The 72,089-nt window shown below is 37.6% G+C and overlaps 3 protein-coding genes and 1 pseudogene across 3 annotated transcripts; 1 reads left to right on the top strand and 3 right to left on the bottom strand.

Moving 5' to 3' along the window:
- Positions 1–13,654: 13,654 nt before the first annotated feature.
- OR52AE11 (olfactory receptor family 52 subfamily AE member 11) lies at positions 13,655–14,608 on the bottom strand. The gene has a single exon (NM_001390017.1). The coding sequence runs from the start codon at positions 14,606–14,608 to the stop codon at positions 13,655–13,657; it is 954 nt and encodes a 317-aa protein (NP_001376946.1).
- An 18,217-nt stretch (positions 14,609–32,825) lies between these two features.
- On the bottom strand, positions 32,826–33,788 carry OR52AE12 (olfactory receptor family 52 subfamily AE member 12). Its single transcript, NM_001390079.1, has one exon. The coding sequence runs from the start codon at positions 33,786–33,788 to the stop codon at positions 32,826–32,828; it is 963 nt and encodes a 320-aa protein (NP_001377008.1).
- Positions 62,361–63,096, bottom strand: OR51V31P (olfactory receptor family 51 subfamily V member 31, pseudogene; annotated as a pseudogene).
- Positions 65,703–66,644, top strand: OR51V21 (olfactory receptor family 51 subfamily V member 21). Its single transcript, NM_001390610.1, has one exon. It carries the CDS (start codon positions 65,703–65,705, stop codon positions 66,642–66,644), a length of 942 nt encoding a protein of 313 aa, NP_001377539.1.
- Positions 66,645–72,089: the final 5,445 nt, after the last annotated feature.

The raw sequence follows: 72,089 nt of genomic DNA, 5'->3' as shown, positions 1-72,089 counted from the left end.
GAGAAATCTGTATGCAGGTCAAGAAGCAATAGTGAAACTTGACATGGAGCAACAGACTGGTTCCAAATCGGGAAAGGAGTATGTCAAGGCTGTATAAGCTTACCCTGTTTATTTAACTTATATGCAGAGTACATCATGAGAGATGCTGGGCTAGATGAAGCACAAGCTGGAATCAAGATTGCTGGGAGAAATATCAATAACCTCAGAAACAGAGATGACACCATCCTTATGGCAGAAAGTGAAGAAGAACTAAAGAGCCTCTTGATGAAAGTGAAAAAGGAAAGTGAAAAAGTTGGCTTAAAGCTCAACATTCAGAAAACTAAGATCATTGCATCCAGTCCCATCATTTCATGGCAAATTGATGGAAACAATAGAAACAGTGACAGATGTTATTTTTGGGTGCTCCTAAATCACTGCAGATGGTGACTGCAGCCATGAAATTAAAAGACACCTGCTTCTTGTAAGCAAAGCTATGACCAACCTAGATAGCATATTAAAAATCAGGGACATTACTTTGCCAGCAAAGCTCCATCTAGTCAAAGCTATGGTTTTGCCAGTAGCCATATATGTATGTGGGAATTGGAGTGTAAGGAAAGCTGAGCACTGAAGAATTGATGCTTTTGAACTGTGATGTTGGAGAAGACTCTTGAGAGTCCCTTAGACTGCAAGGAGATCCAACGACTCCATCCTAGAGGAAATCAGTCCTAAATATTCATTGGAAGACTCATGCTGAAGCTGAAACTCCAATATTTTGGCCACCTGATGGAAAGAACTGACTCATTAGCAAAGACCCTGATGCTGGGAGAGATTGAAGGCAGAAGGAGAAGGGGACGACAGACGATGAGATGGTGGATGGCATCACTGACCTGACGGACATGAGTCTGAGTAGGCTCTGGGATTTGATGATGGACAGGGATGCCTGGCATGCTGCAGTCCTTGGGGTCTCAAAGAGTCAGACATGACTGAGCAACTGAACTGACTTGATCACAACTTCTTTATCCATTCATCTGTTGATGGACATCTAGGTTAGTTCCATGGTCTAGCTATTGTAGATAGTGCTGAAATGAACAAAGGGATACGTGTGTTTTTTTTCAATTTTGGTTTCCTCAAGGTATATGCCTAGGAGTGGTATTGTTGGGTCATACGGTGGTTTAATTCCCAGTTTTTTAAGGAATCTCCATACTTTCATAGTGGCTGTATCAATTTACATTCCCACCAACAGTGCAAGAGCCTTACCTTTTCTCCACACCATCTCCAGCATTTATTGTTTGTAGACATTTTGATGACAGCCATTCTGACCGGTGTGAGTTGATATCTCATTGCAGTTTTGATTTGCATTTCTCTAATAATGAGCGATGTTGAGCACTTTTTCATGTGTTTGTTAGGCATCTATATGTGTTCTTAGGAGAAATGTCTGTTTAGGTCTTTTTCCCACTCTTTGATTGGATTATTTGTTTTTCTGGTTTTGACTTGTATGAGCTGCTTGTATATTTTGGAAATGAATCCTTTGTCAGCTGTTTCAGTTGCTATTATTTCCTCCCATTCCAAGGGCTGTCTTTTCACCTTGATTATAGTTTCCTTTGCTGTGCAAAAGCTTTTAAGTTTAAATAAGTCCCAGTTTTTTACTTTTGTTTCTATTTCCATTACTCTAGGAGGTGGGCCATAGAGGATCTTTCTTTGATTTATGTCATCAAGTGTTCTGCCTATGTTTTCCAGTAAGAGATTTTTAGTTTCTGGTCTTCAATTAGGTCTTTAATTCATTTGAGTTTATCTTTGTGTATGGTGTTAGGAAGTATTCTGATTCATTCTGTTGCATGTAGCTGTCCAGTTTTCCCAGCACCATTTATCAAAGAGGCTTTCTTTGCCCCATTGCATATTCTTGCCTCCTTTGTAAAAAATAAGGTACCCATAGGTTCATGGGTTTATTTCTGGGCTTTCTATCTTGTTCTATTGGTCTATGTTTCTGTTTTTGTGCCAATACCATATTGTGTCGATGATGTAGCTTTGTAGTATAATGTGAAATCAGGAAGGTTGAATGCTCCAGCTCCATTCTTCTTTCTCAAGACTGCTTTGGCTATTTGGGGTCTTTCGTGTTTCCATATGAGTTGTGAAACTTTTCTTCTAATTCTGTGAAAAATTTCATTGGTAATTTTGAAAGGAATCACATTGAATCTTTGGATTGTATTTGGTAGTTTAGTCATTTTCACAATACTGATTCTTCCTACTCAGGAACATGGAATATCTCTCCATCTGTTTCTGTTATCTTTGATTTCTTTGATTAGTGTCTTATACTCTACTGTGTACTGTTCTTTTGTCTCCTTAGATAAGATTATTCCTAGGTATTTAACCCTTTTTTTTGCAATGGTGAATGGGATTGATTCCCAAATTTTTCTTTCTGATTTTTCATTGTTAGTATATAGAAATGCAAGTGATTTCTGTGTATTGATTTTGTATCCTTCACCTTTGCTAAATTCACTGATTAGCTCTAGTAATATTCTGATACTATTTTTAGGGTTTTCCATGTACAGTATCATGTCATCTGCAAACAGTGAGAGCTTTACTTCTTTTCCAATCTGGATTCCTTTTATTACTTTTTCTTTTCTGATTTCTGTAGCTAAGACTTCCAGAACTATGTTGAATAGTAGTGGGGAAAGTGTGCATCCTTGTCTTATTCCTGATCTTAGGGTGAATGCTTTCAGTTTTTCACCATTGAGAATAAGGTTTGTTGTAAGTTTATCATATATGCCCTTTAGTATGTTGAGGTATGTTCCTTCCATGCCCATTTTTTGAAGAGTTTTAATCATAAATGGGTGCTGAATTTTGTCAGAGGCTTTTTCCACATCTATTGAGATGATCATATTGTTTTTATCTTTCCATTTGTTAATATGGTGTATCACATTGATTGATTTGTGTATATTGAAGAATCCTTGCATCCTTAAAATAAACTCAATTTGATCATGTTGTATGAGCTTTTTGATGTGCTGCTGAATTCCATTTGCTAAAATTTTGTTGAGGATTTTTTCATCTATGTTCATCAGTGATATTGGCCTGTAGTTGTCTTTTTTTGCGTGTTGTCTTTGTCTGGTTTTGTTTTCAGGGTGATGGTGGCCTCATAGAATGAGTTTGGAAGTGTTCCGTCCTCTGAAATTTTTTGAAAGAGTTTTAGAAGGATAGGCATTAGCTCTTCTCTAAATGTTTGATAGAATTCTCCTGTGAAGCCATCTGGTCTTGGGCTTTTGTTTTTTGGGAGATTTTGATGACAGTTTCCATTTCAGTGCTTGTAATTAGGTTGTTGAAATATTGAACTTTTCTAAGAATCTGTCCATTTTTTCCAGGTTATCCATTTTTTTGCTATATAGTTGTTCATAATAGTCTCTTATACTCCTTTGTATTTATGCATTGCCTGTTGTAACCTCTCCTTTTTCAATTCTAGTCTTGTTGATTTGATTCTTCTCTCTTTTTTCCTTGATAAGTCTGGTTAAAGGTTTGTCAATTTTGTTCATCTTCTCAAAGAACCAGCTTTTAGTTTTATTAGTCTTTACTCTTGTTTCTTTGATTTCTTTTTCATTTATTTCTGATAGGATCTTTATGATTTCTTTCCTCCCACTAACTTTGGGGTTTTTTTGTTCCTCTTTTTCTAGTTGTTTTAGGTGTAAAGTTAGGTTATCTATTCAATGTTTTTCTTGCTTCTTGAGGTAGGACTGTATTGCTATAAACTTCCCTCTTAGAACTGCTTTTGCTGCATACCTTAGGGTTTGAGTTGTGTTTTCACTGTCATTTGTTTCTAGAATTTTTTTGATTTCCCTTTGATTTCTTCAGTAACCTGTTATTTAGAAACATGTTTTCTAATCTCCATGTGTTTGTGTTTCTTACAGTTTTTATTTTCTTTCTTTTAATTGATATCTAGTCTCATAGTGTTGTGGCTGGAGAAGATGCTTGATATGATTTCCATGTTCTTAAATTCACTGAGGCTTGATTTGTGACCCAAGATGTGGTCTATCCTGGAGAATGTTCATGTGCACTTGAGAAGAAGGTGTATTCTTCTGCATTTGGATGGAATGTCCTGAAGACATCAAAGAGATCCAAATCATCTAATGGGTCATTTGAGACTTGTGTTTCCTTATTAATTTTCTGTTTTGATGATCTGTCCATTGGTGTGAGTGGGGTGTTAAAGTCTCCTACTATTACTGTGTTACTGTCCATTTCTCCTTTTATGTCTGTTAGTGTTTGTCTTATGTATTGAGGTGCTTCTCTGTTGGGTGCATAGATACTTAAAATTGTTATGTCTTCCTCTTGGATTGATCCCTTGATCATTATGTACTGTCCTTCCTTATCTCCTGTAATCTTTCTTTTAATGTATATTTTGTCTGATATGAGGATTACTACTTGAGCTTTCTTTTGCTTCCCATTTTCATGAAATATATTTTCCCATGCTCTCACTTGCATTCTCAGAGAAGGTAATGGCACCCCACTCCAGTACTCTTGCCTGGAAAATCCCGTGGATGGAGGAGCCTGGTAGACTGCAGTCCATGGGGTCGCTAAGAGTCAGACACAACTGAATGACTTCACTTTCACTTTTCACTTTCATGCATTGGAGAAGGAAATGGCAACCCACTCCAGTGTTCTTGCCTGGAGAATCCCAGGGATGGGGTAGCCTGGTGGGCTGCCATCTATGGGGTCGCACAGAGTCAGACTCAACTATAGCGACTTAGCAGCAGCTGCAACAGCAGCACTTGCAGCCTATATGTGTCTTTAGGTGCGAATTGGGTTTCTTGTAGACAACATATTTATGGGTCTTGTTTTTGTATCCATTCAGCCAGTCTGTGTCTTTTGGTTGGAGAATTTAGTCCATTTACATTTAAAGTAATTATTGATATATATGTACTGAGCTGATGTTCCTATTGCCATTTTCTTAATTATTTGGGGTTGATTTTGTTGATCTTTTTTTTTTTTTTTTTCTTCTCCTGTATTTCTTGACTATATAAGTCCTTTGAACATTTGTTGTAAAGCTGGTTTGGTGGCACTGAATTCTTTTAACTTTTTCTTGTCTGAAAACCTTTTTATTTCTCCCTTAATTCTGAAGGAGATCTTTCCAGGTACAGTAATCTTTGTTGTAGATTTTTCCCTTTCAGTACCTAAAATATATCCTGCCATTCCCTTCTGGCCTACAGAGTTTCTGCTGAATGGTTTGCTAGTAAGAGTATGAGGTGTCCCTTGTATGTTACTTGTTGCTTCTCCCTTGCTGCTTTTAATATTCTTTCTTTGAATTTAGTCTGTGTTAGTTTGATTAGTATGTGTCTTGGCATGTTTCTCCTTGGTTTTATTCTGTATGGGGCTCTTTGTGCCTCTTGGACTTGACTGGCTATTTCTTTTTCCATGTTAGGGAAATTTTCAATTATAATCTCTTCAAAAATTTTCCCATACCCTTTCTCTTTTCTTCTTCTGGGACCCCTATAATTTGAATGTTGATGCATTTGGTATTGTCCCAGCAGTCTCTGAGGCCGTTCACAGTTCTTTTCATTCTTTTTACTTTATTCTGCTCTTCAGAATCTATTTCCACCATTTTATCTTCCAAGTCACTGATTCATTATTCTGCTTCAGGTATTCTTCTATTAATTCCTTCTAGAGTATTTTAATTTCAGTAATTGTGTTTGTCTCTCTATGCTTATTCTTTAATTCTTCTATGTCTTTGTTAATTGATTCTTGTATTTTCTCCTTTTTGTTTTCAAGGTTTTTGATTATCTTTACTGTCGTTATTCTGAATTCTTTTTGAGGTAGTTTGCCTATTTCCTCTGTCCTCTCAAGTTTGGTCCAGTTGGTTGTGTAAGCTTCTAATGGGGTGAGATTTGTGCTGAGTTATATGTTTGCTTGTTTGTTTGTTTGTTTGTTTTTCCTCTGATGGACAAGGCTAAGGGAAGTGGTAATCCTGTCTGCTGATGATTGGGTTGGTATTTTTGTTTTGTTTGTTTAGATGATATGTCCTACACAGTGTACTATTGGTGGTTGGGTGATGCCCAAACCATTTGTATTAAAGTGGTTTCCTTTGTGTGAGTTCTTAATACCTGATACTCCCTGACATTAGTTCTCTGGTTGTTTAGGATTTTGGAGTCTGGGCTCCCTCTCCAAAGGCTCAGGGCTTGATCCTTGGTCAGGAACGAGGATTCCACAAGTAGTTTGTCATGTCAATAAGTGAGACTAAAACAAATACCCCAAAATGAGAAACCAAAGACAAACCCCAGGCAAATGGCAGTTACAAAATCAGGCAAATAATAGTTAAAATAATGGAATATACACATATACATATACACCCATGAGCAAATTCAAAACAGTCCAACAGAAATAAAGTACAATATATTGACCTGGCACACAATGGAAAGAAAAAAATTTATTTACCACTTCCCTGGTGGTTCAGACGGTAAAGCATCTGTCTACAATGTGGGAGACCTGGGTTCAATCCCTGGGTCGGGAAGATCCCCTGGAGAATGAAATGGCAATCCACTCCAGTATTATTGCCTGGAAAATCCCATGGACAGAGAAGCCTGGTAGGCTACAGTCCATGGGGTCGCAAAGAGTCGGACACGACTGAGCGACTTCACTTTCACTTTCAAGAACAAAACTAATTAATGGACAAACTGGAAAACCAAACTAAAGCAAGGTGCCAAGTGGGGAATAAAGCAATGAAAACAAAACTAACACATATGTTGAAAGGAAAGGAAAGAAAGAAAGGAAAGATATGTAAAGTTAAATAGTAGTAGATGAAGAAGTTTATGTACATTAAAGATTACCTGCAAAGGGAAAAGAAGAGTAGGAAAGGCAAACAAAGGAATAAATGTAGAAGAAAATGTAATTGGTTTAAAAAATTAAAATTATAAAAAGATCAAAGAAAAAAATAAGAAAAAAGGAAAACTCTACAGAACTGCAAAAGCCCAATGTAGAGCAGAGGGTTTTAGCAACAATAAAATGTGTGGCTGAATATTTGCATATACATATACACCCATAAGCAAAATCAAAACAGTCCAACAAAATAAACTACAATAGATTGACCTAGTGAAGAAAAGAAACCAAAAATTATATCTACCAGGTAAGAACAAAACTAACTGAAGCACAAACTGGAAAACAAAAGTAAAGCAAGGTGCCAATTGGGGAATAAAGCTATGAAAATAAAACTAACAAATATGTTGAGAAGAAAGCAAAGAAAGAAAGAATAGATATGCAAAGTTAAATAGAGGTATATAAGATTTATATACATTAAAGATTAACTGCAAGGGGAAAAGAATAACAGGAAAAGCAAACAAAGGAATAAATGTATAAAAATAATAAATTGAAAAATTGAAAACTAAAATTAAAAATAGAGAGAGAGAGAAAAAAAAAAAAAAGGAAAACTCCATAGAGCTGCAAAAGACCAATGTAGAGGCAGAGGTTTATATCAACAATAAAAAATGTGACTGAGGAAAAAAAAGGCATTGAAAGGTGGATTCTTTACCACTGAGCCCCCAAGAAAGTCCATCTCTGTTGTTCAGTGTGTCAGGCACATATAGGGCCCCCCCCCGGCTGGGGTGCTACTCTGTAGATCAGCGCATCAGGCACTTAAAGTGGGGTCCTACTCTGTCGTTCAGTGTGCCAGGTGTTTGATGGGTCAGCTCTCTATTGTTCAGCTGCAGGTGCTGGCATGTGGGGAGAGAGGCTATGGTGATGGCTCCACCCCCTACACATGACTCAGCAGTATCTTCTTGTTTCCATGGCTGCCCAGCTTTCCTCCACAGGCATTTCCCACCACAATCTCCTCCCTCACATCCCCTTGATCCATCTCTCCACAGATAGCAGCCCTCGCTCTGGGATTGTGGAGCAATCCTTAAGCTCCAGCTCCTAGCCGCTGCACCTTCCAGGGGACCAGCATCCCTGTCTGAAGTATGTATGGCTGTACAAGGACTGTCTGATTCTCATTCCATTTAGGCTGCCACAGATCAGCTGTTTCACTCCGACCTTAAAATGTTTCTCCTCTGACTCAGACTTTTGCCCCAGTGTGGGGATTGGACCCCTGCTTCAGTTCCCCCACCCGCTGAGGACACTTCCAGTCCTACTAATATGCCTAATTTTTTCCCCTAGTTACTTGGTCCTACCGAGTTTTGGGTGTTTCTCTATATTCTTTTCTGCCGGTTAGGTACTCCTGTCCACTCTCAGCTGGTGTTCTGCATGCATTTCTGTGTCTGAAGGTGTATTCATGATGCATCCATAGAGAGAGATGTACTCCATGTCTACTTTCTCCTCTGCCATCTTGTAGTCCTCCTGACTGTTGGATTTTTATCCCTCCCTCACACACAAATAGTTTTTACTGCATCAATTCATATCATCATATGATTTAGCTTGATGATGTGATGGGTAACATTCATTGATTTTGAAATATTGAACGATTCTTGCACACAATCTTACTCACTTGGATGTAATGTAATATTTTTAATATATTATTAGATTTTATTTGTTAACAGTTGGTTGAAGATTTATGTATCTATATTCATGAGAGATATTAATCTAATTGATCTTTTCTGTTAAAGTTTTATCTGTTTCTGTTACTAGGGTTATACAGACTTAAATATCTAGACAGATTACTACATATATTTATTCTTATATAGAACTACGGACAGAGGTTCATGACATTGGACAGGAGGCAGGGATCAAGACCATCCCCAAGGGAAAAAAAAATGCAAAAAGGCAAAATGGTTGTCTGAGGAGACCTTACAAACAGCTGTGAAAAGAAGAGAAGTGAAAAGAAAAAGAGAAAAGGAAAGATATACCCATTTAAATGCAGAATTCCAAAGAATAGAAAGGGGAGATAAGAAAGCCTTCCACAGCGATCAGTGCAAAGAAAGAGAGGAAAGCAATAGAATGGAAAAGACTAGAGATCTCTTCAAGAAAATAAGAGATACCAAGGGAACAGTTCATGCAAAGATGGGCTCAATAAAGGACAGTAATGGTATGGACCTAACAGAAGCAGAAGATACTAAGAAGAGGTGGCAAGAATACACAGAAGAACTATACAAAAAAGATTTTCATGACCCAGATAACCACAATGGTGTGATCTGGAGCCAGACATCCTGGAATGTCAAGTCAAGTGGGCCTTAGGAAGCATCAGTAGGAACAAAGCTAGTGGCAGTGATGGAATTTCAGTTGAGCTATTTCAAATCCTAAAAGAGGATACTGTGAAAATGCTGCAGTCAATATGCCAGCAAATTTGGAAAACTCAGCAGTGGCCACAGGATTGGAAAAGGTCAGTTTTCATTCCAATCCCGAAGAATGCTCAAGTCATTCACTTCCATTCAATTCCATTCAATTCATTCAATGCCAAAGAATGCTCAAACTATGACACAATTGCACTCATCTCACACACTAGTAAAATAATGCTCAATATTATCCAAGCCAGGCTTCAATAGTACATGAAGCATGCATTTCCAGATGTTCAAGCTGGTTTTAGAAAAGGCAAAGGAATCAGAGATCAAATTGCCAATATCCATTGGATCATCAGATCATCAAAAAAGCAAGAAAGTTCCAGAAAAAAACATCTATTTCTGCTTATTGACTATGCCAAAGATTTTGACTGTGTGGACCACAACAAACTCTGGAAAATTCTGAAAAAGTTGAGAATACCAGAGAGAAATCTGTGCGCAGGTCAGGAAGTAGCAGTTAGAACTGGACATGGAACAGCAGACTGGTTCCAAATCAGGAAGGGAGTATGTCAAGGCTATATATTGTTACCCTGCTTATTTAACTTATATGCAGAGTACATCATGAGAAACGCTGGGCTGGATGAATAGCAAGCTGGTTTCAAGATTGCTGGGAGAAATATCAATAACCTCAGATGTGCAGATGATGCCACTCTTATGGCAGAAAGTGAAGAACTAAAGAGCATCTCGATGAAAGTGAAAGAGGAGAGTGAAAATGTTGGCTGAAAGCTCAACATCCAGAAAACCAGATCATAGCATCTGGTCCTATCACTTCATGGTAAATAGATGGGGAAACAGTGGAAACATTGACAGACTTTGCTTTTGGGGGTTCCAAAATCACTGCAGATGGTGATTGCAGCCAAAAAATTTAAAGATGCTTGCTCCTTGGAAGGAAAGTTATAACCAATTAGACAGCATATTAAAAAGTAGAGACATTACTTTGCCAGCAAAGGTCCATCTAGTCAAAGCTATCATTTTTCCAGTAGTCTTGTATGGATGTGAGAGTTGTACAATAGAGAAAGCTGAGCAGCAAAGAATTGATGCTTTTGAACTGTGATGTTGGAGAAGACTCTTGAGAGTCCCTTGGACTGCAAGGAGATCCAACCAGTCCATCCTAAAGGAAATCAGTCCTGAATATTCATTGGAAGACTGATGCTGAAGCTGAAACTCCGATACTTTGGCCTTCTGATGGGAAGAACTGATTCATTTGAAAAGACCCTGATGCTGGCAAAGATTAAAGGCAGGAGGAGAAGGGGATGACAGAGGATGAGATAGTTGGATGGCATCACCGACTCAATGGATATGAGTTTGGGTAAACTCGGGGAGTTTGTGATGGATAGCAAGGCCTGATGTGCTGTAGTCCTTGGGGTTGCAAGGAGTCGGACACGAGTGAGCGACTGAACTGAACTGATAACTATTATTAAAAAGGAAAATCTATTAATCTCTCAAAGGATACTGTTTTTTTCTGTATTATATATGCACATTTTGGTCATCGAAATCTGTTGTTGTTCCTAGAACTAAATTAAATTACACACATGAATGTGTGTATATAGGAAGCAATGAATGAAAAAACAGACCTATATCTGATGAAAAATTTGTTGTTTTTAGGTCACTAAGTCATGTCTGACTCTTATGCAACCCCGAGGACTGTTGCCCAAAAGACTTCTCTGTCCATGGAATTTTCCAGGCAAGGATACTGGAGTGGGTAGCCATTTCCTTCTCCAGGGTATCTTCTTGACCCAGGAATCAAACCTGCATCACCTGCATTGGCAGGCAGATTCTTTACCCCTGAGTCCCTGGGGAATCTCAACTAACACATTATGATGTAGTGAAGTGTTGCTCTAAATCATAGATTAGCAAACTTTTTATATAAGAGTTTGACAGTGAATATTTTAAACTTTTTGTATGATCTCTGTCCTAGTTATTCAAATTTTCCCCTATAGTGTCAAAGCCTCCATCAACAATACATTGATCAATGGATATGATGATGATCCAATACTTTTTTTTTTATTTAGAAAAAGAGGCAGCAAGATGGATTTAGCCTGTGTGCTACAGATTGCCCCATGAACCTGACAAAGTCATATTCTGTGAAGTAGGTCAAAAGTAATATTAGGCTCTATAAGTTCAAAGTATAATGTAGCATTTAATTAAATGAATTCTGATTTTTGGCTAGATTTATCACCTGGAGACAAGGTCATTCACTGCATACAAGATTGTATGGCCCTTTCACCATTCCCATTGTACAACTCTTTATTTCTCATGGTGAACTATGACCATCACAGTGTCCCAAATTGGATATTTTCTTATTGGATTCCCCTCCTGCTTTTCTAATTATGTTTTTTTCTTTAAGTTTTATTCTCCTTTTTTAGTATGCCATGACTCTCTTCTGGATGAATTTTTACTTTTCATACAGTGTCTATTCACCTCCATTGTGATGTTGCCTCTTGGAAAACCTTTGACACCCTTACTACATGGATATGTTATCATTACTCTTCAAGATTCAAGTCATCCTTTTCCTAGCATCTCCTCCAATATACCTTAGAAAATTGTCTCCTTGTGGTAGTTTTGGTATTCCATTATTACCTGAACAATTTTTAAACTGTTACTTTGAATTTATCTTTTTTTTATTATCTGGGATATATGCTGATTTTTAAAATAAAAGTTAGTTCATTTTTTACTACTTTGTTTCTCATATATTTGGACGAATATTTGACACTTAATAAATGCTTTATGACATTAACTGATTCTCCCACTGACTTAAGTGACTTGATGTGTTACTTACTGAGACAATAAATTTTTTAGGATGGTTTTGGTGGGTGAATAAGTGTGAAATGTCCATTTTGGAGAATGTGGAATAACTAAGAGGATATCTTTGTAAAATAGAGAGCTATCTATTTCAGAGCTCTATTGGTATTTGGAATATAGAGCTATCTATTTCAGAACTCTATTGGTATTTGGAAAAACATCTTTTCTAACAGATCTTCCAAATTTCAGTACCTATCTTGGCACTATTCATGATAATATGGAAGAAGATTATTTATTACTGTGATAACTGTGTTTCAGTCATCATTTAATTTAATCCTTGCTCTGACACTATAAAGTATAAAAACTATTTCCTCTGTTTAATCAATGATGAAACTCAGAATTTGTACAGTCAAAAATGAAACACAGCCAGTCATTAGTAACAGAAGCAACATTAGAGCCACTCAGCATACACTCATTGAAAAAAAAAAAAAAAGGAAGACTTACATTATTGTAAGGACTCAAGATATTTGCAGTGTAATTCATACAAAAGTTAATGAGATACAAATACAGTTATAAATAGGTAAGATTATGGCTACAGCAGAAAAAAAGTCAAAGGCTAGGAAGCTCATTCATTTGAAAACATACTTTGGCCAATAAGTATTTGAAAAATATATTCCAATCTTTGTCAAGAATCAACAATTTCCAATTCAATGAGCATTCATTCCATAAAACAATCCTAAAAGTAAAAGGATATTTTGCACAGAGCATTTATAGATCGGTCTTAATTAGGACCCTCTGTGTTACATGCATAGTAAAGTGAATGTTCCTAATTACGAAGCAAATTGCTTGCAAACAGCACTGGATGAATGTGACTGAAAAATTGATATTCTCTGAAGACAAAGAAAAGGGAACTGAACATGGATAAATAAGACTTTCACAAGTGTGAAGTGAAAGTGATTAAGTATTTCAAGTGTTACTGAGAATCCATAATCATGTTACCAGGTTACCCTGATTGGACATTTCCTTAGTAAAATAGAAGTGACTCTTGTCTAGGAGGTTGCCAAAATATTATAATACTGATCAGACATAAGGAGACTGAAAAATCTACCATGATACCTAAAAGAAGAGCAAACGTATTGGAATAAATACATAACATTGAGAGAAATGTGCTTCATTTTTGGCATGCTGATTCATCATTGCTACTAAAATAATAAGCAAAAAGACACTTAAAAATGATTTTTACTCTACAGTTTTTAAACAAAGCATGTAACAATTAAAAATGGAAAAAAATGTTTTAAAGAATGGCAATGTCCAGTATGTTGAGAAGTTTTAAATTGTTACAATAACTAACCTAGTCATTTCACATGAGTGGATATTATTAAATATTATGAATAAATATAGAATGTGAAGTAATATTAACAACAAATAACAATTGTTGCTAACATTTATTGAAATGCTAAGTATTTCAATAATTTAATATTTGTGAATGTGAAGAAACACATTTTTAGTTCTAAAAGAAAGAAAGCATAAAAATTGAAAATAGAGAAAAAAATAAATGTACAGCATCAAATATCCCCGATTAAAACCATAGATGAATCAAAAAATATGTTGGAGACAAGGTTGTAACTGTTATTAATGTACTATGACTTCATGAAACAGATTCTACCACCATGGGTTTGTATTTAAATATCTTAGTTTTCAGAAATTTTTTTGTTTGGGAAAAAGAGACCAATCACTCGGTCACGAATCTGCTTGGTCTTGACACCATAGACAAGGGGATTGACTGTGGGCGGCACCAGAAGGTACAAACTTGCAAAAATGATATGGACACTTGGAGGCACCTTCTTGCCAATGCGGTGAGTTAGAAAGCTAAAGAGTGCAGGTGTGTAGGAGACAAGGATAGTGCACACATGGGCAGCACAGGTGCCCAGTGCTTTTGAGCGGGCATTCTGAGAGGAGAGCCGGAAGACCGCCTGGAGGATTTTGAGATAGGATGTGGCTATGAGCCCAAGGTCCAGTACCATCACTGAAAAGGCCACAGAGATTCCATATGTTCTGTTAACATGGGTGTTTGCACTAGCCAATTTCACCACAGCCATGTGCTCACAATAGGCATGATTGATGACATATTTGGTATAATACGGTAGTCTTCTAATGAGAAAGGGACCTGGCAAAACCAGGAAGATAGCTCGGACCACACTAGCTAGACCCATTTTCATGACCATTGTTGTTGTCAGGAGGGTTGTATATTGTAGTGGGATGCAAATAGCTACATAGCGATCAAAGGCCATGGCAACTAAGAGGGCTGACTCAATTATGCAGAATGTGTGGATGAAATACAACTGTGCTAGGCAGATATCAAAGTCAATCCAATGTGCATCCAACCAAAAGATGCCAAGCATCTTGGGGGCTGTGGAAGACGCAAGGGCCATATCATTCATTGCCAGCATGCCAAGGAAGAAATACATAGGCTGGTGGAGGCTTGGCTCTAGTTTGATGGTAATGATGATTATGCTGTTCCCCAGCAGGGTCAGGGAAAACAGGAGGCAGACAGGAATGCCGATCCAGCAGTGAAAATCTTGCAACCCAGGAATACCAACCAAGAAGAAAGATGAAATGTAGTGATGAGTAGCATTGTCTGCCATGTTAAAAGTCAATAGGTTGCGTGCTTAGACAGAAAGTAGCTGGTCAAATCCCTCTGTGCAGAAAGTAGGATGACAGACTGTTTTTCCGAAGGCCCTATATGTGTGGAATCCAGGCACACTGCAAATGACCTGCTTGAAGGGCTGACTCTTCTTCTAAACCTCTGTCAATCATCAGGTTAGCAATGTCCCCATTCTTAGTCCTGGAATCTTCACCTGCAAATGAAAAGATTAAGTTTATTTATTTCAGATATTTTTTCCTGAGTTTTCAATTTTTTTTTTTCCAATTCTCCCTGTAGCATGTATTTCTTGTTAGAGGATCAGTTAGCAACATAATAACTTCATCACTGTGCAAAAGGCAATGTTGGATTCTGATATAAACAGTTTTAGAAAAGAAGTAAGTCAAGTCTTTTAAAGAAAATGGAGATCAAGTATGAATACACATACATAAACACACACAAAAATTAACAGGGATTTCAAAATGCAATCATTATTTTAATAATACTCTTATCCATAGAGCACATAGTAGAATAAGACCTAACTCTAAAGCATAAAAACAAAGCTTATGAAAATAAGGACAATAAGGGCTTAATCATCAACCAAAGACAAATTTTTCCTATTTTAGATTAACTCCTTAAGAAGATCTGAAGATGGACACCATATTACAACCATATAAAAAGGGGGAAAATGGATATTTTATTTCTTTATGCTATCAAATGATCTATACGTGCTGCAAATAAGCACACAAGTGTTGCTAAGCTCAGCCTTGTCTCTGGAATGCCAACAATCCTTGCTGAAGGCAGCCCTACCTCTGACTCCTCTGGCATCCATCCTTCCTGATGAGAGGGAAGAGCAAGGAAAATACAATTCAGCTTTTTTGGTCTTAGCAGCAAAAGTAGTTTTTGATGACTCCTGCTCTGACCACCATCATTAGTTATGATAACTGGGCCCTATCCTTCCTAAGATCCAGTTTCTACCTAGTACTGTAATTCTGGAATATGCACCCCACTTTTCTTAATGTGCTTTTTAGTATATAATTGTTCCCAATATCTTGCTTTCTGATCCTGAATTCTATTTACATGAAAGTCAATATATATTGAGAAATATACCTAACGGAAATGATTCCTTGTATAGTTGTTTACATAATATCTGTATGAAAAAAAAAAAAAAAACTTGCCTGCTTCTGTGTCTTCCTCTATTAAACATATGATACACTCAACCTATGTGAGTAAGCATTTGAAGTGTATTATTGTAAGAAATTGAAAATATAAAATCAGTCATAAATATTTCCAAAAAATTCAAAACTTAACTTTAGCTACAATTTAGAATCCTAGAATTTTGGAAATTACTACATAAGTTACCAAGTCTATAACCTAGACAGAGAAAAAAAAAATTAAGACAAAATCTACAATAGTGAACATTCAAGTATGAAAGGTTTTCAAGTATTATTAAACTTCTGCTCTTTGAAAATCCTTAAATGATTGTTTTATTCTTGGAAATTTTGCCAGGTTCCATTCTTACACCTGCCTCTGGGAGAATCAAACATACAAGAGGTTAACCCACTTCGAAATAAACCCATACCTTTTAGCTAGAAAAAATTACATTACAAACAAGAATAATTTATCTTGATAAATATAAAATAATATTGGAAAAATAGTCTTTTAGTTTCCAATAAATTTACTTATAAGATGATAGCATGTCTAATCAATACCAAGAAAAAGTGACTTCCCCTTGCTTTAAACAACAGAGGCTTCCTGTCAGAGCCCTAGAACGTGGCACACAGATGAGGAAATTATGGAGAACTACCCCTAAATCATACTCTGTTTGTACAGTCACCCTTCCCACCTAGAAGTTCTTCTGTCTTCTCTCATGCTTATGTTGAAATAAACTTTGGAGAAATTCACTGGTTTCAATAAAGTCATTCTTTATATTAGCCTCAGCAGACAATCTGCTTAGGTAGTCAGAATATCTGCTCAAGACCTCTCTAACATTCTGCTGTCACGTTCATTCCATCTGCTTCTAAACCACATAAGTATCTAATTCTTTCTGACACTCTGGGCTTTGATATTTTGCCTGTTTCTCAGTCAGTCAGCATTGCCCTTGGCTGAAATCTGCCACTCCAGTAGAGCTGACTCTTTTGGAATGCCATTGTATTTTCTAAACAGTCTTTGTTGAATGCATTATAAACTTTATATTAAGGTATTTTAATAATTACACAAAAAGATACCCCAAAATTAATTCAATAAGTTTTCCCCTCCTCTTCTATGTTATGTATCTTATTTTGCTGACAACAATAGCCACCCAGCCATTAAATTAGGAATTATCAGAATTATCCTTGCCTCCTCTGTTTATTTCTAGTACCTCAGTCACGCAGCTATTAAGTCCCTATTTCTGTTAGATCTCTTACCTTATGCATTGTGTGCATTTATTTTCAAGTGAATCTCCGTCATCAGACTATGCATATCCAAGAAATGTACACAATCTCAGTAAGCGCTCAGTAGATTCTGAGGAATGGTTGATGTAATGTTTCTCTACATCCTTTACAGTCTCTTAAGAATTTCACAGACTATTATCTTGCTCTCAAGGCTTCTGACTCACCAGAGATGGTTTGTTTATTCATAGTCATTAACTACCCTTCATTTATTTCAACTGTCTTCTTAGAATATGTGCTTTCAAAATTGTTTCTGGTTATGAGTTATATAACCAGAAACTTCCCTGTAGCAGAAATTTCCAAAGACAGTTATGCTCTTCCATAAACAATAGTGATACAGTATGCATATATTTATATGTACAATTTTATTTGGTTCCTCTTTTCTACTATCAAATCACATTACTGACATCACTCAGTTGTTTCTTATAAATGTGTAACATCATTTATACATTTATAAATCCTCCTTTCCTGCTCTACTTTCACCTGCTTTATCTTGAATTCTATCTCACAGCCCATGATATAGCATAGATGATAACAAAAGATAACTGCTGTTCTCTGCAAATCCTCAAATGATAGTCTTGCATTGTAGCATGTAGGCCAATATGCGTATGTGGGAATGGTTTAAAAATATGACAGTGGTTACCATTGGAACAGTGAGGACTCTGTGGTTAAGTTGAGAGTTATGGCTACTTTTTAATGTGCTATTCCAATGCTCAGGAGGCCCCTCTGTTTGAGAGGCTGATGGATCCCTTAGGAGACATAAAGTTGAAAGAGGACTGGGCCGAGAATAAACACAGTGCAATAACAACGTACTTCTGGAATGCGTGTGTATTAAGTCACTTCAGTTGTGTCTGACTCTTTGCAACCCTATGCACTGTAGTCCACCAGGCTCCTCTGTCCAGGGGATTCTCCAGGCAAAAATACTAGAGTGAGTTTTCATGCCATCCCAACCCAGGGATGGAACCATGTCTCCTGCACTGGTGGGTGGGCTCTTTACCACTAGGGCCACCTGGGAAGCCCCATGCTTCTGAAATAGCTATGTTAATATTCTAAACTCCCCAGAGCTTGTATTGATAGCTCTTATGTGTTTCTCCATTGCAGAATGTAGTATTTAAAAAAAAATGAATTACGATTAACATACAATATTATATTAGTTTTGTTAATGAATTAGGTCATATGGACCCTTATTTGGGCCTTAGCCCAGCTGAGGCCCCCTGTTTAGGCAAGGAAGTTTCTTTTCCACTTCCAGGTTTGCATAGCCAAAATTAAACCTAAGCTGAGATTGAAGCAGCACAAGTTTTATTCAACTGCCAGAGAATGGAGAAGCAGGGAACTTAGTTCACAAATCAAATTGTCACCGAGGAGATGATTGAAAGTGAAGTGAAAGTGAAAGTTGCTCAGTCGTGTCCAACTCTTTGCAATCCCATAGACTATACAATCCATGGAATTCTCCAGGCCAGAATACTGGAGTGGGTAGCCTTTCGCTTTTCCAGGGGATCTCCCCAACCCGGGAATTGATCCCAGGTCTCCCACATTGCAGGCAGATTTTTTTACCAGCTGAGTCACAAAGGAGGTCCAAGAATACTGGAGTGGATAGCCTATCCCTTCTCCAGCATATCTTCCCAACCCAGGAATCGAACTGGGGTCTCCTGCAAGCCAGGCTGATTCTTTACCAACTGAGCTATCAGGGAAGCCCAGGGGATGATTAAGGCAAGACTTTAAGGTCAAGGTTAATGGAGGAGGGTGTTGGTATACATCTTAGTTTTCCAGGAACAAATGAGGTTCTTCCTAGAACTGTGGTGCCACTGTTCTTTTGCCCTTGTATGATCATTTTGCATCTGAGTTGTAAGAAGGTAGAACCAATATGGTGTGGATAGGCAGAGATCTCATGTAATTGGTTGGTGGTGCGTTAATCCGGAGTCAACATCCTCAACCTGGTTTCAAAGAGTCTGGGATCTTTGTTCTTGTGATCAGCATATAGTTAACTTCTTCTTCCTAGTGGTGGTTTCACGATATTATTGATAGCCATTGAGGAGGAAGTGAAAGGTCCTTGACTTTGTTTAGTGGTTAAACTATTATTATCTTGTCTTGCTTCATAGTTTTCCTTTCTTTCTGCATTTTCTCTCATGAAATTTATTCTTTGTAACTAGACAAAGGCCTGTGAAGCTAACGTTTTTCTACAAACAAAAGATAGGTGGAGGACAGGATGGGCTCTGTCCTGGGAAGACCCTATAGGTTCCTACTTGGTTATGGTTTCAGGTATAAAACATAGTGATTTAATATTGTTATACATTTGAAAAAGATAGGACACTGAAAGATGAACTCCCGTGGTTGGTAGTTGCCCAATATGCTACTGGAGATCAGTGGCTAAATAACTCCAGAAAGAATAGACAGAGCTGAAGCAAAAACAACACTCAGTTGTGGCTGTGACTGGTGAAAGAAGCAAAGTCCAATCTGTAAAGAGCAATATTGCATAGGAACCTGGAATGCTAGTTTCATGAATCAAGGCAAATTGAAAGTGGTCAAACAGGAAATAGCAAGAGTGAGTGTCAACATTTTAGGAATCAGGGAACTAAAATGGATTGAATAGGTGAATTTAACTCAGATGAACATTATATCTACTACCGTGGGCAAGAATCCCTTTAGAAGAAATAGAGGAGCCATCATAGTTAACAAAAGAGTCAGAGGTGCGGTATTTGGATTCAATCTCAAAAATGACAGAAAGATCTCTGTTCATTTCCTAGGCAAACCATTCAATATCATGGTAATCCAAGTCTATGCCCCGACAAGTAACTGCTGAAGAAGCTGAGTTGAATAGTTCTAAGACCTACGAGACCTTCCAGAACTAACACCCAAAAAAGATGTCCATTTCATTATAGGTGACTGGAATGCAAAAGGAGGAAGTCAAGAAACACCTGGAGTAAGAGGCAAATTTGGCCTCGGAGTACAGAATGAAGCAGGGCAAAGGCTAATAGAGTTTTGCCAAGTGAATCCACTGGTCATAGCAAACACCCTCTTCCAACAAATTAAGAGAAGACTCTACACATGGACATCACCAGATGGTCAATACTGAAATCAGATTGATTATATTCTTTGTAGCCAAAGATGGAGAAGCTCCATCTTGTCAGCAAAAACTAGACTGGGAGCTGACTGTGGCTCTCAGATCATGAATTCCTCATTGCCAAATTCAGATTTAAATTGAAGAAAGTAGGGAAAACCACTAGATCCTTCAGGTATGACCTAAATCAAATCTCTTATGATTATACAGTGGAAGTGAGAAATAGATTGAGGGATTAGATCTGATAGAGCACCCGATGAACTATGGATGCAGGTTCCTGATATTGTACAGGAGACAGGGATCAAGACCATCTCCAAGAAAAAGAAACACAAAAGAGGAAATGGCTGTCTGAGGAGGCCTTACAAATACCTGTGAAAAGAAAAGAAGCAAAAAGCAAAGGAGAAAAGGAAAGATATACCCATTTGAATGCAGAGTTCCAAAAAATAGCAAGGAGAGATAAGAAAGCCTTTCTTAGCGATCAATGCAAAGAAATAGAGGAAAACAACAGAATGGGAAAGACTAAAGATCTCTTCAAGAAAATTAGAGATTCCAAGGGAACAGTTCATGTGAAGATGGGCTCAAAAAGGACAGAAATGTTATGGTCCTAATAGAAGCAGAAGATATTAAGAAGAGGCAGCAAGAATACATGGAAGAACTATATAAAAAAAGATCTTCATGGCCAAGACAATCACAATGGTGTGATCCTCACCTAGAGTCAGACATCCTGGAATGTGAACCCATGGGCCTTAGGAAGCATCACTACAAACAAATCTAGTGGAGGTGATGGAATTCCAGTTGAGCTATTTCAAATCCCGAAAGATGATGCTGTGAAAGTGCTGCACTCAATATGCCAGCAAATTTGGAAAACTCAACAGTGGCTACAGGACTGGAAAAGGTCAGTTTTCATGCCATTCACAAGGAAAGGCACTGCCAGAGAATGCTCCAACTACCATACACTAGCACTCATCTCACACGTTAGTAAAGTAATGCTCAAAATTCTTCAAGCCAGGCTTCAACAGTACGTGAACTATGAACTTCCAGATGATCAAGCTGGTTTTAGAAAAGGCAGAGGAACCAGAGATCAAATTGCCAACATCAGCTGGATCATCGAAAAAGCAAGAGAGTTCCAGAAAATCATGTATTGCTGCTTTATTGATTATGCCAAAGCCTTTGACAGTGTGGATCACTACAATCTCTGGAAAATTCTGAAAGAGATGGGAATACAAGACCACCTGATCTGCCTCTTGAGAAATCTGTATGCAGGTCAGGAAGCAACAGTTAGAACTGGACATGGAACAACAGACTGGTTCCAAATAGGAAAAGGAGTACGACAAGGCTGTATATTGTTACCCTGTTTATTTAATTTATATGCAGGGTACATCATGAGAAGCGCTGGGCTGGATGAAACACAGGCTGGAATCAAGACTGCCGGAAGAAATATCAATAATGTCAGATATGCAGATGACACCACCCTTATGGCAGAAAATGAAGAAGAACTAAAGAGCCTCTTGATGAAAATGAAAGAGGATGATGGAAAAGTTGGCTTAAAGCTCAACATTCAGAAAACTACAATCATGGCATCCAGTCCCATGACTTCATGGCAAACAGATGGGGAAAAAGTGGAAATGGCGACAGACTTTATTTTTCTGGGCTGCAAAATCACTGCAGATGGTGACTGCAGCCATGAAATTAAAAGATTCTTGCTCCTTCAAAGAAAAGTTATGACCAACCTAGACAGCATGTTAAAAAGCAGGGACATTACTTTGCCAGCAAAGGTCCATCTAGTCAAAGCTATGGTTTTCCCAGTAGTCATGTATGGATGTGAGAGTTGGAGTATAAAGAAAGCTCAGGGCCAAAGAATTGATGCTTTTGAACTGCAGTGTTGGAGAAGACTCTTGAGAGGCCTTTGGATTGCAAGGAGATCCAACCAGTCCATCCTAAAGGAAATCAGTCCTGTATATTCATTGGAAGGACTGATGCCAAAGCTGAAACTCCAGTACTTTGGCAACCTGATGCAAAGAACTGACTCTTTTGAAAAGACCCTGATGCTGGGAAAGATTGAAGGCGGGAGGAGAAGGGGACGGCAGAGGATGAGTTGGTTGGATGGCATCACCAACTCAATGCACATGAGTTTGACTAAACTCTGGGAATTAGTGACAGACAGGGAGGCCTGGTGTGCTGCAGTCCATGGGGTCACAAAGAGTCGGACATGACTGAGCAACTGAACTGAATTGATACTGAACTGAACTGATACTGAACTGAAATTTTATTGTAAGAACAATTATCATCCGTCACTATACAAAGTCATTCCAGGATTATTGACTATACACTCCCCCATGAATTGTTTTATAGTGGAAGTTTTTACTTCTTAATCTACTTCACCTATTTTGTCCTTCCCCCCATGGCCCTCCCCTCTGGCAACCACCAATTTGTCCCCGTTTCTATGAGTCTATTTTTATTTTGTTTTGTTTCCTTTTTTTTCTTTTTCAGATTCCATATATAAGTGAAATCATACAGTATTTCTTTTCCCTCTTTGACTTATTTCACTTAGTATATCACCCTCATATCCATCCCTGTTGTTGCAAATGATAAGAATTTATTCCTTTGTATGGCTGAGTAATATTCTATAATCTATCTATCTTATAGATAGGCAGATGTACAGATACATGTACCACATCTATATAGACATACATATATATGCATACCACATCTTTTTTATCCATTCACCTATGCATGGACACTTAGCTTGCTTTCATATCCTGGCTGTTGTAAATTGGTGACTTAACATAGGGATTCATGTATCTTTTCAAGTTAGTGTTTTTATTTTCTTTGAATAAATATCCAGAAGTAGAATTGCTGGATTGTATGGTAGTTCTAGTCTTATATTTTTTAAGATCTTCCATACTGTTTTCCATACACAATGGCTGAACCAATTTACATTCCCACCAACACTGTTCAGAGATTTCCTTTTGAAAACAGGATCTTGAAAGACTGTTCCATGAAGCACAATCAAATGAGATTCCTGAGATGACAATCAAATATATATTAATAGTTCACTGGAGAAATCTGTGAGAATACTAAGAGCAAATCAGTTTATTGTGGGCAAGCTATCTGAAAACTGAGAGCAGCAAATTACAAACCTTAACTCCAGGATGACTTTCATCAAATTCATACCTGCCTTAGGAAAAGATTAAGGTCATCTGAAAGTGTAAAGGTAGTTCAGGATATTTTATGAGCTGTGTTCTGTTATTTATTTTCCCTAGTGTAATCTTACTGAGACAAAATTTCCACACATCCAAGCACTCTAACTTTCTTCTTCCCTATTAATATGTGCTCACATACATTTACAGGCTCATGTGTATTAAGTCCTTCACAGTTAGTGAGTCTGGATTATTCTCCATTATGGCCCAATTTGTCTCTTGTTTTTCCAACTGTGCAATACGTGATCATATTGCATTATTTCTTTATATTCCTGGCAATTGTAATGTTTTTATTTTTTTATTATATAATAATGGGCCCTTAAATGGTTTTTCTGTATCTTTAAAATTTTTACCTTCTTCATTACTACAGGGTTTGAACGTTTACTCATATATTGGAGAGTATTTTGTCATTTTTCTCTTCTGTAAATTGTTTGTTTATACTTTTAAGTTTTCTTTTGGAGAGGCTGAATTTTTCTTATGAATTTGTGAATGTTCTTGGATATTTTCACCTAAATCTTGCCCCAAACTTTGAAAATATGTCTTACCATTTACTCTACTACCTTTGTCTAGAGTGTGTCAGCTCTACAAAAATTCTATATTTTACTTAAAGTAATGAAAATCTTTCACTATGTTTTGTACTTTTGGAATTTTCATACTTATTTGAAGTTATCTTCCTGAATTAACTTTTACTAACTTAAAAGCAGAGGTGGCGAGAATATACAGAAGAACTGGACAAAAAAGAGCTTCACAACCAAGATAATCACGATGGTATCATCATTCACCTAGAGCCAGACATCCTGGAATGTGAAGTCAAGTGGGCATTAGAAAGCATCACTACGAACAAAGCTAGTGGAGGTGATGGAATTCCAGTGGAGCTATTTCAAACCCTGGAAGATGATGCTTTGAAAGAGCTGGACTCAATATGCCAACAAATTTGGAAACCTCAGCAGTGGCCACAGGACTGGAAAAGGTCAGTTTTCATTCCAATCCCAAAGAAAGGCAATGCCAAAGAATGCTCAAACTACTGCACAATTGCACTCATCTCACACACTAGTAAAGTAATGCTAAGCCAGGCTTCAGCAATATGTGAACTGTGAACTTCCAGATGTTCAAGCTGGTTTTAGAAAAGGCAGAGGAACCAGAGATCAAATTGCCAACATCCGCTGGATCATCGAAAAAGCAAGAGAGTTCCAGAAAAACATCTATTTTTGCTTTATTGACTATGCCAAAGTCTTTGACTGTGTGGATCACAATAAAATGTGGAAAATTCTGAAAGAGATGGGAATACCAGACCACCTGACCTGCCTCCTGAGAAATCTATATGCAGGTCAGGAAGCAACAGTTAGAACTGGACATGGAACAACAGACTAGTTCCAAATAGGAAAAGGAGTACATCAAGGCTGTATAATGTCACCTGGCTTATTTAACTTACACGCAGAGTACATCATGAGAAACGCTGGGCTGGAAAAAGCACAAGCTGGAATCAAGATTGCCGGGAGAAATATCAATAACGTCAAATATGCAAATCACACCACCCTTATGGCAGAAAGTGAAGAGGAACTAAAAAGCCTCTTGATGAAAGTGAAAGAGGAGAGTGAAAAAGTTGCCTTAAAGCTCAACATTCAGAAAACGAAGATCATGGCATCTGGTCCCATCACTTCATGGGAAACAGGCGGGGAAACAGTGGAAATAGTGTCAGACTTTATTTTGGGGGGCTCCAAAATCACTGCAGATGGTGACTGCAGCCATGAAATTAAAAGATGCTTACTCCTTGGAAGGAAAGTTATGACCAACCTAGATAGCTTATTCAAAAGCAGAGACATAACTTTGCCAACAAAAGTCTGTCCACTGGTCATGTATGGATGTGAGAGTTGGACTGTGAAGAAAGCTGAGCACTGAAGAGTTGATGCATTTGAACTGTGGTGTTGCAGAAGACTCTTGAGAGTCCCTTGGACTGCAAGGAGATCCACCCAGTCCATTCCAGAAGAGATCAGCCCTGGGTGTTCTTTGTTTTTGTTTTTTTAATTTAATTTTATTTTTTAACTTTACAATATTGTATTGGCTTTGCCATATAAATCATGCTAGAGCTGAAACTCCAGTACTTTGGCCACATCATGCGAAAAGTTGACTCATTGGAAAAGACTCGGATGCTGGGAGGGATTGGGGGCAGGAGGAGAAGGGGATGACAGAGATGAGATGGCTGGATGGCATCACCGAGTCGATGGACGTGAGCTTCAGTGAACTCTGGGAGATGGTGATGGACAGGGAGGCCTGGTGTGCTGCACTTCATGGGGTCGCAAAGAGTTGGACACGACTGAGAGACTGACCTGAACTGAACTGAACTTCACAGCTTTAACTTAAGATTTTGGTATTTTACGCAGTCAGAGTATGGCCTTCTGTCTATATGATATTAAGTAGAAATCCACTTTTATTTACTGATTTTATATAAAGAGTCAATTTTACGAGAGATATCAAAAATATATCTGCATTTTTTTTTCATCTTTTTGTAGTGATTTATCATGTGAAGGTGAACGTGTTAGTCGCTTAGTCCTGTTAGACTCATTGTGACCCATGGACTGAGGCCCACCAGGCTCCCTTCTCTGTCTATGAAATTCTCCAGGCAAGAATTCTGGAGTGGGTAGTCATTCCCTTCTCTAGGGAATCTTCTTGTCCCAGGGATCGAACCCGCGTACCCTGCACTGCAGGCAGATTGCAGATTCTTTATAGTCTGAGCCAGTAGGGAAGCCCTCTTAAAATTATTTTAAATTCCTGTATATAAATGGATGTATCTCTATTATACTTTGCAGTTGGTTTTATAGTTCTATATATCTTTTTGAGACTATATTTAACATTTTATTAGCATGTTTTTGAGTTATAAAGCATGTTTTTGAGTTTTAAAGCTCTGACTCTTACTTTTAAAAAGTGACTATTTCATCTATTAACATTTAATTTTCCTTACAGTAGGTTATCATATTCCCCAAAAAATGCAATTAAAAGAATGGTTTGTATTGCATTGAATTGTGAATGACAATGTATTTTAATAACTTCATTGATTAATTCAGGTCATTTCAGTTAGATTAAAATTAAAAGATATACTTAATATTTGGGGCTGATTTCTAGATACTTTATAACATTTATTTTATAAATGTGTAATCTTATTTTAAATCATATTTGATACTGTATATTCCTTATATATTTTTAAAGTTAATATTGTGTCAGAAATAATTGCTTCATCTATGTATTAGCTAGTTTTGCTGGGAAAATTAATATATTTCATATTTTAAATGGCAATTTGATTTCTTCTTATCCAGTCTTTACATGTCATGGTTCTTTATAACACTGACAAGTAATCTATTTTTGCATATGAATGGTGGTGGTGGTTTAGTCTCTCAGTCGTGTCTGACTCTTGCAACCCCATGGACTGTAGCCTGCCAGGCTCTTCTGTCCATGGGATTCTCCAGGCGAGAATGCTGGAGTGGGTTGCCATTTCCTTCTCCAGGGGATCTTCCTGATTCAGAAATAGAACCAGGGTCTCCTCCATTGCAGGCAGATTCTTTATCTGACTGAGCTACAGGAAAGCCCCTTGCATATAAATACTAAAACTGAAACTAAACCTGTGTTTCTTTTGTGTTCTCTAAATCTCCAATAAATTAAATTGATGAAGATTTTTGTTCAAAATTTTATATCATTCCTATTTTTTCCTGATATATTAATTACTGAGAGAAGAACATTAAAGTCTTCACTGATTTTGGTACTTTTTTCTATTTTCTCCTTTATTTCTCTTTGTTTTGGTTTCATGAATTTTGAAAATCAAGTATTAAATATAAAACATAAACAAAACTGTAAGAACTACTGAATTTCCTGTCTGGAAGGCCCATAAGAAACCCCAATGAAAGCCTGTCATCAAAAACTTAGAGTCAAGCTGCAAAGACTTATGATCAGGCTGTAACGGCCTTCAATCCCCTTATGAGTATCTCAACTGTGGCTTCTAAGGCTTTTGCATTTAAAAATCCCTCACCCCCTCATCTGTCTCCTCACAAGGAGGATTCTTTTTTCCCTAGTTGCCCAAGGTCATGTGTCCTGGTTTGCAAACCTTGTGAACAATAAAGCCATTCTTTTGCTTCAAGATAATTCTGATTCTTTTCTGAAATTTATTCTCATTTAGGAAGACATTACCCAAGAGTGGGATTGTTGGATTATATGAAACGTGTATTTAATTTTAAAGGAACTGCCAAATTATTTTCTCACATGTTTGTAGAATTTTGCATTTCTATTAGCAATCATAATGCTAATAATTCCAGCACCTCCACAAACTTGATACCACTTAGTATTTGATTTTTGTCTGCTTTTTTATTTGATCATTCTATTGGGTGCCTACTCTTATGTCATCATGGTTTTAATTTGCATTTCTTTTATAGATAATTATGTTGAAAATCTTTTTATGTGCTTACCATTCTTATATTCTCTTTGGAGAAATATCAGTTCAAGCTTTTAAAGTACTTTCTAAAGTTTTATTTGCTGTCAATTTGTTGAATTTTGACAATTCTTGATATATTCTAGAAAATATGATCCATGAGTTTTATCTTAGGTTATAGTTAGTCTTTTCATTTGTTTTTTTAACATTGTGTTTTCACACCAGAGATTTTTAATTTTTGTGAAGCCAAATGCACATACTTAAAGTCAAAGCTAGACAAACTGAAACTCAATGGTCTTTTTTTGTTTGTTTGTTTCTTTTGATCACAACCCTCTTCTTCTACCTCTTGGTGGGGATCAAGGCTAACAGGGCAGTGACATCTCCCTGCTGCTGTGGCTCCCAGGGCTCCTGCCTTTGCACCTGTACTTCTGCACCCAGAGCTCTTCCAACAGGTTCTGCCAACTTTGCTGGGCCCAGGAGCCCTCTCACAGCCTGGCCACCTGTGTCCTCTTGGGATCTGCTCCCTTAATGACTTTTCTTGAAGGCATCATAGAACTGAGATTACAGGGCAAGTCACCGCCCCCAAATAGAAAGAGCTTTGAGTTTCTTCTTAGTGCCTTAGACAAGAATAAAAGGATAGACTGCAGAATGTAAAGGTATATTTAAATACCTTATCATCTTTATTGACTTTACCCCTAATTTATTCTATTTGGATGAATTATTTTGTTTCCAGCTTTTTAATGCTGCTTCTCTCTCTCGCTCTTTTTTTTGAATCTGTGTTTAAGTATTCTCAGTTTAAACACACAAACTGATATTATTCATGGTATCCTCATATTTAATGGGCTTCCCTTGTGGCTCAGCTGGTAAAAAATCCACCTCCATTGCAGGAGACCTGGGTTCAATCTCTGGGTTGGGAAAAAAGGCTACTCATTCCAGTATTCTGGCATAGAAAATTCCATGGACAGTATAGTCCATGGGGTCTCAAAGAGTTGGACACAACTGAGTGACTTCCACTTTCATATTTAATAATTAGCAATACTATCTGAAAAAATCTATTTTCAGAAGTTAAAAATAAATTTAGCTCATTCTGTACATGCTAAATTCCAAAATCTGTTCTAAGCACACTTTGTGTTAATCATTTACTCCTTGCTTTAATCTTCTGAAGTACATCTTTATAAACCTTTTATGGATGAAAGAACTGACATACACCTATCAGTTTAAGAACATATCCAAAGACACAACTGATTCAAGCATTCTGTCAAAAGAGATTACACTCTTAACCACTATGCAATGTTTTTCTATCCAGGTGAAATGGTCCCTACTGGGAATAATTGTCAATATTCTGTGCAATAAAAGATATTGACCACAGGTCCTGATAGTGACTTGAGTGTACAAAGAATGAATTCTTTACTGTTTAAGCCCATTGTATAGTATTAAGTTGGGTAAGTTATATGAACATATTAGGGACTGATTGAAATCATAACATATTGGTCAACTAATGGTTTGATTGAAAGAAATTTCTCTTCCTTATGATTAAATTATTTTGGTTTTGCTATAAGTCACCATAGTTATCCTAGCTTATATTGTGACACAGAAAGCTATTACCTTCCTTATCAGAAGTCTAGACTGCAAACAACTGTAGTTTTGGTTCATATATACATTTTAGGTAATAAAGGCAATTAAAGTTTGCCTAAAGGCATACTAATTAATAAAAATAAAACTGTGGTTAGTATGAATTGATAAAACATATATTCAAAAATCAACCTGAGCAAATGAACTGAGAGTTTTTATATTCTTAAACTATTTATTTAGTTATATTACATTTGGGGATATGATGTAATATAATATTGAAACAATTGGATATTAAAGTATATTATTTTCAATAATAAAAATTATTAGTGAAATATATTAAATATTTTCCAAGTGGCACTTTTGGATACCATTCTAATTTGGTTTTATTATAACATAAGTTTATAAAGATTGTTTTTTTAAAGTAAAATATACAGCAAAAAAGTATTGCTGCTATAAGGCATCAGTTCACTTCAGTCACTCAATTCATGTCCAATTCTTTGTGACTTCATAGGCTGCAGCATGCAAGGTTCCTTGTCCATCATCAACTCCCAGAGCTTGCTCAAATTCATGTCCATCAAGGCAGTGATGGAATCCAACCATCTCATCCTCTGTTGTCCCCTTCTCCTGCCTTCAATCTTTCCCAGCATCAGGGTCTTTTCCAATGAGTCATTTCTTCACATCAGGTGGCCAAAGTATTGGAGTTGCAAATACAGCATCAGTCCTTCCAATGAATATTCAGGATTGATTTCCTTTAGGATGGACTGGTTTGATATCCTTGCAGTCCAAGGGACTCTCAAGAGTCTTCTCCAACACCTCAGTTCAAAAGCATCAATTCTTCGGCACTCAGCTTTCTTTATAGTCCAACTCTCACATCCATACATGACTGCTGGAAAAACTTTGACCAGATGGACCTTTGTTTTGACTAGATGGACCTTTGCTGATAAAGTATGTCTCTGCTTTTTAATATGCCATCTAAGTTAGTTATTAGACCACTAGAGCATTCAGGTATGACCTAAGTCAAATCCCTTATGATTATACAGTGGAAGTGAGGAATAGATTTAAGGGACTAGATCTGATAGACAGAGTGCTTGATGAACTATGGACAGAGGTTTATGACATTGTACAGGAGACAGGGATCAAGACCATCTCCATGGAAAAGAAATGCAAAAAAGCAAAATGGCTGTCTGAGGAGGCCTTACAAATAGCTGTGTAAAGCAAAGGAGAAAAGGAAAGATATATGCATCTGAATGCAGAGTTCCAAAGAATAGCAAGAAGAGATAAGAAAGCCTTCCTCAGGGATTAATGCAAAGAAATAGAGGAAAACAACAGAATGGGAAAGACTAGAGATCACTTTAAGAAAATTAGAGATACCAAGGGAATATTTCATGCAAAGATGGGCTCAATAAAGGACAGACATGGTATGGACCTAACAAAAACAGAAGATATTAAGAAGAGGTGGCAAGAATACACAGAAGAACTGTACAAAAAAGATTTTCATGACCCAGATAATCACTATGATGTGATCACTGACCTAGAGCCAGACATCCTGGAATGTGAAGTCAAGTGGGCCTTAGGAAGCATCACTATGAACAAAGCTAGTGGAGGTGATGGAATTCCAGTGGAGCTATTCCAAATCCTGAAAGATGATGCTGTGAAAGTGCTGCACTCAGTATGGCAGCAAAATTGGAAAACTCAGCAGTGGCCACAGGACTGGAAAAGGTCAGTTTTCATTCCAATCCCAAGAAAGGCAATGCCAAAGAATGCTCAAACTACCGCACAATTGCACTCATCTCACACGCTAGTAAAGTAATGCTCAAAATTCTCCAAGCCAGGCTTCAGCAATACATGAACCGTGAACTTCCAGATATTCAAGCTGGATTTAGAAAAGGCAGAGGAACCAGAGATCAAATTGCCAACATCCACTGGATCATCGAAAAAGCAAGAGTGTTTCAGAAAAACATCTATTTCTGTTTTATTGACTACGCCAAAGTCTTTGACTCTGTGGATCACAATAAACTGCAGAAAATTCTGAAAGAGATGGGACTACCAGACCACCTGACCTGCCTCTTGAGAAACCTATATGCAGGTCAGGAAGCAACAGTCAGAAGTGGACATGGATCAACAAACTGGTTCCAAATAGGAAAAGGAGTACATCAAGGCTGTATATTGTCACCTGGCTTATTTAACTTATACGCAGAGTACATCATGAGAAAAGTTGGGCTGGAAGAAGCACAGGCTGGAATCAAGATTGCTGGCAGAAATATCAATAACCTCAGATATGCAGATCACACCACCCTTATGGCAGAAAGTGAAAAGGAACTAAGAAGCCTCTTGATGAAAGTGAAAGAGGAGAGTGAAAAAGTTGCCTTAAAGCTCAACATTCAGAAAACGAAGATCATGGCATCTGGTCCCATCACTTCATGGGAAATAGGCGGGGAAACAGTGGAAATAGTGTCAGACTTTATTTTGGGGGGCTCCAAAATCACTGCAGATGGTGACTGCAGCCATTAAATTAAAAGACGCTTACTCCTTGGAAGGACAGTTATGAGCAACCTAGACAGCATATTGAAAAGCAGAGATATTACTTTGCCAACAAAGGTCTGTCTAGTCAAGGCTATGGTTTTTCCAGTGGTCGTGTATGGGTGTGGGTTGGACTGTGAAGAAAGCTGAGGCCCGAAGAATTGATGCTTTTGAAATGTGCTGTCAGAGAAGACTCTTGGAGTCTCTTGGACCACAAGGAGATCCAACCAGTCCATCCTAAAGGAGATCAGTCCTGGGTGTACATTGGAGGGACTGATGCTGAAGCTGAAACTCCAGTACTTTGGCCACCTCATGCAAAGAGTTGACTCATTGGAAAAGACCCTGATGCTGGGAGGAATTGGGGGCAGGAGGAGAAGGGGACGACAGAGGATGAGATGGCTGGATGGCATCACCGACTCGATGGACATGTGTTTTGGTGAACTCCGAGGGTTGATGATAGCAGGGAGGCCTGGCGTGCTGTGATTCATGGGGTTGTAAAGAGTCAGACACAACTGAGCGACTGAATATGATCTTATTTTTCTTAATGTTGAGTTTTAAGCCAAAATTTTCACTCTCCTCTTTCACTTTCATTAAGAGGATTTTTAGTTCTTCTTCGCTTTCTGCCATAAGGGTGGTGTCATCTGCATATCTTACATTATTGATATTTCGCCTGGCAATCTTGCTTCCAGCTTGTGCTTCATCCAGCCTGGCATTTTGCATTATGTACTCTGCATAGAAGTTAAATAAGCAGGGTGACAATATATAGCCTTGATGTACTCCTTTCCCTATTTGGAACCAGTCTGTTGTTCCATGTCCAGTTCTAACTGTTGCTTCTTGACCTGCATACAGATTGCTCAGGAGGCAGGAAAGGTGGTCTGGTATTCCCATGTCTTGAAGAATTTTCCACAGTTTGTCATAATTAAGGCATAGAAAACCGCAGAAAAAATAGTTGGAGACTAGAGCTGTGTTATTCATCACTGTAGCCATGACTTTGAGGATCATGTTCTACAAATGTGGGCTGGAATTTACAAGTTTTCGTTTTCAGAAACTTTTTTGTTTGGGAAAAAGAGACCAGTCACTCGGTCACGAATCTGCTTGGTCTTGACACCATACACAAGGGGATTGACTGTGGGCGGCACCAGAAGGTACAAACTTGCAAAAATGATATGGACGCTTGGAGGCACCTTCTTGCCAATGCGGTGAGTTAGAAAGCTAAAGAGTGCAGGTGTGTAGGAGACAAGGATAGTGCACACATGGGCAGCACAGGTGCCCAGTGCTTTTGAGCGGGCATGCTGAGAGGAGAGCCGGAAGACCGCCTGGAGGATTTTGAGATAGGATGTGGCTATGAGCCCAAGGTCCAGTACCATCACTGAAAAGGCCACAGAGATTCCATATGTTCTGTTAACATGGGTGTTTGCACTAGCCAATTTCACCACAGCCATGTGCTCACAATAGGCATGATTGATGACATATTTGGTATAATATGGTAGTCTTCTAATGAGAAAGGGACCTGGCAAAACCAGGAAGATAGCTCGGACCACACTAGCTAGACCCATTTTCATGACCATTGTTGTTGTCAGGAGGGTTGTATATTGTAGTGGGATGCAAATAGCTACATAGCGATCAAAGGCCATGGCAACTAAGAGGGCTGACTCAATTATGCAAAATGTGTGGATGAAATACAACTGTGCTAGGCAGATATCAAAGTCAATCCAATGTGCATCCAACCAAAAGATGCCAAGCATCTTGGGGGCTGTGGAAGACGCAAGGGCCATATCATTCATTGCCAGCATGCCAAGGAAGAAATACATAGGCTGGTGGAGGCTTGGCTCTAGTTTGATGGTAATGATGATTATGCTGTTCCCCAGCAGGGTCAGGGAAAACAGGAGGCAGACAGGAATGCCGATCCAGCAGTGAAAATCTTGCAACCCAGGAATACCAACCAAGAAGAAAGATGAAATGTAGTGATGAGTAGCATTGTCTGCCATGTTAAAACTGGACAGTTCCCATGCTCCGATAAAAATAGGCAAGTGAATCTCCCTATGAGCCAAAAGAAGGATGACAGATTAATTCTTCCATGGTCCTGTATATGGAATTTTTAGACACTTTAAAATGGTCTTTCTGAGGAGCTGACTTTTCTTAAAAACTTCTGCTATCCTGCTGCTGCTGCTGCTAAGTTGCTTCAGTTGTGTCCAACTCTGGGCGACCCCATTGACAGCAGTCCACCAGGCTCCACCGTCCCTAGGATTCTCCAGGCAAGAACACTGGAGTGGGTTGCCATTTCCTTCTCCAATGCATGAAAGTGAAAAGTGAAAATGAATTCGCTCAGTAAATGTCTGACTCTTCGTGACCCCATGGACTACAGCCTACCAGGCTCCTCTGTCCATGGGATTTTTCAGGCAAGAGTACTGGAGTGGGTTGCCATTGCCTTCTCCTGCTGCTGCTACTGCTAAGTCACTTCAGTCATGTCCAACTCTGTGCGACCCCATAGAGGGCATCCCACCAGGCTCACGAGTCCCTGGGATTCTCCAGGTAAGACCACTGGAGTGGGTTGCCATTTCCTTCTCCAATGCATGTAAGTGAAAAGTGAAAGTGAAGTTGCTCAGTCATGTCTGACCCTCAGCGACCCCATGGACTGCAGCCTTCCAGGCTCCTCCATCCATGGGATTTTCCAGGCAAGAGTACTGGAGTGGGGTGACATTGCCTTCTCCTGCCTTCTCCTGTGGATAGGTAAATCACTTTACCATATTAAATTCCAATATTTGATCTGGAATTAAGAAGACTGAATTGTTATTTAAAAATTTTCTCCTGACTTACAGTTTTACTGTATTCCATTCTTTCATTTTTATTATCTAATAAGTAAGCAGGTCATGATAAAATTTCTGCTTCTGTGTGCCTAGGTTGTGTGACATAAACAATCCAAAGAACTGTTTTCTGGGTTGTGTGAAAGAACACAAAGCACTATTCTTAGGGAATTTTTGATCAAGTGTGAAAATGCATATAGAAATATACAGAGATACATTCATGCACACAATAATTAACAGGTTATACAAAAGGCAGTTGATCTTCCCAGATGGCTTAGTGGTAAAGAATTTTCCTGCTGGTGTAGGAGACATAGGAGACATGTGTTCGATCCCTGGGTTGGCAAGATCCCCTGGAGAAGGAAATGGCAATGCACTCCAGTATTCTTGCTGGGAAAATCCCAAAGACAGAGGAGCCCAGAGGTTATAGTCCACGGGGTCACAAAGAGTCAGACATGACTGAGCACACACACAGAAGGCAATTGTAGTTTTAGCAATATACTAGCTCACAGACAAACTAAAAATCAGGAAAGAAGAAAAAGAAATACAAACAATTTAAGTGGAACCAAAATTCTTATGAACACTAAAAATAAACTCCTATCCTCACTCTTGGTTAATGCATTTTTATTTCAGAAAATATCTTTAAAAGATCTTAAAGATAACCATAAGATATATCAGAAACATATCCTAAAAGTGTGGAATGCCTGCTGAAAACAGTAGAACAATGAAAATAGGCCATTAGAATTTTAAATGCATATTCTCTAAATACAAGTTTTTGCCATGGTTATACTTACACAACTTGGTCTGTCTATGTAACTGAAAAATAAGTACTTATGTAATGACGTGTGTTAATCCACACAATTTTTTTCAGCCTATACTATGTTTTCGGTCATAATGATGAACTGGCTTTTCTGAACCATAAAGAGTAGTTAATTTTGTTCAACATCCCATAAAACTTATGATATGTAATTAAAAGATTTACATGTAAAGTTGTTTAGCATTTTAAGAAATGAATATAACAGTTGCAAATGATACTTCCCACACCCTCCAAATTTTTTTCTTTTTTGAAAATTTTACTTCTTTACCCTTTCAGATAATAAAAACACTGCTGTAAATGAACATGGAATAATAAAAGCTTGGCTGGTGTTCTGCCCACCCCTGGCTTGTGCTCTTGCCTCTGGCTTTGGTATCCATCCTGTCTTAATGGTGGGGTGCCATTGCCTTCTCCAAGGAAGCAGCTACAATTCGGTTTTCAAGGTCTCCTTGTCACAAGTATCTTCCTATGATTCCTGCTCTGACCTTGTCTTTTGTTGTGATAAATGTCTTCTAACCTCCAGTACTCTTGCCTGGAAAATCTCATGAGCGGAGGAGCCTGGTAGGCTGCAGTCCACGGGGTCGCTAAGAGTCGGACAGGACTGAGCGACTTCACTTTCACTTTTCACTTTCATGCATTGGAGGAGGAAATGGCAACCCACTCCAGTGTTCTTGCCTGGAGAATCCCAGGGACGGGGGAGCCTGGTGGGCTGCTGTCTATGGGGTCGCACAGAGTCGGACACGACTGAAGAGACTTAGCAGCAGCAGCAGCAGCAACCTTCCTAGGACAGAGTTTCCTTCTAGTATCATAATTGTGGGATGTGCTTCTCAGTCTTCATAAGACATACTTTATAAAAAAATCGAATTGCTATTATATCTAGAATCTTGCTCCTGCATGCCACTGGTATGAAAGCTCATTAAATATGAATAAATATTCCTATTGAAAATACTCTTTGTTTGAATTTTCAAATATTACATGTGTAGATAAAAACTTTCTGAATATAGTATGTGCATTCTCTTATTAAAATAGACATATCTGGACCTATGCCCAGTATTTAGGGTGTTTCTTTGTAAGAATATAAGAATTAAAATATTCATTTTGATATTTGGCAAAACTAATACAATTATGTAAAATTTAAAAATAAAATAAAATTTTTAAAAAAAGAAAAAAAATTTAAATTAGTCATTAAAAGTATTTAGAAGACTTTAGATATTTAATCTTACCTAAATTATAGGAACCCAGACTTAGTGTATTACTACAACATAAATGAGTCTTATAAACTCAGACAGAGGTAAGGACTTGAGGTGAGAAACTAGGAGTACTGAGTATATAAATAATGAGATTTAAATGTAATAAGAAGAGTAACTGATACCTGTCTAGGTTTTTTTTCATGTTTCAGAATTTTTTCTGCTTTTGAAAGACCCAAAAACTCAAATGACTGTTTGACAGAGGAATAGGTGTACAACAAGCTAGACAATACACTGCTGCTGCTGCTGCTAAGTGGCTTCAGTTGTGTCTGACTCTGTGAGAACCCATAGACAGCAGCCCACCAGGCTCCCCCGTCCCTGGGATTCTCCAGGCAAGAACACTGGAGTGGGTTGCCATTTCCTCCTCCAATGCCTGAAAGTGAAAAGTGAAAGTGAAGTCACTCAGTCTTGTCCGACTCTTAGCGACCCCATGGACTGCAGCCTACCAGTCTCCTCCGTCCATGGGATTTTCCAGGCAAGAGTACTGGAGTGGGTTGCCATTGCCTTCTCCACAGACAATACACACAGAAATACAAACATGATATCTCTCCAAGAAAATTTCTTAGGATTAAAAAAATAAACTTAATTGCTTGTGATATTAGCAAATACATCTCTAGTTGTCAATGAATTTACTTATAAGATAATCCAAAGAGATAGATGTTAAGTAGCTTTGACTTAAAGGGACCAGGCTACCTTCAGGGAATTGCAGAGAATGACTCCAAGAGCATGATCTTCTGGAGAATCTGTTCAATTTCATTTTAGGCCTATTTTGAATGAAATTGATTAGGTTGTTCATTACTTTATATTCAGCAGACAGATTTACAACTTCTTGTTGCTCTGTTGTTGTATCTGTTTCTGAAATGTATAGATACAATATTCCTTCTGCCTCCAGACTTTGGCATTGCATCCCAATCAGTTAGCTGAGAGTCCCTTACTTGGAATTTTGCCCCTTCACAGAACACGGTGCTAGAAAAACAAATGCTGCTTTGCAGACTACCTATTACGGATTAAATCTAGTTGTTTGTACAATGTCTTATATAATCGCTCTTCAAGATATCCCAAACAATATTCATATTTTCCCGGGAAGCTCCACTATCCATCTAAGTGTATCTCATATGCTGTCAAGAGCATGCACACAGTCATTTAGGTAAAAATATCTCAGAGTTACGTTTGCTCCTTGACCTTGCAGCTTTAATACTAAAATCAAGCAATTGTTAAATCTTGCTGACTTGAATTATTTACTATCCTTCAAATATAGCATATATCATCCCTCTCCATCTCCTTCAGCTATGATATTTAATGCTGCACACATATTTTAAGGCAGTTTATATTTTTGTTTATAAAGTCCGTCTTGCATTATCAGCTATCCTTCGAAAGTCAAATATGGTTTAGCTTGCTTAAAATCTTACCATTAAATGCATTCTCTTACTCAAAAAAAAAAATTTAATAAAAAAAAATTCTATGTCGAAAAATGTAATCTATGCTGTATCCTTTCCCAGTCTCTTTCCAGCCTTCCATCTTGCCATGCCTTCCTTCAGTGTATACAGGACTTCTAGCAGCTCTGGGATCATACTACCTGCTTTTACTTTTCTATGCTTTTAGATCTTTTTTAGCTTTGGCCTTGATTCTACTTTCCCTTATCTACTTGATAAACTTCTACTTATCTTTTTAATCCCTAATGAACATTATCTAAATCTCTTTGCTGTCCATTTTGAACAATTAATGACCCCTCCTTTGCAATAAGCTTATATCCTTTATACACACTGATGTGCACAGATATTACATCCTTTGGAAATTATTCATTTACTTGCTTTAAATACTCTACTATCATATAAAACATTAAATGAAAGAAACATATCTTAAAGAATTTATGTCTCCAGTATTCTACACACTTTATATTGTGGAAGCAGCTAAACTGTCAGTGATTTTATGTTGACTGAGACATCTTTATGCCTGATAATACCACATTGTACTGTGTTTAGTCACTCAGTTGTGTCTGACTCTTTGTGATCCATGGACTGTAGCCCACCAGGCTCCTCTGCCCATGGCTATTCTCTAGGCAATAAAACTGTAGTGGGTTGCCATGCCCTCCTCCAGACGACCTTCCTGACCCAGGGATCGAACTTAGGTCTTCCACATTACAGGCGGATTCTTTGTCATCTAAGCCACCAGCACCTAATGCTCTGTGTCAGTAAGTGAGGGGAGTGTTGGTTCCAGGCTTCCTAAATATCTCTTTATCATCAAATTCACGCATTCTCCGGTCTAATCAAACAGATTCTCTTAATTTTTATCAACACTGTGCTTCTTTCTATAAAGCAGCATTTGGAGTCATAAGTTTACCTCCAAATGACCCCAGGGTGCTACATCCTAACTGGGTATGGAAGAAATTCTTTTGAGACATTGAAAATAGCATTCCATGACTACATTTTTGAGTGACAGGCATAAATTCAAACCTACTTTTCTTCTTCATAAGCAAATGTGTTAATGTATATGTTACCTTGAGTTTTGTTTTCTTTCTAGATGCCATTGTTATTCCAAATTTGCTACAATTAAAGGAATGTCAAGTATATTAAAATAGTAAAGAGCAACAATTTATATATGCTGAATCTATGTTTTTAGCCCCTTAAGTTTCTAGGGCTTGAGAGAAAACAATTATACTTTGAAAAATAATTAATACCAATTTTTTTTCCAATAAAAAAGCTAGAGAAATGAAAGATTATTTATCTCATGTCTATAGCTTCAGTTTCATCTCACAAAATTCCAGCCCATTCTCTCATCTTATAGAGAAAAAAGAAAGAAGGGAAAGAGGTGGTAAGAAAAATAAAATGGAAACTTTCTTAAATATGCCCTTCTCTTAAATTGGGGTAAAACAGAGAGTGGTCAGGAGCCTCATCCCTTGCACTATTTTTCATCTCCCTTCACTTTCAAACCACCCACGAAAAGCACTCTTCATCATCTTCTTTGATGTCTAAAAATAACTAGAACTCAAATCCATTCATTGAAGTACTGTTGGGCCTGCTTAATCAAACCTGCATTATTGTTACATTAATAGATGACTTTGGACTGTATATGGATGAATCCCACTATTCATTCATTATTCCCATTTTCATTCCTCTAACAATGAGTTACACTACAGTTTATATCATCACACATGTATCTATTATCATCTATAATTACGCTCCTCTGAAAACATTAATTCCAAAATACTGCATCATAGGAACCACCACCTAATCTTCTTCCAAATTTTAACACTGAGCTCAAATTCCTTTTATCTACACAAACAGACGTTGTGAAACATAACTGCAAAATGTTGCTCATCAGAATACTCAAATGTCTTATTTCCTTTCCGTTTTTTCTTGTCTATTTTCCAAAACACCAACTTTGCATCTAAATCCTTTGATTCTGCATCTGCTCTATTGAATACTACTGAAGAAAATCATATAACTACAGGGAATTGTATCCTTTAAATTATATCTCAGTTTTCCTAACTCTAAAACGTGGGTAATAGAAATATACTTTACTTTTGTTTTGTTGTTTTGAGTATTATGTATATGGAATATATGTGAGTATATTGTTAGCGTCTAACAAGTGGTGGCTATTTTTGTGAGAGATAATATTTGAACAGTAGCATTCACTAGATAGAAATTCTGGCTGTTCTACTTAAGAGATGTTTTGTCTCCATCTCAAAAAATTACTTAACTTCTCCTTCTCTTGGTTTCTTTATAAGGATGATGGAAATATGGTTTCTATAACAAATGAGAAGATTCATGGAAATAAAAGCAAGCTAAAATGAATGAGATTACCTTAAAAAGTGGCTGAAACATAGTGAATACCCCAAAATGTTAACAATTAACAAATTCAATAAGCCTAACCTTACCCTTGTCTTTCAGTTCAGTTCAGTCGCTCAGTTGTGTCCAACTCTTTGTGACCCCATGGGCTGAAACAAAACAGGCCTCCCTGTCCATCACCAACTCCCAAAGTTTACTCAAATTCATGTCCATTGAGTTGGTGATGCCATCCAACTATCTCATCCTCTACCATCCTCTTCTCTTTCCACTTTCAATCTTTCCCAGCATCAGGGTCATTTCCAATGAGTCAGTTCTTCACATCAGGTGGCCAAAGTATTGGAGTTTCAGCTACAGCATCAGTCCTTCCGATGAATATACAGGACTGATTTCCTTTAGGACGGACTGGTTAGATCTTGCATCAAGGGACTCTGAAGAGCCTTCTCAACACCACAGTTCAAAAGCATTAATTCTTCAGCATTTAACTTTCTTTATGGTTCAACTCTCACATCTATACATGACTATTGGAAAAACCATAGCTTTGACTAGATGGACCTTTGTTGACAAAGTAATGTCTCTGCTTTTTAATATGCTATCTAGGTTGGTCATAATTTTTCTTTCAAGGAACAAGCATCTTTTAATTTCATGGCTGCAATCACCATCTGCAGTGATTTTGGAGCCCCACAGAATAAAGTCTGTCACTGTTTCCACTGTTTTGCCATCTCTTTGCAATCAAGTGATGGGACTGATGCCATGAACTCATTTTTCTGAATGTTGAGTTTTAAGCCAACTTTTTCAATCTCCTCTCTCACTTTCATCAAGAGGCTCTTTAGTTCTTCTTCACTTTCTGCAATAAGCATGGTGTCATCTGCATTTCTGAGGTTATTGATATTTCTCCCAGCAATCTTGATTCCAACTTGTGCTTTATCCAGCCCAGCCTTTCTCATGATGTACCCTGCATATGAATTAAAATAAGCAGGGTGACAATATACAGCCTTGACATACTCCTTTCTTGCTTTGGAACCAGTCTATTGTTCCATGTTCAGCTCCAACTGTTGCTTCTTGAACTGCATACAGATTTCTCAGGAGGCAGGTCAGATGGTCTGGTATTCCCATCTCTTTAAGAATTTTCCACAGTTTGTTGTGATCCACACAGGCAAAGGCTTTGATATAGTCAACAAAACATAAGTAGATGTGTTTTGGAACTCTCTTGCTTTTTGATGATTCAATGGATGTTGGCAATTTGATCTCTTATTCTTCTGCCTTTCCTAAATCCAGCTTGAACATCTCGAAGTTCATGGTTCACGTGTGCTGAAGCCTGGCTTGGAGAATTTTGAGCATTACTTTGCTAGTGTGTGAGATGAGTGCAATTGTGTGGTGGTTTGAGCATTCTTTATCATTGCCTTTCTTTGGGATTGGAATGAAAACTGACCTTTTCCAGTCCTGTGACCACTGTTGAGTTTTCCAAATTTGCTGGCATATTGAATGCAGCACTTTCATAGCATCATCTTTTAAGAAATAGCTCAACTGGAGTTCCATCACCTCCACTAGCTTTGTTTGTAATGAACCTTGTCTTTATACAATATTAAATATTGTGGCTTTGAAATTGTTACAAATTATGTTACTTGAAAATTCCTATTCTATGGAAAACACTTTTAAATATGTACTTATCTTACCATCCCATCTAAGGACAGAAAAGAAATAATCCCTTTCCATCTCCATGTTTGCTCTAAACCAATGATCTACATTTATACTGTTCACTGCATCAATAACTTTGATTTCTCCTAAAAATACACTTCCCTTTACCCATGGTATACTTTCTCTTAGTGAATTGCACTGACTGAAACTTACTAATGCTTTTTTGCTTTACATTTATCTCAGCCCATAGCTCACATATTTCTTGAAGTAAAATTGAATATTATTTATTTTTGACATCAATTTATCTCTACTATGGATAAGTAAAACTGTTCTGCAAAATAGCTATGTGTTTGCCTAAAAACTATTGAGAATTTAAGTGTTATTAAATCAAATGCCCCCGTTCATTCCCATGTTCATCTCCAGCATGAGACTATGAGCCCTATTAAAAAGAATGTACTGAAACCCAATAAGCTCCCAATAAATTCCGAGTGAAAACTGGACGTTTTAGTGTAACTTAAATCTAAATCTCTCATAGGTTTTTGTCCTGTAACTCAAGCATTAGACCCTCCAGAGCTGGCCAGTGTCTGCAGAATCATTTTCTGCTTTTCATTTTTTTAAACCTATTTCCTAGGGTATATTCTTTCAACAGTATGACTACCATGAGCTGCATATACAGAAATGACTCTGTTAAAGGAACCTCAATTCTTGCATTAAAAAGATATTGCATCAGTAGGGCTTCCCAGGTGGCTCAGTGATAAAGAATCCACCTGCAATGCAGGAGATCGGTGTTCAATCCCTGAGTCAGGAAGATCCCTTGGAGAAGGAAATGGCAACACATTCCAGCATTCTTGCCTGGAAAATCACAGGGACAGAGGAGCCTGAAGAGCTACAGTCCACGGGGTCACAAAAAATTCAGACAAGACTTAGAGACTAAAAAAGAACTGCAACAATTGCATCAGAACAATTTTAACTTTGAGAACATTTCATTTTTATTTTCTAGTATCAAATCACATTACATTCATGTGTATGTCAGTTATACGCATGAATATGTTCAGTTTGCTATCTAGACAATTTCTTACTTCCACGTACTTTGTCTGAAATAATACCTCATATAATAAGACAACTTGTGGCTCTCTTCAAATCCTCAGTTGATCATTTTCCATTGTAGTGTCCAATTGTTTGGGAATGGTTAAAATATATAACAGTGGTGGATTTGGACAATGAGTCCTCTGTGGAAAGTTGGTAGCTAAGGTTTCTTAGTGATGAAATATTGTGACGCTCATGATTCTTTTCTGGATTTGGAAGGTCCAGAAGTCCCCTGATTATACACACAGTAGACATAGAGATGAAGGGAAAATTACCTGGGTCAGGGCTATGCACAGATATATTAACACAAGCGAGGACATGTAACACTGTGATTCCCCGGAGCTTGTGTGTAGATAGAGCTCATCTGTTTCTATTTGGAAAATACAGTCTCTAGAGACAGACCTATAGTGCCCGGTGTTACTGTCTTGCTGATCAAATGTTTAGCCCATAGAAAAGGCTGTAAGTAGGTTAACAATTGCAAGTTGAATTTGTGCAAACATAGAATCTGGAAATTAATATAGGACACAGGAAACACCAAGGCTAGCAAGATTTGAAAACTCAGACTCTTTGAGGATCTCCATTTTATGATACCTTTGCACTTGGGCCATTTGGCCTGCTAGTTCTTCTCACCATATACACATATGCTCTTAGGTACAGGCTCAGGTGTGTTCTCCCATCTATTTTCCTACCAGCAGTTCAGAAGTTATGTTTCTTGTACTTTTTAATTTAAAGTTTCTGATATTTTCCTGTCTTCTGTGGTAATTAATTGATACTCTAATGATTCATATATTTCAGATAATCCATTTCTTTTTATACTAATGTACCTGAACATGGAAGTGTTAGTTGTTCAGTCATGTCTGACTGTTTGTGACCCATGGACTGTAGCCCATGAGGCTCCTTTGTTCATGGAATTCTCCAGGCAAGAATACTGGAATGGGTAGCCATTCCCTTCTCCAAGAGATCTTCCCAACCCAGACATTAAACATGGATCTCCGGCATTGTAGGCAGATTCTTTATTGTCTGAGCCACCTGAGAATCCTCACCCTTACATCATTTGTGATTTTTTTTTCTCATTTAAAATAGTTGATTTGACTTGATGATTATTTTCATTATTTTGAGTTTTTTCTATTGATTTACAGGTGCTTCTTAGATATTCTAACCTAAAACTTGTTAATCTTAAACTCTGTCAATAACTTCTAATTGGGCTTTTATCTGTTAACTTTGTCTATGATGACATTCAGTTCAGTTCAGTCACTTAGTCGTGTCCGACTTTTTGTGACTCCATGAATCGCAGCACACCAGTCCTCCCTGTCCATCACCAACTCCTGGAGTTCACTCAGACTCACGTCCATCGAGTCAGTGATTCCATCCAGTCATCTCATCCTCTGTTGTCCCCTTCTCCTCCTGCCCCCAACCCCTCCCAGCATCAGAGTCTTTTCCAATGAGTCAACTCTTTGCAATCGTCCATTTTGATGTAAAATCAATTAAATTTTACCTGTTTTTTTAAAAACTTATGATCCAGCAATCCCACTGCTGGGCATACACACTGAGGAAACCAGAAGGGAAAGAGACACATGTACCCCAATGTTCATCGCAACACTGTTTATAATAGCCAGAACATGGAAGCAACCTAGATGTCCATCAGCAAATGAATGGATAAGAAAGCTGTGATACATATACACAATGGAGTATTACTCAGCCATTAAAAAGAATACATTTGAATCAGTTCTAATGAGGTAGATGAAACTGGAGCCTATTATACAGAGTGAAGTAAGCCAGAAAGAAAAACACCAATACAGTATACTAACGCATATATATGGAATTTAGAAAGATGGTAACAATAACCCTGTGTATGAGACAAAAGAGACACTGATGTATAGAACAGTCTTATGGACTGTTGGAGTCCATACTGTTGGAGAGGGAGAGGGTGGGAAGATTTGGGAGAATGGCATTGAAACATGTATAATATCATGTATGAAACGAGTTGCCAGTCCAGGTTCGATGCACGATACTGGATGCTTGGGGCTAGTGTACTGGGACGACCCAGAGGGATGGTATGGGGAGGTAGGAGGGAGGAGGTTTCAGGATGGGGAACACATGTATACCTGTGGCAGATCCATTTCGATATTTGGCAAAACTAATACAATATTGTAAAGTTTAAAAATAAAATAAAATTTTAAAAAAAGAAAGAAAAAAATAAAAAATTAAAAACTCTGAATTTTTTATTCTGCTTTAACATTTCCTCACCTATCCCTTGGGACTTAAAACCCTCAATTCTATTTTCTAGACTCACTTCCAGCCTAATATAGATTACAGGCACTTGTTCCTTTCTACCTTCTATTCTTTTTTTTTTTTTTTTGACTTTTTTTTTAAATTTTATTCAATTTTAATTAAAAAAAAATTATACATGTGTTCCCCATCCTGAACCCTCCTCCCTCCTCCCTCCTCATACCATCCCTCTGGGTCGTCCCAGTGCACCAGCCCCAAGCATCCAGCATCGTGCATTGAACCTGGACTGGCATCTCGTTTCATACATGACATTTCACATGTTTCAATGCCATTCTCCCAAATCTTCCCACCCTCTCCCTCTCCCATAGAGTCCATAAGACTGTTCTATACATCAGTGTCTCTTTTGCTGTCTCGTATACAGGGTTATCATTAACATCTTTCTAAATTCCATATATATGCGTTAGTATACTGTATTGGTGTTTGTCCTTCAGGCTTACTTCACTCTGTATAATAGGCTCCAGTTTCATCCACCTCATTAGAACTGATTCAAATGTATTCTTTTTAATGGCTGAGTAATACTCCATTGTGTATATGTACCACTGCTTTCTTATCCATTCATCTGCTGATGGACATCTAGGTTGCTTCCATGTCCTGGCTATTATAAACAGTGCTGCGATGAACATTGGGGTACACGTGTCTCTTTCCCTTCTGGTTTCCTCAGTGTGTATGCCCAGCAGTGGGATTGCTGGATCATAAGGCAGTTCTATTTCCAGTTTTTTAGGGAATCTCCACACTGTTCTCCGTAGTGGCTGTACTAGTTTGCATTCCCACCAACAGTGTAAGAGGGTTCCCTTTTCTCCACACCCTCTCCAGCATTTATTATTTGTAGACTTTTGGATCGCAGCCATTCTGACTGGTGTGAAATGGTATCTCATAGTGGTTTTGATTTGCATTTCTCTGATAATGAGTGATGTTGAGCATCTTTTCATGTGTTTGTTAGCCATCTGTATGTCTTCTTTGGAGAAATGTCTATTTAGATCTTTGGCCCATTTTTTGATTGGGTCATTTATTTTTCTAGAGTTGAGCTGTAGGAGTTGCTTGTATATTTTGGAGATTAGTTGTTTGTCGGTTGCTTCATTTGCTATTATTTTCTCCCATTCTGAAGGCTGTCTTTTCACCTTGCTAATAGTTTCCTTTGATGTACAGAAGCTTTTAAGGTTAATTAGGTCCCATTTGTTTATTTTTGCTTTTATTTCCAATATTCTGGGAGGTGGGTCATAGAGGATCCTGCTGTGATGTATGTCAGAGAGTGTTTTGCCTATGTTCTCCTCTAGGAGTTTTATAGTTTCTGGTCTTACATTGAGATCTTTAATCCATTTTGAGTTTATTTTTGTATATGGTTTTAGAAAGTGTTCTAGTTTCATTCTTTTACAAGTGGTTGACCAGATTTCCCAGCACCACTTGTTAAAGAGATTGTCTTTAATCCATTGTATGTTCTTGCCTCCTTTGTCAAAGATAAGGTGTCCATATGTGTGTGGATTTATCTCTGGGCTTTCTATTTTGTTCCATTGATCTATATTTCTGTCTTTGTGCCAGTACCATACTGTCTGATAACTGTGGCTTTGTAGTAGAGCCTGAAGTCAGGTAGGTTGATTCCTCCAGTTCCATTTTTTTTTCTCAAGATCGCTTTGGCTATTTGAGGTTTTTTGTATTTCCATACAAATTGTGAAATTATTTGTTCTAGCTCTGTGAAGAATACTGTTGGTAGCTTGATAGAGATTGCATTGAATCTATAAATTGCTTTGGGTAGTATACTCATTTTCACTATATTGATTCTTCCAATCCATGAACATGGTATATTTCTCCATATATTAGTGTCCTCTTTGATTTCTTTCACCAGTGTTTTATAGTTTACTATACATAGGTCTTTAGTTTCTTTAGGTAGATATATTCCTAAGTATTTTATTCTTTTCGTTGCAATGGTGAATGGAATTGTTTCCTTAATTTCTCTTTCTGTTTTCTCATTATTAGTGTATAGGACTGCAAGGGATTTCTGTGTGTTGATTTTATATCCTGCAACTTTACTATAATCATTGATTAGTTCTAGTAATTTTCTGGTGGAGTCTTTAGGGTTTTCTATGTAGAGGATCATGTCATCTGCAAATAGTGAGAGTTTTACTTCTTCTTTTCCAATTTGGATTCCTTTTATTTCTTTTTCTGCTCTGATTGCTGTGGCCAAAACTTCCAAAACTATGTTGAATAGTAATGGTGAAAGTGGGCACCCTTGTCTTGTTCCTGACTTTAGAGGAAATGCTTTCAATTTTTCACCATTGAGGATAATGTTTGCTGTGTGTTTGTCATATATAGCTTTTATTATGTTGAGGTATGTTCCTTCTATTCCGGCTTTCTGGAGAGTTTTTATCATAAATGGGTGTTGAATTTTGTCAAAGGCTTTCTCTGAATCTATTGAGATAATCATATGGTTTTTGTTTTTCAATTTGTTAATGTGGTGTATTACATTGATTGCTTTGCGGATATTGAAGAATCCTTGCATCCCTGGGATAAAGCCCACTTGGTCATGGTGTATGATCTTTTTAATGTGTTGTTGGATTCTGATTGCTAGAATTTTGTTTAGGATTTTTGCATCTATATTCATCAGTGATATTGGCCTGTAGTTTTCTTTTTTTGTGGGATCTTTGTCAGGTTTTGGTATTAGGGTGATGGTGGCCTCATAGAATGAGTTTGGAAGTTTACCTTCCCCTGCAATTTTCTGGAAGAGTTTGAGCAGGATAGGTGTTAGCTCTTCTCTAAATTTTTGGTAGAATTCAGCTGTGAAGCCGTCTGGACCTGGGCTTTTGTTTGCTGGAAGATTTTTGATTACAGTTTCAATTTCCGTGCTTGTGATGGGTCTGTTAAGGTTTTCTATTTCTTCCTGGTCGAGTTTTGGAAAGTTGTACTTTTCTAAGAATTTGTCCATTTCTTCCTCATTGTCCATTTTATTGGCATATAATTGTTGATAATAGTCTCTTATGATCCTTTGTATTTCTGTGTTGTCTGTTGTGATCTCTCCATTTTCGTTTCTAATTTTATTGATTTGATTTTTCTCCCTTTGTTTCTTGATGAGTCTGGCTAATGGTTTATCAATTTTATTTATCCTTTCAAAGAACAAGCTTTTGGCTTTGTTGATTTTTGCTATGGTCTCTTTTGTTTCTTTTGCATTTATTTCTGCTCTAATTTTTAAGATTTCTTTCCTTCTACTAACCCTGGGGTTCTTCATTTCTTCCTTTTCTAGTTGCTTTAGGTGTAGAGTTAGGTTATTTATTTGACTTTTTTCTTGTTTCTTGAGGTGTGCCTGTATTGCTATGAACTTTCCCCCTTAGGACTGCTTTTACTGTGTCCCACAGGTTTTGGGTTGTTGTGTTTTCATTTTCAATCTTTTTTATGCAAATTTTGATTTCTTTTTTGATTTCTTCTGTGATTTATTGGTTATTCAGCAGGGTGTTGTTCATCCTCCATATGTTGGAATTTTTAATAGTTTTTCTCCTGTAATTGAGATCTAATCTTACTGCATTGTGGTCAGAAAAGATGCTTGGAATGATTTCTATTTTTTTGAATTTACCAAGGCTAGCTTTATGGCCCAGGATGTGATCTATCCTGGAGAAGGTTCCATGTGTGCTTGAGAAAAAGGTGAAGTCCATTGTTTTGGGATGAAATGTCCTATAGATATCAATTAGGTCTAACTGGTCTATTGTATTGTTTAAAGTTTGTGTTTCCTTGTTAATTTTCTGTTTAGTTGATCTATCCATAGGTGTGAGTGGGGTATTAAAGTCTCCCACTATTATTGTGTTATTGTTAATTTCTCCTTTCATACTTGTTAGCATTTGTCTTACATACTGCGGTGCTCCCGTTTGGGTGCATATATATTTATAATTGTTATATCTTCTTCTTGGATTGATCCTTTGATCATTATGTAGTGACCTTCTTTGTCTCTTTTCACAGCCTTTGTTTTAAAGTCTATTTTATCTGATATGAGTATTGCTACTCCTGCTTTCTTTTGGTCCCTATTTGTATGGAAAATCTTTTTCCAGCCCTTCACTTTCAGTCTGTATGTGTTCCCTGTTTTGAGGTGGGTCTCCTGTAGACAACATATGTAGGGGTCTTGTTTTTGTATCCATTCAGCCAGTCTTTGTCTTTTGGTTGGGGCATTCAACCCATTTACGTTTAAGGTAATTACTGATAAGTATGATCCCGTTGCCATTTACTTTATTGTTTGGGGTTCGAATTTATACACTATTTTTGTGTTTCCTGTCTAGAGAATATCCTTTAGTATTTGTTGGAGAGCTGATTTGGTGGTGCAGAATTCTCTCAGCTTTTGCTTGTCTGAGAAGCTTTTGATTTCTCCTTCATACTTGAATGAAATCCTTGCTGGGTACAATAATCTGGGCTGTAGGTTATTTTCTTTCTGGCTTGAAGAGTTTCTATTGAAAGATCAGCTGTTATCCTTATGGGAATTCCCTTATGTGTTATTTGTTGTTTTTCCCTTGCTGCTTTTAATATTTGTTCTTTGTGTTTGATCTTTGTTAATTTGATTAATATGTGTCTTGGGGTGTTTTGCCTTGGGTTTATCCTGTTTGGAATTCTCTGGGTTTCTTGGACTTGGGTGATTATTTCCTTCCCCATTTTAGGGAAGTTTTTCAACTATTATCTCCTCAAGTATTTTCTCATGGTCTTTCTTTTTGTCTTCTTCTTCTGGAACCCCTATGATTCGAATGTTGTAGCGTTTAATATTGTCCTGGAGGTCTCTGAGATTGTCCTCATTTCTTTTAATTTGTTTTTCTTTTATTCTCTCTGATTCATTTATTTCTACCATTCTATCTTCTAATTCACTAATCCTATCTTCTGCCTCTGTTATTCTACTATTTGTTGCCTCCAGAGTGTTTTTAATTTCATTTATTGCATTATTCATTATATATTGACTCTTTTTTATTTCTTCTAGGTCCTTGTTAAACCTTTCTTGCATCTTCTCAATCCTTGTCTCCAAGCTATTTATCTGTGATTCCATTTTAATTTCAAGATTTTGGATCAATTTCACTATCATTATTCGGAATTCTTTATCAGGTAGATTCCCTATCTCTTCCTCTTTTGTTTGGTTTGGTGGGCATTTATCGTGTTCCTTTATCTGCTGGCTATTCCTCTGTCTCTTCATCTTGTTTAAATTGCTGAGTTTGGGGTGTCCTTTCTGTATTCTGGCAGTTTGTGGAGTTCTCTTTATTGTGGCTTTTCCTCGCTGTGTGTGGGTTTGTACAGGTGGCTTGTCAAGGTTCCCTGGTTAGGGAAGCTTGTGTCGGTGTTCTGATGGGTGGAGCTGTATTTCTTCTCTTTGTTCAGTCGCGCTCCTTTCGAAGAGTTGGATTGCTTTTCTGGGTGCCTGATGTCCTCTGCCGGCATTCAGAAGTTGTTTTGTGGAATTTACTCGACGTTTAAATGCTCTTTTGATGAATTTGTGGGGGAGAAAGTGTTCTCCCCGTCCTACTCCTCCGCCATCTTGGCTCCTCCTCTCTACCTTCTATTCTGAGTGATGTCTCACTCCTGGCATTTTCTAGCCTGGCCCATTCTTAACTCTAGTTGAATCATCTTCCTAAAAATACCACAGCTCCCACTTTATTTTTCTTTCTGTTCTTTCTCTCTTCTATTTGTGAGCCAGGACCTTCAACCAAAGGACCTTGAAAGTTCCTGGATATCATTCTATTTCATATTCTCAAGGGAATTTAGTTTTACATTTCTATTCATCAGTCTGGATGTCATTTTTCCTCCTAGGAATAATGTGAATGTTCCATGAAATGAAAATTATGGATCTCTGGGCCTTATTAACAACTTGATCCTAAAATCAATGTAATAGCCTACTTTTTGCCCATGGCACTAACATTATTTTGAATAAGTGATGTGAAGATGTTACAGATTGACAGGCCCTTTCATGTTTTGTGACTATTATCTTTTTGATACAAAGAAACTGATTTTGATTATGATAAAACCTGAGTCTGATTTCATATAAATCACCATGCAGTTCTACCCATTATAATTGTGAGCCATAGAGAGCTAGTATTCTTCTTGACAGAAATTTAGATGCAACCAGCTTGATGCATTTGGCTCACATAGATACATTTTAGCAAATGAAAATAGGAATTAAAGTTTGCATCAAAAGACGTGCTCATTAGTCAGATCTGAGTACTCTGTGGTGTTTTCCATGACAGAAAAATCTTGTCTTGATTTTCAAAGCTATTCTTTTTGGCCAGTGTTCATAACAAATAAAAGTTTGGATATCTTAGAACTCAAAGAGAAAATCACAGCCATTTCTCCACAAATTATCTTTTGCACCACAAGTAAATTTTAGTTTCTTAAAAAATCCTGTTGAGAATAGTTAATTTTAAAAGCACTCCAGCCAAGATTTAGTGGTATTTGTAAATATTTCTCTATTACATAAGCCAGATTCTAATATTTTGTTCTTACATTTTGTCATCAGGAAAACATAGACTAAATTTAAAACAAAAAAGGTGAATTTTAGAGTTTGATTTAAATATTTTGTAAAAATTAAGGAAAATAATGCTAAATGTAATTTCATGGCACACGTTTTAAAACAAACAATACACCTTAATAATTTTATTATTATAAAACTAATAAATATTAGCTAAAAATACCCAAAGGTATAGAATTTATAGAAGGACATATATTTTAGCAGTTCCTCAATCTAACCTAAAAAAGAGATTTCACTGTTAACATGTGCGATTTAATATCTGAATATCATTGGTGTGTGTACCTCCAAAAACATTTTGCTAGCTTTGAGCCATATCAAAAGTATATGCAAGTCTTTGGTCTTATAACCTTAGCAACTCTGGATCCTGAGAGTCAATTTTAATATTTAATTTTTTTACCAACTATGAAATTTTATTGAGAGTCCCTTGGACTGCAAGGAGATCCAACCAGTCCATTCTTAAAGAGATCAGTCTTGGGTGTTCATTGGAAGGACCGATGCTAAAGCTGAAACTGCAATACTTTGGCCACCTCATGCAAAGGGTTGACTCATTGGAAAAGACTCTGATGTTGGGAGGGGTTGGGGGAAGGAGGAGAAGGGGATGACAAAGGATGAGACGGCTGGATGGCATCACCGAGTTGATGGACATGAGTCTGAGTAAACTCTGGGAGTTGGTGATGGACAGGGAGGGCCTGGCGTGCTGCCATTCATAGGGTCGCAAAGAGTCTAACACGACTGAGCGACTGAACTGAACCGAACTGATGAAATTTTATTTGCTCTATTATTTCAAATTTGGAGGTTTTTAAATTTTAAATGTGATTGAACATCTTTCAATATTTATTGGCCATTTTAATTTCTTTTCTAAGTAGTGACAAGTTAAGCTCTATGTGTTATTTCTGTTTGCTTATTTTATCCTTTGTGATATTGATTTATAAGAATGTTTTGCCTAAGCAAATTAATTCTTGTCATGAGTTGATTTATGCTTATTTTAAGAGTTTGAGATTTCCTATTATTTTTAAGTATCTATGTGCATGTGGGTGACTTCCCTGGTGGCTCAATGATAGAGAAGCCCCCTGCAATGCAGGAAATGTGGGTCTATTCCTGGGTCTGAAAGATCCTTTGGGAAAGGAAATGTCACCCCACTTCATTATTCTTGTCTGGAAAATCTCTTGAACAGAGCAACCTGGCAGGCTACACTCCATGGGGTTTCAAAAGAGTAGAACATGACTTAGCCATTAAACACACCTCAAACACACACACACAAACATATGCTTATGTGTAATCAATGTAATTGATCCACATTTTATGAACGTTCATGTCCTGTCCTTACTGGGGAGGCAACTCAACCCAGTTTTCTTGCCTGGGATATCCCATGGGCAGAGGAGCCTGGCAGGCTTACAGTCAATGGGGTTGCAAGGAGTCGGACGGGACTTAGTTGACAATGATGAACAACAACTAGTTTATGATGAACCAGTTTTCAGGGCAGGAAGAGAAATGCACACATACAGAATGGGAAGGAGAGGGTTGGGCAAATCGAGAGAATAGTTCTGGCATATATACACTACCGTGCATAAAACAAATAGCAGGAAGCTGCTTGTAGCATAGGGAGCTCAGCTCCATGCTCTGTGATGACCTGGAGGAATGGGATGGGGTCAGTGGGTGGGAGGCTCAACAAAGAGAAGATATATGTATACATATGGCTGATTCACGTTGTTGTGCAGCAGAAACTAACACAACACGGTAAAGCAATTATATTCCAATTTAAAAAGGAGAAATGTGGAAAAAAAAAAATACCATTAAGGCTTTACGTAACACAGTGTAAGATTGCAAACGTGAAAATAAAAAGCACCATTGAACTGTGCACTTTAAAAAAAAAAAAAAACTATTTTAAAGGAAAAGCTAAAATAAAAAAGAAGTTAGGAGAAATCCTTACAGAGAAAATGTTTCTCTTTAAGTTTACAGTTTTATTTTTGGATATAATATTGATCTACCTATAAATTATTTGGGAATATTGGGATATTTGCTTTTAGGTTAAGCAAATTTGGTATTCAGTTCAGTTCAGTTCAGTCACTCAGTCATGTCCAACTCTTCACGACCCCATGAATCGCAGCACGCCAGGTCTCCCTGTCCATCACCATCTCCCGGAGTTCACTCAGACTCACGTCCATCGAGTCAGTGATGCCATCCAGCCATCTCATCCTCTGTCGTCCCTTCTCCTGCCCCCATTCCCTCCGAGCATCAGAGTCTTTTCCAATGAGTCCAGCCTTCGCATGAGGTGGCCAAAGTACTGGAGTTTCAGCTTTAACATCATTCTTTCCAAAGAAATCCCAGGGCTGATCTCCTTCAGAATGGACTGGTTGGATCTCCTTGCAGTCCAAGAGACTCTCAAGAGTCTTCTCCAACACCACAGTTCAAAAGCATCAATTCTTCAGCACTCAGCTTTCTTCACAGTCCAACTCTCACATCCATACATGACCACCGGGAAAACCATAGCCTTGACTAGATGGACCTTTGTTGGCAAAGTAATGTCTCTGCTTTTGAATATGCTATCTAGGTTGATCATAACTTTTCTTCCAAGGAGTAAGTGTCTTTTAATTTCATGGCTGCAGTCATCATCTGCAGTGATTTTGGAGCCCCAAAAAATAAAGTCTGACACTGATTCCACTGTTTCCCCATCTATTTCCCATGAAGTGATGGGACCGGGTGCCATGATCTTCGTTTTCTGAATGTTGAGTTTTAAGCCAACTTTTCACTCTCCTCTTTCACCTTCATCAAGAGGCTTTTTAGTTCCTCATGGTCAGCAAATGTTTGAAATGCAGTACTTGGATGCAGTCTCAAAAATGACAGAAAGATCTCTGTTTGTTTCCAAGGCAAACCATTCAATATCACAGTAATCCAAGTCTGTGCCCCAACCAGTAACGCTGAAGAAGCTGAAGTTGAACGGTTCTATGAAGACCTACAAGACCTTTTAGAACTAACACCCAAAAAAGATGTCCTTTTCATTATAAGGGACTGGAATGCAAAAGTAGGAAGTCAAGAAATACCTGGAGTAACAGGCAAATTTGGCCTTGGAATATGGAATAAAGCATGGCAAAGACTAATAGAGTTTTGCCAAGAAAATGCACTGGTCATAACAAACACCCTCTTCAAACAACACAAGAGAAGACTGTACACATGGACATCACCAGGTGGTCAAACTGAAATCAGATTGATTATATTCTTTGCAGCCAAAGATGGAGAAGCTCTATACAGTCAGCAAAAACAAGGCCAGGAGCTGAATGTGGTTCTGATCATGAACTCCTTATTGCCAAGTTCAGACTGAAATTGAAGAAAGTAGGGAAAATCACTAGACCCTTATGTTTATACAGTGGAAGTGAGAAATAGATTTAAGGGACTAGATCTGAGAGATAAAGTGCCTGATGATCTATGAACTGAGGTAGGTGTCATTGTACAGGAGACAGGGATCAAGACCATCCCCATGGAAAAGAAATGCAAAAAAAGCAAAATGGCTGTCTGGGGTTGCCTTACAAATAGCTGTGAAAAGAAGAGAAGTGGAAAGCAAAGGAGAAAAGGAAAGATATAAGCATCTGAATGCAGAGTTCCAAAGAATAGCAAGAAGAGATAAGAAAGCCTTCCTCAGCGATCAATGCAAAGAAATAAAGGAAAACAACAGAATGGGAAAGACTAGAGATCTCTTCAAGAAAATTAGAGATACCAAAGGAACATTTCATGCAAAGATGGGGTCGATAAAGGACAGAAATTTGGTGTAGACTTAGCTTAAAATTTCCCAAATGGTCATTAAATAATCCACATATTCTTTTACTTAATGTTCTTTTATATTCAGAAGTATGGGCATTCTTTGTTCATATATCCCATTGTATCAAATATTGTTGCTTTGTAACATACTTTATTAATTTTAAAAACTACTCTAATTTTTTTTTTTCTATTTCTTGTTTAACTTGCCTCAGAGGCTATATAAAAGAATGTAAGTTAAAAGTATTGTAACTTACTTAGTCACAGTGAAACTGTAAACTTGTTTTAGGAGGACAAAAATAGTTAAATAGAGTAGAGAATGTGGTTTGCTTTCCTCAATGGATGCTCTTACAAGTATCAGAGTGTTAATGATTTCTAAATGTGTTTATGCACTTTAATACCTAGAAGTGCTACATTTGTTAATAGGACTTGTCTTTCTACTTTACTTTCTAGTGGAATTTTTTAGTGCAAATGATTTATTTTCAGAATGTGCTACTTGCTAAAAGTTTATAATTTTTCCAGTTTTTTAAGGAATCTCCACACTGTTCTCCATAGTGGCTGTACTAGTTTGCATTCCCACCAACACTGTAAGAGGGTTCCCTTTTCTCCACACTCTCTCCAGCATTTATTGCTTGTAGACTTTTGGATTGCAGCCATTCTGACTGGCGTGAAATGGTACCTCATAGTGGTTTTGATTTGCATTTCTCTGATAATGAGTGATATTGAGTATCTTTTCACGTGTTTGTTAGCCATCTGTATGTCTTCTTTGGAGAAATGTCTATTTAGATCTTTGGCCCATTTTTTGATTGGGTCAGTTATTTTTCTGGAGTTGAGCTGTAGGAGTTGCTTATATATTTTTGAGATTCGTTGTTTGTCAGTTGCTTCATTTGCTATTATTTTCTCCCATTCTGAAGGCTGCCTTTTAACCTTGCTAATAGTTTCCTTTGTTGTGCAGAAGCTTTTAAGTTTAATTAGGTCCCATTTGTTTATTTTTGCTTTTATTTCCAATATTCTGGGAGGTGGGTCATAGAGGATCCTGCTGTGATGTATGTCAGAGAGTGTTTTGCCTATGTTTTCCTCTAGGAGTTTTATAGTTTCTGGTCTTACGTTTAGATCTTTAATCCATTTTGAGTTTATTTTTGTGTAAGGTGTTAGAAAGTGTTCTAGTTTCAATCTTTTACAATGCGAGACAGCAAAAGAGACACCGATGTATAGATCAGTCTTATGGACTCTGTGAGAGAGGGAGAGGGTGGGGAGATTTGGGAGAATAGCATTGAAACATGTATAATATAATGTATGAAATGAGTCGCCAGTCCAGGTTTGATGCACGGTACTGGATGCTTGGGGCTGGTGCACTGGGACGACCCAGAGGGAGGGTAGGGGAGGGAGGAGGGAGGAGGGTTCAGGATGGGTACACCTGTGGTGGATTCATTTTGATATTTGGCAAAACTAATACAATATTGTAAAGTTTAAAAATAAAATAAAAATTTAAAAAAAAGTTTATAATTTTAACAAATTTTTAGGAAAAAATTACTGAATTTTGCAATTTTAGTATATTTGGTGTAAATAAGAACTTTGCTTTCTTTCATCACAGTTGAACATTATAATTAATTAATTTCTCAATTCATTTCATTGACTAGTAAATAAAGAAATGACATGAAATTATCATGCTATAGTGGGAATTTCTTATTTTTTCCATTCTTTGAAGGGAATTATGACAACAATCTATGAAAAATCTTTTTTCATTTGCAAGCAGTCATTGCTGTTTTAAACTTCACCTGTTTCACTATAAATTAGATGGAATAAAATTTTCTTCCTTATTTATTTGAATTATTGATTCAATTCAGTTCACAAAGTAAAGGAAATAAATTATCAAATGTATATTTTAAGACAGCTTCATTTACAATATAGTTTCATTACATTATGAAAATAACTTCCACGTTTTCAACCTTTGGTTTTCCTTATTTTCAAGTTGTTTTGAACTCATTTTTAAAATTAATTTTCTTCTTTATAGTTTATTATTTTAAAAATTAATTTATTTGTTTTAATTGGAGGCTAATTACTTTATAATATCGTGGTGATTTTTGCCATACATTGACATGAATCAGGCATGGGTGTTCATGTGTCCCTAATCCCAAAACCCTCCTCTTACCTCCCTCCTCATCCATCCTTCTTCTTATAGGTCCTATTTCCATAAGCTTTATTTTCATTTTTATTTTTTTAGCTATGAAAGTATGATAACACATTTACAGGAGACGTGGAAAATAAAGAACAAGGTTGTATACAGTTCCACTGTATATTAAAATTATTTTTAAGTAAATAAGATTTTTAGTTGGAGTTTCAATATCAAACTCTTAAAAATTAATAGAATGAATATACAGGGAAGTAGAAGGATATGCTGCTGCTGCTAAGTTGCTTCAGTCCTGTCTGACTCTGTGCGACCCCATAGAAGGCATCCCACCAGGCTCCTCTGTCCCTGGGATTCTCCAGGTAAGAATACTGGAGTGGGTTGCCATTTCCTTTTCCAATGCATGCATGCATGCTAAGTCGCTTCAGTCATGTCCGACTCTGTGCGACCCTATGGACAGCAGCCCACCAGGCTCGTCTATCCACGGGATTCTCTAGGTAAGAATACTGGAGTGGATTGTCATTTCCTTCTCCAGTAGAAGGATATAGTAGATATGATATTAATTTCTAACATAATTCCATAGAGATAAGAGAACAGACTCTATGATTTCAGTACCTTTAGGCCATGAAGTTTTTGTACCTTGTTTCATGTCCCTGGATATATTTCAGTGTCTCCTAGTTTACAGTCTATGGGAACTTGAATTTGTATCCTACTGCTGTGTGAAAATTGTATAAATCTTAATTATTTGAATTGCTTCACAGTGTTTTCAGGTCTACTATATCCTTCTACTTTTTATGTTTTAAACTTTTATTTATTTATTTATTTTGTGGAGGTAACAGCTGTTTTTATTAAAGTGAAATCAGAGGGGCCACAAGAACAGGAAGTTAGTTCTTGGATGCAAGAATCCTGTTGGGTGACAGAGAAAAGAGAAAGACTGCTTTATCTTAAAAATAAGGGACCCAAGGTGACTTTATATACAAGGTATAAAAGACTGGCATGAGTATTAGCTTGAATAGGAAAATGAGAACTCTTTCTCTGAGCTCAGGAAGAAAGAATTAAAGCCATAATTAAGGTTGCACAGGAGAGAATAAATACCTGAGTGACTCACATGTAAAACAGACTGTAAACAAGAGAATGAGATTTGAGGTTAATGGAGGGTCATCTTGCCCAGGCCACCATGTTTCACAAGGCATTAACAAGTGCTGTCCCCCCAGGGTGAGGGTCAGGGGTGGGAGGATGTGAGGCGTCAACTTTTATCTTTTGATGTACATTTAAATAAATTTTACTAAAAAGCAGGGAGAAAAGTTGAATCTGATGTAGTGAACTGAATGCCATACTACCCTTGAAGATTTTTATTATTAATCCACTGCAGCATTTGTGATTTGTTCAGTTTTTTTTTTTTTTATTTCCAAAATATAAGACTCCAAAGAAATCTAATAACAAACTCACATTTTCTCTATGTACAATTCTTCCTCATCTCTTCCTTTTCTATTTTAAACATTTTGAATTAAGAGTGAAATTTAAGAGCTCTTAATGTATATATTTAAAAGTACTGAATGTGTATGTCTAATACACACATAAATATTATGTAATAAATACTTAAATGTGTATATTTATAAGATACTGTGTATGTTTATAAAGTACTGAATTTCCAGTATTTTGCTTACCTGATGCAAACAACTGACTCATTGGAAAAGTCCCTGATGGTGAGGAAGATTGAGGGCAAAAGAGTAGAGGACATCAGAGGATGGATGGCTGGATTGCATCATTGATGCAATGGACATGAACTTGGGAAAACTTTGGCAGATAGTGAGGGGCAGGGAGGCCTGGCATGCTTCAGTTCATGGGATCACAAAGTCGGACATGACTGGGCAACTGAACAACAACAGTGTGTATATTTATATATTTGCTACTAGTTAACTTGTTTCATTAACCAGTCCATTCTGAAGGAGATCAACCCTGGGATTTCTTTGGAAGGAATGATGCTAAAGCTGAAACTCCAGTACTTTGGCCACCTCATGCGAAGAGTTGACTCATTGGAAAAGACTCTGATGCTGGGAGGGGTTGGGGGCAAGAGGAGAAGGGGACGGCAGAGGATGAGATGGCTAGATTGCATCACTGACTCGATGGACATGAGTCTGAGTGAACTCCGGGAGTTGGTGATGGACAGGGAGGCCTGGTGTGCTGCGATTCATGGGATCGCAAAGAGTCGGACACGACTGAGCGACTGAACTGAACTTGTTTCATATCTGTTGTGGCTTAATATGTTTTACATTTATGTCAAAGATAGTATTGCCTGTTCAGAATGCATGCTATAAGGATTAAGTAATAAAATGACTAATTCAGAGTCTCTGGTACAGAACAGGGGATGTGCTTCTGAGTTGAAATATTTGGAGAAATTTTTAAGGAGATGTAATGTTTATCAATTTTGGTCTAACAAATTCATTGACAGAGGTCTACAAAGTAATTAAGATTTGCTTTATCTAGTATCATGAACGTCAAAATGTTAGTCATTCAGTCATGTCCAATTGTTTGTGACCCATGGACTGTAGCATGAGAGACTTCTCTGTCCATGAAATTCTCCAGCCAAGAATATTGGAGTGGATGAAGTGAAGTGAAGAGAAAGTCACTCAGTCGTGTCCGACTCTTTGTGACCTCATGAACTATACAGTCCTTGGGATTCTCTAGTCCAGAATACTGGAGTGGGTAGCCTTTCCCTTCTCCAGGATCTTCCCAACCATTCACTTTTCCAGGGGATCTTCCTGACCCAGGGATCGAACCTGTATTTCACACATTGCAGGCAGATTCTTTACCATCTGAAACACCAGGGAAGCTCCATCTAGTAGCATATTTGTCAGTATTTCCCCCTAATTTGGTGATAAGGATGAGGGTAATGAAGATGATTTGTTGCTAGCAATAAATAAGAAACAATATCATCTTCCTTATGAGAATGGCCTCATGAATGACAGTTCCACTAGGTTTGTAGTACAGAATCGGCTTCGTTGCTTTCCCAAATGGCTTGTCTTCTCACATCATATTGATTATAGAGTAACATATTTCTCCATCAGTATGAAATGATTCTACTAAAGAATCATTTGTGCCTTACTGGTAAAAAAAATATAGAAAAGATAAGATTCAATAAAGTGCCTTACTGGTAAAAAAAATATAGAAAAGATAAGATTCAATAAAGTAGGTAAGTTCAGTTCAGTCACTCAGTCATGTTCAACTCTTTGAGACCCCATGGACTGCAGCATGCCAGGCTCGCATGTCCATCACCAACTCCTGGAGCCTATGCAAACTCGTGTCCATCACATCGGTGATGCCATCCAACCATCTCATTCTCTGTCATCCCCTTCTCCTCTCACCTTCAATCTTTCCCAGAACCAGGGTCTTTTCAAATGAGTCAGTTCTTCCCATCAGGTGGCCAAAGTATTAGAGTTTCAGCTTCAGCATTAGTCTTCCAATGCATATTCAGGACTGATTTTCTTTAGGATGAACTAGTTGGATCTCCTTGAAGTCCAAGGGACTCTCAAAAGTCTTCCTCAACACCACAGTTCAAAAGCATCAATTCTTCAGCGGTCAGCTTTCTTTATAGTTCAACTCTCATATCCAAACACGACTACTGGAAAAACCATAACCTTGACTAGATGGACTTTGTTGGCAAAGTAATGTCTCTGCTTTTTAATATGCTGTCTAGGTTGGTCATAGCTTTTTTTCCAAGGAGCAAATGTCTTTTAATTTCATGGTTGCAGTAACCATCTGCAGTTATGTTGGAGCCCCTCAAAATAAAGTCTGTCACTGTTTCCATTGCTTCCCCATCTGTTTGCCATGAAGTGATGGGACCAGATGCCATGATTTTAGTTTTCTGAATGTTGAGTTTTAAGCCAACTTTTTTACTCTCCTCTTTCACTTTAAATGGAGAATTTATTCAGAACTAGAAAAGACAAGTCTTAGAATTAAAGGACGTCAAAGACTAAAATTAAGATTGTGAGATTGGTAGCCATTTATAGATGTAAAAATGATAGTGATAAAAGTTCCTCTCAAAAAAATAAATTAATTAAATAAAAATTTCCTCTCAGAAGCTAGATACAAAGTTATTAATTGATGCTTTAATAAAAAAAGAAGGCTGATGGTGCTTTTGAACAGCTCATGAGTGAACCAATCTGAAAACATCATTTAAAGTTAGAAACCAGTTGTAACTTCTATGTTGATCAAAGCTGTGATACCAAGTGGTGATAAAATTGTGCCTTCACTGATATACATAGCATATGGCTTCAGAAAATTGGCTTGGAGATATTTCCTGCAGGACATGTTTTTTTCTGATAATTGTGAATATTACCTTTTCCTGGACAAAAATGATAGGGATCTCTGATGAATTAATCTATGATCAGAACTTTCAACATTATACTTGATGAGTAAATTGAGAAATAAGGGTTTTTACCATTCTTGATGTTTATAAATCTTTAAATTTTTCACATGATAATGGCATGTCATATAAAGTTTTAATGTTCAATATACTTTCCTTCTTTGCCAAAAGTTTTCTGAAACTAACCAGCTTTTGATCTAGAATGTTTCACTCCCTTTTCATGGAGAACCACTTCTGAATCCTGGTACGCATCTGTTGGGTCTTCACTGTAGATTTTGAAGTTCATCAGAGATGGGAAGAGGATGCAGATGTTGCCCATGAGGACATGGACCACAGAAGAGAGGTGCTTCCCAAAGTGGTGCACCACAGTCAGACTGATGATTGGAATATAGAAAAACAGAACAGCACAGATGTGAGAGACACAGGTCTGCAAGGACTTGAACCACTCCTCTGGGGATAGAATAGCCAAGACAGTGCAGGATCAGAATATAGGACTCAAGAATTAATATGGAATCAAATAAAAGAGTACAAATCACCAGAGCCAAGGCATAGAAACTGTTGAAACGAATGTTGGAGCAGGATAACCTCAGCAGGTCTTGGTGAAGACAGAAAGAATGAAAGATTATGTAAGAATGGCAGGAGCGGAAACACTTTAGATGGATAATGGGAGCAATGAAAATAAAACTCCTAATTATGAGCATAAAACTCTTAATTAAAATCTCAAGCCTGATTTTGATGATCTTGGTGTTGGTTAATACGGATGTACATCCCAGGGGATTACAGATTGCTGTAAAATGATCAAAAGCCATGTCAAGAAGGACTCCAGACTGTGTGAGGGAGAGGCCATGCAAAAAGTAGGTTTGGGCAATGCAGGCATCCAGGTTGACTTCCTGGCTGAGCCGCCACAGGATCCGTAGGACTTAATATTTTGTAAAATGTTCTGAAACCTTGGTGATAGCAAAATAGATTATATTTAATATTTTGAATAGCTGATATTATTTGATATTTTCAAATGAGTGAGATATGAGAAAATAAAGTATACAGTTGTATTTCAGATTTTAATATATGCTTGGTACGTTTTTGCTGAACTAAATAATTTCAACTACAGAATTAGAATGTTAATAATTTAATGTTATGCTGTGCTCTGCTTAGTTACTCAGTCATGTCCAACTCTTTGCAACCCAATGGACTGTAGCCGGCCAGGCTCCTCTGTCCATGGGGATTCTCCAGGCAAGAATACTGGAGTGGGTTGTCACGCCCTCCTCCAGGGGATCTTTCCAACTCAGGAATCAAACCCAGGACTTCTGCATTGCAGGTGGATTCTTTACCATCTGATCCACCAGGGAAGCACATGAATACTGGAGTGGGTAGCCTATCCCTTCTCCAGGGGACGTTCCTGACCCAGGAATTGAATCTAAGTCTCCTGTATTGCAGGTGGATTCTTTACCAGCTGAGCTACCAGGGAAACCCTCCTAACACATCAGATCAGATCAGATCAGTCACTCAGTCATGTCCGACTCTTTGCGATCCCATGAATCGCAGCACGCCAGGCCTCCCTGTCCATCACCAACTTCCGGAGTTCACCCAGACCCACGTCCATCGAGTCAGTGACACCATCCAGCCATCTCATTTCCTAACACATAGTAAATGTTAAAAAAAAATGTTCCTTAATACGATAATTATGAAAACAGAGGCTCTGATTTTAACTGGCTTATAAGAATTATCAATCATATGCAAAATTATGTGACTTTAAGCAATGTTTTATATTTGCTAGCACGTGAACTCTTTGAATACTTACACCATGCATTCAAAAAAGAACAAGAGAGCTTGTAGCTGAAGTTAAGGGAAATAAAATGAAATTTGATGTTAATAGCAATAGCTTGTTTTATATAAAAGATATCTGCATCCCTTCAAATAAAATGTAAACATCAATCAGGGAGGAAAGAATCTACTAAAGCTTCCTGGATCTCTCTATCCAAAGCTCATTTCCAAATTTCCCAGGATGATAATTTTTTTTTTTTTTTTTTGTAAATTTGGTGACAATGAAAGAGGAGAGTGAAAAAGTTGGCTTAAAACTCTACATTCAGAAAACTGAGATCATGGCATCTGGTCCCATCACTTCAAGGCAAATAGAAGAGGAAACAATGGAAACAGTGAGAGACTACATTTTGGGACTCCAAAACCACTGCAGATGGTGTCTGCAACTATGAAGCTTGCTCCTTGGAAGAAAAGCTATGACCAGCCTAGACAGCATATTAAAAAGCAGAGACATTACTTTACCAACAAAGGTCCGTCTAGTCAAAGCTATGGTTTTTCCAAGTAGTTATGTATGGATGTGAGAGTTGGACTATAAAGAAAGCTGAGCACTGAAGAGTTGATGCTTTTGAACTGTGGTTTTGGAGAAGACTCTTGAGAGCCTCTTGGACTGCAAGGGGATCCATTCAGTCCATCCTAAAGGAAATCAATCCTGAATATTAATTGGAAGACTGATACTGAAGCTGAAACTCCGATACTTTGGCCACCTGATGTGAAGAACTGACTCATTGGAAAAGATCCTGATGTTGGGATAGATTGAAGGCAGGAGAAGGGGACAACAGAGGATGAGATAGTTGGATGTCATTACCAACTTGATGGACATGAGTTTGAGCAAGCTCCAGGAGTTGGTGATGGACAGGGCCTGCTGCAGTCCACGGGGTTGCAGAGTTGGACACAACTGAGCAACTAAACTGAACTGACTCGCAATATTATTCAAAACTTGGTGAAGTGAAAAGTCTGCTCTGAACACACTCCCAATGGGTTTTCTCCCATTCTTCCCAAGGGACATGGTCACTGTATGTTGCATCACTCATCTTCAACATCTCCCAGGATCTGGGATTTACTCCAGTGGCTCCTATACTATTTGCACCTGCATAAATCTTGCTTCTCCTAGAATCTAAAGGCCACTGTGACCCAAGGAAAAAAAAAAGAGTCTATGGATTTTCAAGATTGGCAAGAACATCTCTACATCTGTGAATGACAGTTGTCTTTTACTAAGTCTCTGAAACATGAGTGTTAGAATGGACAACATCACTGATAAATGACTGTTATAAATGACTTAGTGCCTTATGTAACAAGCAGAGTTTAATTCTCTTAACCCAACAGCTGTGCTTTGCAATTTATTTCACCAGGGTTTACATGTAAACAACCCAAATGTGTTTTCTTTTTCTACTTTGCATGCTTAAACATTATTATTCTTTGCCAAGTAAGAGATCATTCATATTTGAGACCTGTAATGTGAAGCATTCAGCTAAAAATTGGTGGTGACCTTGTGGATATGACCTCTGAGCCCTCTGATGGGGCCAAAAATCTAATAACAGGGAAGTTTCATGTGTAGGCATAAATTTGCCCTGTTTCAGAGAATACTTACAAGCCTTGGTTGTATATTTAATGAGCTACTGTACTAATCCAATTCTTATTACAGCTGTTACTTCAGAGTTTTTATGAAGGCAGTCATCTTTCCTTGAGAGGTTACTGTCTCTGGAAATCAATGTCTGTTCGTCCTGATCACAAAATCAGTAACTCTACCTTTCTCCTTACGGGTTTCCCTGGTCTGGAACGGGACTATCCCTGGCTCTCCATCCCCTTCTCCTGTATCTATGTTATGGTACTGTCAGGAAACTGCCTGGTGCTGCATGTGATCCATACTGAGCCGAGCCTGCATGAGCCCATGTTCTACTTCCTGGCCATGCTGGCCCTCACTGACCTGTGCATGGGGCTGTCCACAGTGCACACGGTGCTGGGGATCCTGTGGGGGCTCAGCCAGGAGATTGGTCTGGATGCCTGCATTGCCCAAACCTTCTTTGTTCATGGTCTATCTTGCATGGAGTCTGGAGTCCTTCTCGCCATGGCCTTTGATCGCTTTACTGCAATCTGCAATCCTCTAAGATACACATCTATCCTCACCAATACCAGAATCATCAACATCGGTGTGGTCATTTTAGGGAGGAGTTTCCTGTTCATTACTGCTCCCATTGTCCGCCTAAAGTTTTTCCATTACTGCCGACATCGCATCCTTTCTCACTCCTTCTGCTTGCACCAGGACCTACTCCGGCTGGCCTGCTCTGACATCCGCTTCAATAGCTTCTATGCCTTAGCCCTGGTGATCTGCACACTGCTTTTGGATTCAGTGCTCATTTTCATCTCCTACATATTGATCCTGCACTCTGTCTTGACTATTGCATCTCAAGAAGAGCGGCTGAAGTCCTTGAAGACCTGTGTCTCCCACATCTGTGCTGTCCTGGTTTTCTATATTCCAATCATTGGTCTGACTATGGTACACTGCTTTGGGAAGCACCTCTCACCTGTGGTCCATGTCCTCATGGGCAACATCTACATCCTTTTCCCACCCTTGATGAACCCCATCATCTACAGCATCAAGACCCAACAAATCCGTAACAGGATTCAGAGATGGTTCATTAAACAAACTTGAATTCTAGAGGTTAATGTGTTTTAGGGGAGGAAAGGTAGTATTTGCAAGAGAGGTGAATAATAATGACTCTGAACAACAATAACTATATGAAATACTTAACAGGTTAAAGGTATATTTATAGTAATTTTCTTTATTTTGCCACTGTTTTAAATTTAACATGATTAACCTGCAAAGAATATAAAAAGTAATTTTTATATTAGTTTTTAAAAATCAGAGAAATAGGTAGAGAAAAAGTTACTGGTCTTATATTCAGAGAGAGAAAGGGTTATTTGTCTTATTTCTTAATTGTAAAATTAAGTAGAATGTTAACTGAAGTGAACCAATGAGCATTTTCAAATTTCTAAATTTATAGTACCTCTATGATTTTTTGAATTCTAGTTTAGAATATTTTATTTTTTCATGTAACTATTATATGTGTTTAATATACATGGAAGAAGCAGATTTTATATTTTATTTTTATGTGTCACAAATCATCTCTATCGAGATCATTCATACTTCTACTTATTACTGAACAAAAGTGTCTGAAGAGCCCATTCTGTTTCATCTAGTAAAATGTATGATATTCATAGATTACATTACATAGCTAATGCAAAAGTTTGATAAATAAGGACATTGAATCAGCTACTACATTTCTATATTTCCTACCCAGTACACCCAAATACATACATTTGCAATTTGTAGTAAATTCAGAGTAGTGTGGGATGCTCATTGATTTTTAAATGATATTTTAATTGACTTTTGGAGGAAGTCATGGCAACCCACTCCTTTATTCTTACCTCAAGAATCCCATGGGCTGAGGAGCCTGGCAGGCTACAGTCCATAGGGTCGCAAAGAGTCAGACACTACTGAGCAACTAACACTTAACTGACTTTAATATCAACTGACTTTAACCTTGGGGTCTGCTGACAAAATGACACTTTACAGACAGTTTGAACAGCCTCTTCATTTTTAGGAGAGGAGACTGAGGTACAGAGATATTAATGTTTTACTAATACATTAGTGGTTAAGCCAGGGATAGAACTGTGTTTTTGAGAATCTTTTGAGTATATGTCCCATTTCTAATTCTCATCCTCTTCATATGTAAAATTAGATAATTTAATTCAATTATCAGAAGCAGATGTATATTTGGGGGGAGGTTTTCGCTTAAAAAATGCCCCCCAAATTAAAAAAAAAAAGTTAAAGAAAAACCTGGTGTGTCTCAAGATTTATTTGTTTCTCTCTCTCTCTTTTTTTTTTCTTACTTTGAATATTGCAACTTAATCATGGCTATGTACTTGTCATGACTGGGGCAGCAGGGTTACTAGCAGAGGCTAACTGCAGTTAAACTACACAAATTGGAAGTAAATTGCCGCACATTTACTTTGAAGTGTACAAAACTCCCTGCATAGCACAGGGAGCTCTGCTCAGTATCATGTAACAACCTCAACGGGAAAAGAATTTCAAAAACAATAGATACGTATGTATAACTGAATCTCTTTGTTGCACACGTGAAACTATCACAACTTTGTTAATCAGATATACTCCAATATAAAATAAAAAGTTAAAGAAAAATATGAATATAATGTTCATCCATAATATTCTAGAGAATACAGAAATATTCAATTTTGAAAAGTACTGTTTGCTTTGTTAGTTTTCAGTTTGTCTTTTAGTGCACTATTATGAGAAAAATAATGGTTGTTTTTTGTTTATGTAAAAGACTCTGAGTTTATGTTTGTGACTCTTGCCTTTCAGAATGGTCACCATTCATGCCCACACACATCCCTATAGCTCAGTCTTCCTAAACAGCTCTGCCCTTGTCAGATGAGTTCCTTTATGCTTCCTTTCTTCTGAGTTCCCTGTGATGGTCATTTTTTAATTACAGAATTCCTGCCTTTCCCATCAGTTTTATTTGAAAATTATTGTTAATTAACTTGTTCTAGTTACAGTGGAGAATGTATATTATTTCAGAAATAAGGATGGGAAGAAACATCACATTTAATAATCATATTGATCAATGATGATAAGTAAATGATCCCTATAATATATACATTAAGGTTGACATTAAACACAATACATTTATGTATATCATAAGTCAAATTTTGAAGTAAAAAATAACTATCAGAGTCAGCCATGGGCAGTAGTAGTCCCCATTTTATACAACAGCAAAGTAGGTTTGGGGAATTTTAAATTTTATGTAAGTTGAGTTTTTTTTTTTTTTTCTCCATAAATATTTCTAAGAAAAGTTTCCAAGTATTTAAGTCTCCTTAAAATCTCATATTGTAAGTTATCCTCTCAGTTTCTTTATTCTAAAACCTGACTGGAAGACACAAACTGAAAGGAACCCATGTAAATAACAGTGAAAAAAGAAAACTGAAAAAAAGTGATTCATGAAATGTCAAAGTCAAAATGCTATTTTTACACATTAGTCTTTAATTAAGTTAAATATATATAATTTTAACTTATAATTGGAAATGTGTTATTAATTCTTGGTGAGACGTGGTGTTATTAATCCTGGTGTTATTAATCCTGAAACAGTTAAGCATCTGCCTGCAATGTGGGAGACCTGGCTTCGATCCCTGGGTTGGGCAGATTCCCTAGAGAAGGAAACGGCAACCCACTCCAGTACTCTTGCCTGGAAAATCTTATGGAAAGAGGAGACCAGTAGGCTACAGTTTTCAGTTCAGTTCAGTTCAGTCGCTCAGTCATGTCCAACTCTTTGCGACCCCGTGAATCACAGCACACCAGGCCTCCCTGTCCATCACTATCTCCCGGAGTTCACTCAAACTCACGTCCATTGAGTTGGTGATGCCATCCAGCCATCTCATCCTCTGTCGTCCCCTTCTCCTCCTGCCTCTAATCCCTCCCAGCATCAGAGTCTTTTCCAATGAGTCAACTCTTGCATGAGGTGGCCAAAGTACTGGAGTTTTAGCTTTAGCATCATTCCTTCCAAAGAAATCCCAGGGCTGATCTCCTTTAGAATGGACTGGTTGGATCTCCTTGCAGTCCAAGGGACTCACAAGAGGCTTCTCCAACACCACAGTTCAAAAGCATCAATTCTTTAGCTCTCACCTTTCTTCAGAGTCCAACTCTCACATCCATACAAGGCCACTGGGAAAATCATAGCCTTGACTAGACAGACCTTTGTTGGCAAAGTAATGTTTCTGCTTTTCAATATGCTATCTAGGTTGATCATAACTTTTCTTCCAAGTAGTAAGTGTCTTTTAATTTCATGGCTGAAGTCAGCATCTGCAGTGATTTTGGAACCCCCAAATATAAAGTCTGACACTGTTTCCCCATCTATTTGCCATGAAGTGATGGGACCAGATGCTATGATCTTCGTTTTCTGAACGTTGAGCTTTAAGCCAACTTTTTCACTCTCCTCTTTCACTTTCATCAAGAGGCTTTTCAGTTCCTCTTCACTTTCTGCCATAAGGGTGGTGTCATCTGCATATCATTTTATGGGTTCGTAGAGTCGGACACGGCTGAGGGACTTCACTTTCACTTTACTATTAATGTATTATGTGCATATGTGTGACTATACATCTATACACATTGTATATGTATATGCATATATATGGGGCTTCCCTGGTGGCTCAGATAGTAAAGAATCTGCTTGCAGTGCAGGAAACACAGGTTTGATCCTTGAGTCAAGAAGATCCCCTGAGGAAGAGAATGGCTACCCACTCCAGTATTCTTGCATGGAGAATTCCAGGGACAGAAGAGCCTGGTGGGCTGTAGTCCATGGGGTTTCAAAGAGTTGGACATGATTGAGTGACTAACACCTTCCCGTTTTTTCATACATATATATGGGCTTCCATGGTGGCTCAGTGGTAAAGAACCCACCTGCCAATGCAAGAGATGTGGGTTTGATCCCTGGATTGGGAAGATCCCCTGGAGAAGATAATGGCAACCCACTCCAGTATTCTTGCCTGGGAAATCCCATGGACAGAGGAGCTTGATGGGCTACAGACTATAGGGTAGCAAAAAGTTGGACGTAAGTTAGTAAATCAACAACTATATATATATATATATATATATATATATATATATTTAATAAGCACATGTGGTAAGTTGCTTCAGTTGTTTCTCAAAGAGTTGGGTACAACTTGACAATGAACAGCAAATATATACATATAAAACCTTTATAATTTGCATGCAGTGTTTGTAAACTCACCTACTTGTTAAAATTTATTTGAAATATCAAAATCAACACTCACAGTGTCTTCATTGTCATTGGTAATTGTGCACAGATCAGCAAAATATTTGAACTGTCCAATGCACATGTTCCCATATCCACAGGATGATGTTCTGCCTTCTTGTTTCAGATCTTATACTATAAATGAGTACCCTTTCTTGCAGTCTTTTTATAATGTGTTTTTTTTTTTCTCATTTTTGTGCTTCCAATGGTGATTTTTCTGTATATAATGGCCCCCAAGCAAAGGGCTGAAGTGCTGCCTCTGTTCCTAAACACAAGGCTGTGATTTGCTCTATGAAAGAAATAATATGCTGGATAAGCTTCTTTAAGGCATGAGTTATATAGCGCTGTTGTCCGTGAGGTCAATGTTAGTGAATGAAAAATACTATGCATCCAGTAAAGGGAGAGGAAATTTACAATCTGCATATGAGGCTGCTCAGAAAAGTGCTTAAGTAACGTTTACAGTGTGTGATGATGCTATGGAAAAATGGGAAAATGGCTAAATTTATAGATCATGAGATAGTAGTCAATTAAATAATATGTAATAGGCAACCCGGTTGTGAGGGCAGAATCCAAATAAATTTACAGACATATCACCCAGGTTGAGGAAAATGTGTAACCCTTTTTGACTAGTTTTATTATAATGAAATACTGAATGTGATTCCTTATTTGTAAGAAATACATATTAATTGTGTTTAACATATATTAAAATGTGTCTTTAAACAGAAATACACACAAAAAAGATTATGTGCTAATTGGTTGATGAAAATGTGTCCAGAAGCCCCAAAGGACTTCATGTTATATTTCTCCAAAGGAAAGATGGTTCAGAATTTACTGGAGTGTTTGCAATGACTTCACAGAACATACTTGCAGCAAATAGTGAGGACTGATTATGTCTGTATGTATATATATATATGTATATATATATATGTGTGTGTGTGTGTGTGTGTGTATTATATATATCCATATATATTCTGAAATTCTAGTCTATTGAGATATACAGGAAAATATATGCATGTTTACAAATATACACATACACACATGTTTATGGCATCATTAATATGTTTGAAAAAATGTTTACTTAAAGAAAAAATTAACTAAATTATGAAACTTCTACAATATTCTGTGTTATAGGAATTTTTAAAATGAAGGAAGCCCAAAGGTTTTAATTACAGAGATGTCTGTTTTGTGACAGTAGATGAAAAATTCCTGAGGAGCAATATTTATTAAATGAAACTCATTTTTATTTTAAATAATTCCACATATATTCT

The sequence above is a fragment of the Bos taurus genome, chromosome 15 (genome assembly GCF_002263795.3).
Source record: "Bos taurus isolate L1 Dominette 01449 registration number 42190680 breed Hereford chromosome 15, ARS-UCD2.0, whole genome shotgun sequence".
In the NCBI taxonomy this organism is placed as follows: domain Eukaryota; kingdom Metazoa; phylum Chordata; class Mammalia; order Artiodactyla; family Bovidae; genus Bos; species Bos taurus.
This window is presented reverse-complemented; position numbering and strand designations above follow the sequence as displayed.

What these genes read in the sequence shown, in the direction of transcription:
- OR52AE11 (NM_001390017.1), bottom strand. Translation starts at nt 14,608, where the DNA reads ATGGCAGACAATGCTACTCATCACTACATTTCATCTTTCTTCTTGGTT.
- OR52AE12 (NM_001390079.1), bottom strand. Translation starts at nt 33,788, where the DNA reads ATGGCAGACAATGCTACTCATCACTACATTTCATCTTTCTTCTTGGTT.
- OR51V21 (NM_001390610.1), top strand. Translation starts at nt 65,703, where the DNA reads ATGTCTGTTCGTCCTGATCACAAAATCAGTAACTCTACCTTTCTCCTT.